This window comes from Pristiophorus japonicus, chromosome 4, assembly GCF_044704955.1.
Source record: "Pristiophorus japonicus isolate sPriJap1 chromosome 4, sPriJap1.hap1, whole genome shotgun sequence".
Lineage (NCBI taxonomy): Eukaryota > Metazoa > Chordata > Chondrichthyes > Pristiophoridae > Pristiophorus > Pristiophorus japonicus.
In genome coordinates, this window is record NC_091980.1 from 39,123,517 (window position 1) to 39,195,605 (window position 72,089).

Consider the following 72,089-nt stretch of genomic DNA (forward strand, 5'->3'; position numbering starts at 1 on the left):
GAAACAATATAAAACATGTAGAAATTTTTAGTCAAACTTGTTGCAAGGAATATTAATTGAATCATCTGGTCCTACTGAAACACATCTGCTTAATCTGAATGTTTTAACTTTCCAATCTTTCCACCACCATCTATGAAGCAGACTGACCAGTATTACTTAAACTAGGCAATTGTTTATTTGCCATATATTTAGACTCGAGCAGGGAAACAATTGGGGTAAGTTCAACTTTGTAAAACAGGCAACATCACATCAAGTTACAATGACCCCAAATGTAATACTGATCAGTAAACACCAGCAGAGCACAGAATCAGGAAGCCACAGTGGGTTTGATACAGGGTATTTGTCAAATGATTTAAAAAAAAAATAGGCTTCTCCTTTGATACCTTGCCTGAATGTTGTGGTTCTAGTTACAAATTCCATAACAATTTTCACATAACTAAAACAGGAGAGGAAGACCTTTTGTATTCCTCGCTCTTACACACCAAGTGTTCATTGTGGTCACTCCAGCTGATACAAAAGTAAAGCAATTAAACACATTTCCTATACAGTAGAGTACGAGAGCACAAGCAAGATCTAAATAAGTGACCAGACTAACAAAAGTCATACAATTTAGAAGTTTAAACAAACATTTTGGAAACTGCTCATTTCAGTAAAGAAAGTCAAATATCCTGTGAAACGATCAGTCCATTCCAATGTAATTCTCATTATTTTAATTTGACCCATTAACTTCCTCTTCATGATTGAAATCTGTTCCTTCCCTCAAATTTACTCAAAAGCTTGCTTATCTTGATAAACTTACTAACTTTATTTCTCTTTACTGGTGTCAATTTCCATCATTCTCCAGTTCATTTCCTGTCATATAATACTGTTTTAGAATTAAATTTTAAATTTAACTTGAGGAAACAATGTGATCTATTACTCATTTTAGACATTATTGCAGATGCAGTTTTCCAAGACATTGGTGACACATATATATGGTAACTATCTCGCTGAAAAAAACTGTTTCCCTATTACTATTAGAGACTAAGGTTAAACTTCGTTCTGTGCCCATATCAGAGGTCTGCATGTTCCATGAGATAATAATTGCTTTTGAATTTAAAAAAAAACTAGGTCCTCTGACTCCATCATCGCTCATAAAATTTAGTCAAGATAAAAGGGGAAAAGAATGAAGTTAATGCAGTTAGATTAGCTGACCCACTGCCATCCTCCTGATTCACAACGAAAGAAGGATTTGTATCATTGGCTCTGCAACAAGCCCACAGGTGGTATGACTCATTACTGAATTGCACTAGCAGTCGGTATAAATCTGCAACACTAATATGCATTTGCCAAATTCATGGTGGGGGGGGGGTCATGATTTTACATAATTAGGTTAAGATGTTACAGGGTACAGTTGACCTTTTGTATCAAAGGCCTTCGATTATAAATTGAGGAAAAGCATATTTTGCAAGTAAATACCTTTGTTCTTTGTATTTTTTGACCTACAGTGCAGAGGTTAAAAAAATTCTAAACCAACCCATCCTTCTCAGTAAAACCTATAGAGAAGGCAGAGACCTAAAATGGTAAGTTATAAACATCTTTGCATGGCATGGAGGACAACAGTGTTCCTCTGAGTCCTATAAAAAAAAAAGTCTGAGTCTCTGCTGTTATGTGCACTTCCCTTTCCCGCTGATGAGACCACGCCAAACCCCCTTACTTGCATGGTGGCAGACTGTCTTCACCCAGCTGCCCACTATGCCAGTTAGCAGTGGGTGAAGCTTGCCGGCGGGACATTAGGCTGAGTTGTTACTTTTAGCCGGCCTCCCATGGCTTCCCGCGCGGCAGTTAAAATTCCCCCCTTTGAATCTGGCATTTCCGCAATATATTTCGACATCTTAAGATAATTTGGACAGCAATATTATTGATCAACATACGACAACCAATAGCAGATGTTGGTTAGTGCTTAAAACTGAATTTCAAGCATCTTTCTCCTCCCACCAAGTCATAAGCAGTCTTTCTCTTTCCCCCTCACCCCCCCACCCTGCCAGTCATTACCATTGCAGTTGCAGGTCTTTCTCCCAGTTGCTGATAAACGGCACTTAAAAACACTCATTTGTACAATTAAACTGCATGACCATTTCAAATTTTTGTTTCTCGTAATTCAGTGTCAGATGCTGTGAAGGAGTCTCTAATCTTGAGAAGTTCAGCAGCACAGCGATAGCCAAATACTTTGTTATACCATTCTGGAGTTCGTCCGCTGCAAGAAATCAGAGCATCAGAATTGAGTGTGTGAAGCTATGTATTCTGACTCAGTAAATTCTAGAGTTATTCTACAACAACAACTTGCATTTATATAACACCTTTAATGTAGTACAACATTGCAAGCTTTCAAGGTAAGATACTAACGAGCCTTATAGTGAAGGAGTTGCAAACTATTGTTGGCATGTTAGCCCATTTTTCATTTGGAAGGGAGAGATTTGCCATATCTGCTTTACAAATGCTTCCTTTTTTTATTAAACATAGTTAAAAGTACAAAATATGTTGTGTCAACTTTAAGCAGCAACAGACCAAATCTGCCACAACTTTGTCTAGCCAATACACATGGCAGTACATCTTAGCACTGTAGCAATTAAGGTCACCAGCAACATTTCTAAGGCAATGACATGGCCCCTTTAAAATACAGTGGGGGTCAGGGAGAGGTCAGCACAGGGATAATTTGGTGACTCCCATTATTTCACATCTAGGGACAATTTAACTTGACAATAGGTGTGCCATGCTTTGGTCATATCCAATTAAAAGAAATTAAAATTCTGGTTGCCCGATTGGTGATAGCAAATCTAAGAAGTAGGGCACCATAGAAATTTACAGCATGAAAGGAGGCCATTTCGGCCCATTGTGTCCACACCGGCCGACCAAGCGCTATCCAGCCTAATCACCCCCCCCCCCCCCCCCCCAAATATATATATAAATCCCACTTTCCAGCTCTTGGTCCATATCCCTGTAGGTTGCAGCACTTTAAGTGCACATCCATGTTTTTTTTTTAAAAATGTGGCGGGGATTTCTGCCTCTACCACCCTTTCAGGCAGTGAGTTCCAGACCCCCACCTCCCTCATGAGGGGGAATTTCTTCACCCTATCTCCTCTAAACCTCCCCCCAATTATATCAATGCCAGATTAAGTTGCTATGGATGTACAGATCATAATATCTCAGTGAAATAGTGCTCCACATTGAGGTTTGTGTTGCTAGCTATTTGCTATGTACAAAAATCACTGAGCGATGGGTACTATGCACCACAGAGTCCCTGTTAATTTGAAACAGGTGTACAAAGCATTATTACATCGGTCTCTCCATGAGCATTTGTATACATGTTAAAATTCATAGAATGTAAACACTGTAATCATAAAATCATTACACATTAAAGGAAAAGAGTTCCCTTAGAATCTCTTAATAGCTTATTGGCACTTGGGTTTCCTCTCTTTGAACCCTTTCCCAGTACCTCCAGATCTTTTCATTTACCTTGTGTCTATTCGACAGATGTGAGAGAGCTTGGATTTTGATGGTCCAGCTGGTTCGATGAGATACTGGGACGTAATCACATTTGCTTGGACTCCTTGTAAAGGAACTTCTTTGGCATCCACAAAGGTGGCAGCTAACACACACATTCCTGTTGGAGAGTCTGTCTGCCAAATCCTGGAAGAAAATAAAAGCACAGAGTTAAAATACCATTTGGAACTGGCACAGAACTCAGGAGCTTTATACACACATTAATATATCCCCATTGTTGTACATTTATATATTTGATCCTCTAATTCAAAAGATCAGGACACCAGCACATTTAAATACTCAATTTTATTTATACATGTTTTTAATCTCATGAAAAAGGCATATGCTGTTGCACATCAGTTCAATGATCGTGTCAGACCTTTACTTTGCTCAGATAATGATACCAAGAATAAAAGGGTTTTGAGTGATTGGAAACTAAAAAAAATGATTGAATTGAGTCAGGAAGAGGTGGTGAAGGCTAATGAGTGGGCACTCTGGAATCCTTTAGGAATTCCCACATATAGTGTCTTTATGTTTTATTCATAACACATCAGAGAAGCTTTGTACATTGTTCTTAGTAGCTTTCTTGCTTTGGAACACATGTGGTGGCACTTTTGAGAGCAATGAATTGAAAAGTGCTTTTCTCTTTTCCAATCCATTTGCTTGGATTTCTTTACTATTTATCGAATTGAATAGCCTGGGCTGCAGACTACTATTGCTCGCAATACTTTAAATAAATGTGCTGTTCTTGTTTGCTGACTTCACGGAGTTCCCATTTTAAAAAGTACTGTGCTTTTTAAAAAGGGGGAACAATATTTGAAGTATGTCACAAGTACTATGCAAAATCTGGAGCCATTTTCCCCTAGAACTGCATCACCTCAATATTGTATATCGATCCAAAATGTATGGCAGAGTTTTACATACCACTTGTAACTAGTGGGGTGCCACAGGGATCAGTGCTGGGGCCTCAACTATTTACAATCTATATTAATGCCTTGGATGAAGGGACCGAGTGTAATGTAACCAAGTTTGCTGATGACACAAAGATGGATGGGAAAGCAAATTATGAGGACACAAAAAATCTGCAAAGGGATATAGACAGGCTAAGTGAGTGGGCAAAAAATTGGCAGATGGAGTATAATGTGGGAAAATGTGAGGTTATCCACTTAAGCAGAGAAAAAAAAAAATCGAAAATCAAATTATAATTTAAATGGAGAAAAATTGCTAAGTGCTTCAGTACAGAGGGACCTGGGGATCCTTATGCATGAAACACAAACAGTTACTATGCAGGTACAGCAAGTAATCAGGAAGGCAAATGGAATGTTGGCCTTTATTGCAAAGGGTATAGAGTATAAAAGCAGAGAAGTCCTGCTACAACTGTACAGGGTATTGGTGAGGCCACACAGAGAGTACTGCGTGCAATTTTGGTCTCCTTATTTCAGAAAGGATATACTTGCCTTGGAGGCTGTTCAGAGAAGGTTCACAAGGTTGATTCCGGAGATAAGGGGGTTGACTTATGAAGACAGGTTGGGTCTATACTCATTGGAGTTAAGAATGAGAGGTGATCTTATTGAAACATAAGATAATGAGGGGGCTGGACAAGATGGATGCAGAGAGTATATTTTCACTCATTGGGGAAACTACAACTAGGGGGCAGTGTCTTAGAATAAGGGGCCGCCCATTTAAAACGGAGATGAGAAGAAATTTCTTCTGAGGGTTGTATATCTGTGCAATTCATTGCCCCAGAGAGCTGTGGAGGCTGGGTCTTTAAGACAGAGAGATAGACAGTTTCTTAACTGACAGAGTTATGGGGAACGGGCAGGGAAGTGGACCAGAGTCCATGATTGGATCAGCCATGAGAGTATGAAATGGCGGAGCAGGCTCGAGGGGTCAAATGGCCTACTCCTGCTCCCATTTCTCGTCTTGTGTTCTTGTTCCAGCTGTGGAATCCAGATGATGCCATGACTTTCAGAATCATAGAATGGTTTATGGCATAGAAGGAGGCCACTCAGCCCGTCTAGTCCATACCTGCTCTCTGCAGGAGCATTTCAGCTAGTCCCACTTTCCCTATCGCCCCGCAAATCTTTTTCCTTCAGCAACTTATCCAATTCCCTTTTGAAAGCCATGAGTGAATCTGCCTCCACCACCTTTTCGGGCAGTGTATTTCAGATCCTAACCACTCGCTGCGAAAACAAAATTCCTCGGGTCACCTTTGGTTCTTCTGCTAGTCACCTTCAATCTGTGTCCTCTGGTTCTCAACCCTTCCGACAATGGTAACAGTTTCTCTCTATCTACTCTGTCTAGTCCCCTCATGATTTTGAACACCTCTATCAAATCTCTCCTCAACCTTCTCTGCTCTAAGGAGAAACCCCAGCTTCTCCAGTGTATCCACATAACTGAATCCCTCATCCCTGGGACCAATCTTATAAATCTTTTCTACGCCTTCTCCAACTTGTAACTCTGTTATATACAGATGTTCCAATGAGATTTAACTATCACCTCCTGACCAAGGGTTGTTGCAGGATGCAGTGCCCTGTGGGAAGATTGTAGGCTTGCTCCATTGTAATGGCGTGGCAAATACTGCAGATATTTGTTGTTGTGCTGCTGTCAATAATGAATTATTCAAATTTAGTGGAATCTCCCTCCTTATTGCAGTTGCCGGTGGCTGAACCATCAGCCAGTACACATCGGAGCGGATCAAAAGAAAAGTCAAGGGAAGGTAACAGACAGACAAAACTGTTGCTTGTGCGGTGAACAATTTTACTAAATCAGGTTTTCAGATCTGAAGTCTGAGCAGAGAATTCTGAGGAAACTACTAAAATGCATACTTTTAAAATAGGGTCGGCGCAAGTTTGAATTTGAGATTAAACTCTCGTTGCTTACCTCAAAACAGTGTAATCTCTGGCTGGGTGCGGGAATGTACTACTGGTGGTGTAATGATATATCTCAGTCTCATCATCCAGCGTCTCAATGACCTTTGACTGAAGGAGGTCTTTTTCCCAACGGTGATGCTCCCTAAGCAAATGCACCAAGATCTCCTCTGGTGGCTTTTCCACCTCAGTAGACACTTTCCACAGCCGCAAGGGATGGTCATCATCAACCTGAAAATATAGATAAATGAAAGCGAGTCATTCCAACTTGAAATCCATCACCGTCAAACGTCATCACTAAATCTGTAATGCTGATACAGATTGAACCTCCCTTATCCGGCACCCTCGGGACCTGACCTGTCCCAAACGAGGGATTTTGCCGGATGAGCGGAGGTCACATGTTTGGGTGAACTGCGCCTTTAAGTGCTGTTGCTGGGGTAAGTGTGTGTGTGTGTGTGTGTGTGTGTGTGTGTGCACCGCCGATTGGCTGGACCGACTGTCAATCAGTCTGCAGGGGGCTGAGAAGAGCCGGCAGGCCCCGAAGAGTCGGCCCAATCCCCTAGAGGGAAAGCTGTGGGGAGGAGCGGCCGGCCCGAGGACTGTGGCTGCAGGAGTTCCAGCAGGGCGATGAGTAGGAGGCAGCCTATCTAGGAGAAAGATTATATTGGCGAGTAGCATTTTGACGGGTCGCGTTCTGCGCATGTGCCACCCGGCGGTCGGGAATGGGCCCGGACGAGGGGTGGTGCCGGATAAGGGAGTCCCGGATAAGAGAGATTCAACCTGTATATGGCTCAGAGGTAATTTTTTGACTGATTAGGAAACTCCTTTTCCTGATCTCCAGTCTGTGCTGGGTTAGTTCATCTCAAACATTCAACTTTTGGACATTTACAAAATAAATATTGTGCAATTTTTGAAACTTTTAAAAACAATACCCCAAAACGATGCACGTCACATGGGCCTTAAAAAAACCACACTTTTTTGGTGTACAATGTCATCAATCATTTAAAATTTTATTAAAAAAAAATATCCTCTTACTTTGAGCAATACAATACAAAACAAGCTTTTTTTGATGAAGGTTGCAGCATGGGACACAGCATCCCTGGATTAGGTAAAGGAGTATCTCGGATTCCCTGCTCCTAATCTCTATATAACTGGAAGTGCACATATATAAATATCTATTGAAGACAGAATCGAGCTCAGCCCTCCAGAGTCAGATACTTCGATGACCTGGGATTGAATCCAGTTAAGACTGATAGGATAAGTCTGTTGGCATTCAAAGCTCGTAAGTGAAACAAGCCCAAGGCATTTTTAGTCATTTTGGTTAATTCAGCATAAATTGGCAATTTACTCCACACAACCACAAGTATTATTTGTTTTGGGATGTGAATGATATACTTGTGCATCATCATAGGAGGTCCCTCGTGTCATAAAAACTTAACATAACGAAAATGACTTGCTTCCATGCCAAAAAGGGATGAGTTCACAGCTGTTTCAATGAAGGACCTAATATTCCAGGTCCTGAGCTACATGTTGAAGGGTGGAAGATGCCGGTGTGTGGATTAAAAAAAAACATGGTGGCTATTTCACACCAGCCACCACATGGGCTTGACAGAGCTAGATCTTGGTCCAGTGGCAAGAATTAATCAAGATGACTGGCGACCAGCTCTGCTGCACGGACCTAGTGCGCACACATATCGCTGTGTGGGCTGGCCCGTGCTGCTCCACGATCTCTCGCTGCTCCTGCTGTACCTGCTCACGTTCCAATCACTGACCTGGGTTATGGTGACGTCCAAACCAGTTGCCCTCTTCACCACTGTCACCCTCCTACACCAGCACACGCTGTACCTTTTAGTGATCTGCTCCTTTGAAGGCCCTGACCTGCTGGTGGGACATGCAGGTTGTTTGCAGCTCCTTTGAAGGCCCCGGTATACGCATGCAGTAGGAGTGCAGCAGAGGTTAGGTTAAGCCAACTTGAGCACAACAAATCTAAGCCGGCGCTCCAGTACAGTGCTGAGGGAGTGCTGCACTGTCGGAGGTGCTCTCTTTTGGATGAAACATTAAACTCTCAGGTGGATGTACAAGATCCCATAGCATCATCATCATAAGCAGTCCCTCGGAATCGAAGAAGACTTGCTTCCACTCTAAAAAGGAGTCCTTAGGTGGCACAACAGACCAATACGAGAACCACAGTCCATTCACAGGTGGGACAGATAGCTGTTGAGGGAAGGGGTGGGTGAGACTGGTTTGCCGCACGCTCTTTCTGCTACCTGCACTTGATTTTTGCATGCTCTCAGCGATGAGACTAGAGGTGCTCAGCGCCTTCCTGGATGCACTTCCTCCACTTAGGATGGTCTTTGGCCAGGGACTCCCAGGTATCAGTGGGGATGTAGCACTTTATCAGGGAGGCTTTGAGGGTGTCCTTGCGACGATTCCTCTGCCCACCTTTGGCTCGCTTGCCGTGAAGGAGTTCCGAGTAGAGCGCTTCCTTTGGGAACCTCGTGTCTGGCATGCGAACAATGTGCCTTGCCCAGCGGAGCTGATCAAGTGTGGTCAGTGCTTCGATGTTGGCCTGGTCGAGGACGCTAACGTTGGTGTGTCTGTCTTCCCAGGGGAATTGTAGGATCTTGGAGACATCGTTGGTGGTAGTTCTCCAGCGACTTGAGGTGTCTGCTGTACATGGTCCATGTCTCTGGGCCATACAGGAGGATGGGTATTATTGCAGCCCTGTAGACCATGAGCTTGGTGGTGGATTTGAGGGCCTGGTCTTCAAACACTCTTTTCCTCAGGTGGCCGAAGGCTGCGCTGGCACACTGGAGGCGGTGTTGAATCTTGTAATCAATGTCACTATAAAAATAATCCCATAGCACTATTTTGAAGAAGAGCAGGGGCATTATAAGAACATAATAGGAGCAGGAGTAGGCCATAAGGCTCTTCGAGCCTGCTCCGCCATTCAATAAGATCATGGCTGATCTGATCATGGACTTAGCTCCACTTCCCTGCCTGCTCCCCATAACCCCTTATCCCATTATCGTTTTAAGACACAAACAGACAGTTTCCTAATTTATTTAATGTCTCAGCTTCCACAGCTCTGTGAGGCAGCAAATTCCACAGATTCACAATCTTAAGAAAACATTTCTCCTCAGTTTTAAATTGGCAGCCTCTTATTCTAAGATCATGCCCTCTAGTTCTAGTCTCCCCCATCAGTGGAAACATCCTCTCTGCATCCACCTTGTCAAGCCCCCTCTCATTCTTCTCAATTCCAATGAGTAGAGGCCCAACATAAGTCAACCCCAGAATCAACCTAGTGAACCTTCTCTGAACTGCCTCCACATAAGGATATCCTATCGTAAATATGGAAACCAAAACTGCACGCAGTATTCCAGGTGTGGCCTCACCAATACCCTGTACAGCTGTAACAAGACTTCCCTGCTTTTATACTCCATCCCCTTTGCAATAAAGGCCAACATTCCATTGGCCTTCCTGATCACTTGCTGTACCTGCATATTATCCTTCTGTGTTTCATGCACAAATACCCCCAGGTCCCGCTGTACTGCAGCACTTTGCCATCTTTCTCCATTTAAATAATAACTTGCTCTTTGATTTTTTTCTGCCAAAGTGCATGATCTCACACTTTCCAACATTAGACTCCATCTGCCAAATTCTTGCCTACTCACTTAGCCTGTCTATGTCCTCCTCACACATTGCCCTTCCTCCCATCTTTGTATCGTCAGCAAACTTGGCTACGTTATACTCAGTCCCTTCTTCCAAGTCGTTAATATAGATTGTAAATAGTTGGTGTCCCAGCACAGATCCCTACGGCACCCCACTCATTACTGACTGCCAACCAAAGAATTAACCATTTATCCCAACTCTCTTTTGTCAGCCAATCTTCTATCGTGCTAATATATTACCCCCAACTCACTGAAATTTTATCTTGTGCAGTAACCTTTTGTGTAGCACCTTGTCAAATGCCTTCTGGAAGTCCAAATAAACCACATCCGCTGGTTCCCCTTTATCCACCCTATTCGTTATATCCTCAAAGAATTCCAGCAAAGTTGTCAAACACGACTTCCCCTTCATATATCCATGCTGACTTTGCTTGACCAAATTTTGCTTTTCCAAATATCCTGTTACTGCTTCTTTAATAATGGACTTCAACATTTTCCCAGCCACAGATGTTCGGCTAACTGGTCTATAGTTTCCTGCTTTTTGTCTGCCTCCTTTTTCGAATAGGGGCGTTACATTTGCAGTTTTCCAATCTGCTGGGACCTCCCCAGAATCCAGGAAATTTTGGTAAATTACAACCAATGCATCCACAATCCCTGCCGCTACTTCTCTTAAGACCCTAGGATGCAAGCCATCAGGTCCAGAGGATTTATCTACCTTTAGTCCCATTATCTTAGAATACCACCTCCTTAGTGATTGTGACAGTGTTAAGTTCCTCCCCCACCCCCCCCATAGCCCCTTGACTATCCACTGCTGGAATATTATTAGTGTCCTCTACCGTTAAAAACTGATACAAAATACTTGGAGTTTCTGCCATCTCCATGTTCCCCATTACTAATTCCCTGGTCTCGTCCTCTAACGGACCAACATTTACTTTAGCCACTCTTTCTTTTTATATACCTATAGAATCTCTTACTATCTGTTTTTATATTTTGTGCTAGTTTACTTTTATAGTTTATCTTCCCTTAATCATTTTGTGAGTCATTCTTTGCTGGCATTTAAAAGCTTCCCAATCTTCTGTCCTCCCACTAGTTTTGGCCATTTGTATGCCCTTGTTTTTAAAATCGGCTACCGTCCTTTATTTCTTTAGTTAGCCATGGATGGCTTTCTTTTCTCTTGCACCCTTTCCTCCTTACTGGAATATATTTTTCTTGAGTTGTGAAATATCTCTTTAAATGTACACCACTGTTCATCAACTGTCCCACACTTCAATCTGTTTTCCCAGTACACTTTAGCCAACTCTGCCCTCATACCTTCATAGTCTCTTTTATTTAAGCTTAGTATGCTGGTTAGAGATCCAACTTTCTCACCCTCCATCTAGATTTGAAACTCAATCATGCTATGATCACTCATTCCAAGGGGATTCTTTACTAGGAGATTGTTTATTAATCCTGTCTCATTACACAGGACCAGATCTTTGGTGTGCTGGCCAATATTTATGCCTCAATTAACATAACCAAAACAGATTATCTGGATATTATCACATTGCTGATTGTGAGAACTTGCTTGTGTGCAAATTGGCTGCTGCGTGTCCTTCATTACAACAGTGACTACAGTCCAAAAGTACTTCATTGGCTGTAAAGCACGTTAAGATGTCCGGTGGTCGTGAAAGGCGCTATAAGAATAGTTAACTTCAACTCCTGACCTGGATTATTCAAGGTTGCCTCAAGTGGGATAAAATTTCACTAAACATTTAATTTTACATAAACTAAAAGAACTGAAATAGGCACAGTTGTCATAAATTATGTTTCCCAACCTAAAGGGCCAAGGCACACAGTATCTTTAATGTCTTAATAATTCATGCTACTTAAACATTTCACAGTGGAGGTTAATATCAGAATTACCCAGTTTGTGTACTCATATTTCTGAACTTTATTCCTATGGCTACTGGATTTATATCAAATCACAAAGTTAAAAGCCAGCTGGCAAAGGCCAACATTGCAATAGTCACATTTTATTGAAAACAGTTTTAACAAAAACAGTGCTAATGGTGCTTTAAAATAGTGCTTGTGAAGTCAATCAATCCATTGCAACACCGTTCAGGTGAGGGAATAATAAAGGCAATTATTTTGCAGCACTGTTTTAAGAGAATTAAACAGCCCACCACAGATTAATGCGAAAATGACCAACAGCAATTGCCTCCACAAGTGCGGCTGAGCAGATAACTCCACAATTATTTCACAAGTGGCTTACAGTCACCTCACAAATGGAAATATTTTGTGTGAGACACTGCTATCTGCAACATAAAATCTCACCATACCGTCTCTTACAATGTCTTTTCCTACTTATAACATATAATAACTTTCTTTTTAAGGAGGACTTTTTAAAAAGTTAAATAATGAATCTATGAATTTTTAAAAATTCAATTTGTGATTTTATGCCTGAGAACCTACAGTTTTCGCTTTCATTGATTTTTCTTCACACAATTGTTGTAAGCAGATCTAAAGCAAGATTTTGGAAAAAAGAATCATTGGATTTGATTCACTGTTTGAAACTCCAGTTAAAATCAACATCCAAATGGAGTATAAATTAATGGAAATCCTTAGATTTAAATATGCATTCATGACAAACAGGCTAATTACCAAGGCTCATAGGGTAGATGTTGACGACTCCCAACTAGTCTTCAATTTCTCCTAGCTAAACATTGGAAAGACTGATGCCATCATCTTTAGTTCCCTCCATAAACTCTACCATTGCCACCAATTCCATCTCCCTCCCTGTCTCAGGACGTTAAGGTCTGGCTAAGCCTATTTGAGCTGAGCTTCCGATTCCATATCCACTCCATCGCAAAGACTACCCAAGTCCACTTCTGTAACATTCCCACCGCTACCCTCAGCTCTTCTGCTGCTGAAACCCTCATCGATGCCTGTGTCACCTCCAGATTCAAAACTATTCCAATGTTCTCTTAGCCAGCCTTCTATCTTTCACTCACTGTAAACTTTAGCTCATTCAAAACTGCTGTCCATAATTTCATCCCATCAAGCAAACATTGCTTGATGACCTACATTGGCTCCGGTTTCCTCAACATCTCAAATTTAAAATTCTGATCTTTGTTTAAATCCCTTCATTGCCATGTCCCTCCCTGTCTCTAATCTCCAGTCATATAAACCACCTTCCAAAACTTTCTATTCCTTTGACATTTACATTAAAAAGGTACTATATAGATAGACTCAAATTGTTGTTGTTGGCTACCTTTTTGTATGTGATTTCTGCTTGTTCTACACTGGAGCAGCTGATCCAGCCTTTAAATTTCTCCTTCGCCTCCTTCAGCAGGCTTTGCAAGGAGCTCTGTAACACAGCCTTGACATTAAAATACCAGTCAGAGTTGTTTAGACCATCATCGCAATCAGACTGGAAATCCTGGTTGATGGCCAAGCTCTGGCACTGCTCTGCCCATTGCTCAGGAACCTGGAAGAAAAATAATTACCATTACCTTAATTACGTCATAAAATGTAAATAAGTAGGAACGAACTCAACGGCAGAAAAAGGTCAATGGGAGGAAAGAAAAACAACATTTAATTAAATCACTCTTGCTTTCCTCTGCACCCATTTCTAAACAAGTACAGGTAAGTTTAACAAATTGGACAAAACATTCACCTTGGCAAACATTGAAAGTGCACAGTAAAGCTATTTGGAAAATTCCAGAACTAGTTCAATTCCTGCCATATGGATCCCCAAAAAATAGCACCTCCATATACGATGATTCTCAGACCATGAGAGATTCAACCATGGCTTAATGAAGCCTACCATTGCACACCCATACAAGAGGAGAGGGGGGGGGGGGGGCGCGGGGAGGAGGGAAACACTATTTACTCAGAGTTTATGCTCCAGTGATTAGATAGGAGCTTTTATCAGGCCTGGGGGAACAGATTTGGTGTACAGTATTAGTATAATATTAGGCAATCCCTCGTATTGAGGATGACCTGCTTCCACACCAAAAAGGGATGAGTTCACAGGTGTTTCAATGAGGGACCTGACATTCTAGGTCCCGAACTACACACTGAAGGGTGAAAGATGCCTGTGCATGGATTCTTTAACGTTTTGTGGCCGTTACACACCAGCCACCGCACAGGCTTGAGAGAGCTAGGTCTTCATCCAGTGGCAAGGGTTAACCAAGACAACTGGAGACCAAGCTCTGTTGCACGGACCTAGTGCGCACGCATGCTCCATAGAATGCAGTGTGGGCTGGCCCTTGCTGCCCCTGGGCCCTCGCCTCTCCTGGGCCCCGATCATGATGCTCCTGGGTCCCGATCTCTCACTGCTCCTCTGCCCCGATCAAAAATGGAGCAGTCAGAAACAGGACATCAATTAGTCTCCTCTTATCATGGAGACATCAAATATCAACACTTATTTGAAATATCAAAATATTAAACTCCAGTCTAGTTGAAGAGTTATTAAAACAAGATTTTGCTGAAAATTTACTGAACCTTTATTGTGTATTGAACTAGATTTTGACTTATGCGAATCAGTTTCATAGTTTTGAAATTTTAAAAAAATCACAACTTTTATGAATGAAACATATGATTCATAAACATATTTGAGCAAATGGTAAACAGCAATTACATTGAGAATGAACTTTACAAATTAGAACAGATTGGCAAAAGGGTCACAATTTGCAGAAGGTTATTACCAGGAAGAGAGTTGTACACTCTGCGATCATGTGGGCCAATCCTTGTGTGGCAGCAAGGTTTTCACTCAGGTCCCTCTGGTCAGGTTTCCCCAGACTATACTTCCTCTGGCTCACTCTAGATAGAGGAAGTGAAAAATTAACTCAAAATCGCTATCTAGTTAGCTAGTGTTGTTCATTGAGCACAAGCTGCATGTAACATTTATTCCATGGATATTATCTAGCAACATTCCTCTACTCCAGCATAGCTATCAGGAGACGATAAGCAGCTAGTCTGCAGCCAGGGTTTCTGGATGACTTGGCTTTGAAGTTTTAAAGCCAAGCTTGAGAAATGAAAGAGCAGCTTTATCTGTAATTAGAAGTTCAAAGCTGCCCCTCTCCACAGGAGATAAACTAACATTCCCTCTTATGGGTGACTGCATTCAACATGCATTACAGATTGGGACTCAACCAGGCCTGCTGTATCAGCACATGAACGACAGTCCATTGTACAATCCATTTAGCTGCTGTAATCCTGGGCCAATTGGATAATGTAGCACTCCTGAGTTTATGCAGTGACTGAATTGGGAGATAAATGTCTTTGAAATAAAAAAAAGAAGAGGTCTGTGATGTGGTGTGATGTAGACAGAGTGATGATATGGTATTGCATTTTACAATTCTCCCCGTTCTGCCTGCCCATCCATACCCAGTCTGATTTTCCAGTACCTCACAAAGTATACTAACCTAAAAAGGTGGCTAGGTCCCAGGCCCCTGCCAATGCTACACCTCAGTAATTAGGAGTTGCGCAAGAATGCATCAACCATCCAGCAGGCAATTATCCCTTCCAATTTGTTTTTATTTTCTCTCTTTTGGAAAACATTCGGCCTCTTGCTTATCAAAAGCCCAAATAGGGAACCAAATTGTTAACAAGGTCAACAGCATTAACTTAGTTGGCAGTGCAGTTATGAGCCAACATGCTGTCGGGTTTAAGTTGGACATAGAAAACATAGAAAATAGGTGCAGGAGTAGGCCATTCGGCCCTTCGAGCCTGCATCGCCATTCAATGAGTTCATGGCTGAACATGCAACTTCAGTACCGCATTCCTGCTTTCTCGCCATACCCCTTGATCCCCCGAGTAGTAAGGACTACATCTAACTCCTTTTTGAATATATTTAGTAAATTGGCCTCAACAACTTTCTGTGGTAGAGAATTCCACAGGTTCACCACTCTCTGGGTGAAGAAGTTTCTCCTCATCTCGGTCCTAAATGGCTTACCCCTTATCCTTAGACTGCAACCCCTGGTTCTGGACTTCCCCAACATTGGGAACATTCTTCCTGCATCTAACCTGTCTAAACCCGTCAGAATTTTAAATGTTTCTATGAGATCCCCGCTCATTCTTCTGAACTCCAGTGAATACAAGCCCAGTTGATTCAGTCTTTCTTGATATGTCAGTCCCGCCATCCCAGGAATCAGTCTGGTGAACCTTTGCTGCATTCCCTCAATAGCAAGAATGTCCTTCCTCAAGTTAGGAGACCAAAACTGTACACAATACTCAAGGTGTGGCTTCACCAAGGCCCTGTACAACTGTAGTAACATCTCCCTGCCCCTGTACTCAAATCCCCTCACTATGAAGGCCAACATGCCATTTGCTTTCTTAACCACCTGCTGTACCTGCATGCCAACCTTCAATGACTGATGTACCATGACACCCAGGTTTCGTTGCCCCTCCCCTTTTCCTAATCTGTCACCATTCAGATAATAGTCTGTCTCTCTGTTTTTACCACCAAAGTGGATAACCTCACATTTATCCACATTATACTTCATCTGCCATGCATTTGCCCACTCACCTAACCTATCCAAGTCGCTCTGCAGCCTCAAAGCATCCTCCTCGCAGCTCACACTGCCACTCAACTTAGTGTCATCCGCAAATTTGGAGATACTACCTTTAATCCCCTCGTCTAAATCATTAATATACAATGTAAACAGCTGGGGCCCCAGCACAGAACCTTGCGGTACCCCACTAGTCACTGCCTGCCATTCTGAAAAGTACCTATTTACTGCTACTCTTCGCTTCCTGTCTGACAACCAGTTCTCAATCCACGTCAGCACACTACCCCCAATCCCATGTGCTTTAACTTTGTACATTAATCTCTTGTGTGGGACCTTGTCGAAAGCCTTCTGAAAGTCCAAATACACCACATCAACTGGTTCTCCCTTGTCCACTCTACTGGAAACATCCTCAAAAAATTCCAGAAGATTTGTCAAGCATGATTTCCCTTTCACAAATCCATGCTGACTTGGACCTATCATTTCACCTCTTTCCAAATGCGCTGCTATGACATCCTTAATAATTGATTCCATCATTTTACCCACTACCGATGCTGACCGGTCTATAATTCCCAGTTTTTCTCTCTCCCTCCTTTTTTAAAAAAGTGAGGTTACATTGGCTACCCTCCACTCCATAGGAACTGATCCAGAGTCTATGGAATGTTGGAAAATGACTGTCAATGCATCCGCTATTTCCAAGGCCACCTCCTTAAGTACTCTGGGATGCAGACCATCAGGCCCTGGGGATTTAGCGGCCTTCAATCCCATCAATTTCCCGACTAATAAGGATTTCCCTTAGTTCCTCCTTCCTACTAGACCCTCTGACCCCTTTTATATCCAGAAGGTTGTTTGTGTCCTCCTTAGTGAATACAGAACCAAAGTACTTGTTCAATTGGTCTGGCATTTCTTTGTTCCCGTTATGACTTCCCCTGATTCTGACTGCAGGGGACCTACGTTTGTCTTTACTAACCTTTTTCTCTTTACATATCTATAGAAGCTTTTGCAGTCCGTTTTAATGTTCCCTGCAAGCTCCTCCTTGTAATCTATTTTTCCTGCCCTAATCAAACCCCTTGTCCTCCTCTGCTGAGTTCTAAATTTCTCCCAGTCCCCAGGTTCGCTGCTATTTCTGGCCAATTTGTATGCCACTTCCTTGGCTTTAATACTATCCCTGATTTCCCTTGATAGCCACTGTTGAGCCACCTTCCCTTTCTTATTTTTACACCAGACAGGGATGTACAATTGTTGGAGTTCATCCATGCGGTCTCTAAATGTCTGCCATTGCCCATCCACTGTCAACCCCTTAAGTATCATTCGCCAATCTATCCTAGCCAATTCATACCTCATACCTTCAAAGTTGCCCTTCTTTAAGTTCTGGATCATTGTCTCTGAATTAACTGTTTCATTCTCCATCCTAATGTAGAATTCCACCATATTATGGCCACTCTTCCCCAAGGGGCCTCGCACAACGAGATTGCTAATTAATCCTCTCTCATTACACAACACCCAGTCTAAGATGGCCCCCCCCCTAGTTGGTTTCTCGACATATTGGTCTAGAAAACCATCCCTTATGCACTCCAGGAAATCCTCCTCCACCGTATTGCTTCCAGTTTGGTTAGCCCAATCTATGTGCATATTAAAGTCACCCATTATAACTGCTGCATCTTTATTGCATGCACCCATAATTTCCTGTTTGATGCCCTCCCCAACATCACTACTACTGTTTGGAGGTCTGTACACAACTCCCACTAACGTTTTTTGCCCTTTGGTGTTCTGCAGCTCTACCCATATAGATTCCACATCATCCAAGCTAATGTCCTTCCTAACTATTGCATTAATCTCCTCTTTAACCAGCAATGCTACCCCACCTCCTTTTCCTTTTATTCTATCCTTCCTGAATGTTGAGTTCCCAGCCCTGATCATCCTGAGCCATGTCTCTGTAATCCCAATCACATCATATCTGTTAACATCTATTTGCACAGTTAATTCATCCAATTTATTACGGATACTCCTTGCATTAAGACACAAAGCCTTCAGGCTTGTTTTTTTTTTTTTAAAAACACCCTTTGTCCTTTTAGAATTATGATGTAGTGTGACCCTTTTTGTTTCTTGCCTTCGCTTACTCGGCCTTCCACTATTGCTTTTTACCTTTCTACCATCTGTTTGACTCCATATTAATTCTCCCTGTCTCGCTGCATAGGTTCCCATCCCCCTGCCATATTAGTTTAAACACTCCCAAACTCCATTAGCAAATGTTACCCCCAGGACACCAATTCCAGTCCTGCCCAAGTGCAGATCGTCCCTTTTGTACAGGTCCCACTTCCCCCAGAACTGGTTCCAATGTCTCAGGAATTTGAACCCCTCCCTCTTGCACCACTGCTCAAGCTACGTATTTATTCTAACTATCCTGCTCCCTCTACTCTGGTTAGCACGTGGCACTGGTAGCAATTCAGAGATTACTACCTTTGAGGTCCTACTTTTTAATTTAACTCCTAGCTCCCTAAATTCAGCTTGTAGGACCTCTTCCCATTTCTTACCTATATCTTTGACAACATACACTTCTATCCCATTGTCCTGCTGTCTCCATTGCACATCTTCCATATGTGTACAGGTGCAGGAATTTATCGTATTTACACATTTTTCACTTGTCTTTAATTAACCCGTGAGGAGTTAAAGTTCCCTTTTATACAAAGTCTGGAACCTACCTTGAGGTAGTGCTTTCCCTTCTCAGGGTGTTGAGGTGAAAGAGAGATGGAGCCAGGCAGACCGCAAGGTTTGTAGGAGTCATTTGGTTCTCATTGACACAAGCCACAACATCACAGAGAAAGAAGAGGAGAGTCTGCAGAGCTTCACGATTTTCATCTGGAAGGAGCAGAATGGCCGACTGCACTGCAGGAAGTTGCTGGTCTATTGGTAGATCTGTAGAAAAGGGCAGAGAAACAAGTCAGAGTAGGTTTGATTAATGAGAACAGTAAGTAGCCATTTCTTGCACGCAGGTAGATCAATCCACCAACTTTATAAAACACATTGACCAAAATGTTACCCATACTTAGATTTATGGAATTTTACAGCACTAAATGAGGTCTTTCAGCCCCATCACACCAATGCTGGGAAATGGGATTACGTCGGCAGCTCTAACTTTTCCTCCCACACATTCATCCACTTACCTTTTATAGATTCTGTTTCCACCACTTTCTCTGATGGAATATACCATGTCTTGCAAACTGTATAAAAAAAATCTCCTTTCTTTTTGATAAGCTTGTATGATTATCCAATTCTTTAATTAAAAGTAACCTCCTTAAACCACCTAATATTCAACTGCAATGTGGATATTAATCTGTTTTATCGTCTTTTAGATGAAAATGCACACAACTAGCTTATTAAATAAATGCAGTTTGTTGTGAAATGGGCTACATGAATAATTTTGTACCTCCCTCCAAAATGCCTGGCTCACAGTTAAATATTCCCTTATGGCATGAGGTCAAGGGATATGGAGAAAAGGCAGCTAAATGGAGTGGAGGTACAGATCAGCTATGATCTAATAGAGTAGCAGAACAAGGCTCAAGGGGCTGAATGCCTTACTCCTGGTCCTATGTTAATTGAGTCTTTAACACTGTTTCACTGTTTGAGAACCCAACAGTCCTGCAGAAATGAGAATGAAGAAACCTGCATCTTTCCATTTGCTGTCTCATAAAACCACCATTTAGGACATGTTAAAAAATGATGGCTGTTCTTTTATGTAAAGAAGCCAACAGCTGAGACAGATTGCATTATTCCATTTCAAGGGAAGGGTAAAGGTAGTGAGGTTGGGGACAGCATCAAAGAAGAAATTAGGCAACAAGGGTACAGCAGTTATCATGGGCGACTTTAATCTACACATAGATTGGGCTAACCAAACTGGTAGCAATATGGTGGAGGTGGATTTCCGGGAGCGTATTCGGCATGATTTTCGAGACCAATATGTCGAGGAACCAACTAGAGGGCTGGCCATCCTAGACTGGTTGATGTGTAATGAGAAAGAACAAATTAGCAATCTTGTTGTGCGAGGCCCCTTGGGAAAGAGTGACCATAATATGGTAGAATTCTTTATTAAGATGGAGAGTGACACAATTAATTCAGAGACTAGGGTCCTGAACTTAAGGAAAGGTAACTTCGATGGTATGAGACGTGAACTGGCTAGAATAGGCTGGCAAATGATACTTAAAGGGTTGACAGCGGATAGGCAATGGCAAACATTTAAAGATCACATGGATGAACTTCAACAATTATACATCCCGCTCTGGAGTAAAAATAAAACGGGGAAGGTGGCTCAACCATGGCTAACAAGGGAAATTAAGGATAGTGTTAAATCCAAGGAAGAGGCATATAAATTGGTCAGAAAAAGCAGCAAACCTCGAGGACTGGGAGAAATCTGGAATTCAGCAGGAGGACGACAAAGGGTTTAATTAAGAGGGGGAAAATAGAGTATGAGAGGAAGCTTGCTGGGAACATAAAAACTGACTGCAAAAGCTTCTATAGATAAGTGAAGAGAAAAAGATTATTGAAAATAAACATAGGTCCCTTGCAGTCAGAATCAGGTAAATTTATAAATGGGGAACAAAGAAATGGCAGACCAATTGAACAAATACTTTGGTTCTGTCTTCACAAAGGAAGACACAAATAACCTTCCCGATGTACTAGGGGACAGAGGGTCTAGTGAGAATGAGGAACTGAAGGAAATCCTTATTAGTCAGGAAATTGTGTTTGGGAAATTGATGGGATTGAAGGCCGATAAATCCCCAGGGCCTGATAGGCTGCATCCCAGAGTACTTAAAGAAGTGGCCATAGAAATAGTGGATGCATTGGTGATCATTTTCCAGCAGTCTATCGACTTTGGATCAGTTCCTACGGACTGGAGGGTAGCTAATGTAACACCACTTTTTAAGAAAGGAGGGAAGAGAGAAAACAGGGAATTATAGACCGGTTTAGCCTGACATCAGTGGTGGGGAAAATGTTGGAATTAATTATTAAAGATGAAATAGCAGCGCATTTGGAAAACAGTGACAGGATCGGTCCAAGTCAGCATGGATTTATGAAAGGGAAATCATGCTTGACAAATCTTCTACAATTTTTTTGAGGATGCAACTAATAGAGTGGACAAGGGAGAACCAGTAGATGTGGTATATTTGGACTTTCAAAAGGTCCCACACAAGAGATTGGTGTGCAAAATTAAAGCACAAGGTATTGGGGGTAATGTATTGACGTGGATAGAGAACTGGTTGGCAGACAGGAAGCAGAGTGTCGGCATAAACGGGTCCTTTTCAGAATGGCAAGCAGTGACTAGAGGGGTGCCGCAGGGCTCAGTGCTGGGACCCCAGCTCTTTACAATTTACATCAATGATTTAGATGAAGGAATTGAGTGTAATATCTCCAAGTTTGCAGAAGACACTAAGCTGGGTGGCGGTGTGAGCTGCGAAGGGGATCGAAGAGGCTGCAGGGTGACTTGGACAGGTTAGGTGAGTGGGCAAATGCATGGCAGATGCAGTATAATGTGGATAAATGTGAGGTTATCTACTTTGGTAGCAAAAAAACGAGGGCAGATTATCTGAATGGCGTCAGATTAGGAAAAGGGGAGGTGCAACGAGACCTGGGTGTCATGGTACATCAGTCATTGAAAGTTGACATGCAGGTACAGCAGGCGGTGAAGACGGCAAATGGCATGTTGGCCTTCATAGCTAGGGGATTTGAGTATAGGTGTAGGGAGGTCTTACTGCAGTTGTACAAGGCCTTGGTGAGGCCTCACTTGGAATAGTGTGTTCTGTTTTGGTCTCCTAATCTGAGGAAGGACATTCTTGCTATTAACGGGTTGCAGCGAAGATTCACCAGACTCATTCCCGGGATGGCAGGACTGACATACGAGGAGAGACTGGATCGGCTGGGCCTGTGGAGTTTAGAAGGATGAGAGGGGATCTCATAAACATATAAAATACTGACAGGACTGGACAGGTCAGATGCAGGAAGAATGTTCCCGATGTTGGGGAAGTCCAGAACCAGGGGACACAGTCTAAGGATAAGAGGTAAGCCATTTAGGACCGAGATGAGGAGAAACTTCTTCACTCAGAGTTGTTAACCTGTGGAATTCTGTACCGCAGAGTGTTGTGGTGCCAGTTCGTTGGATATCTTCAAGACGAGTTAGATATGGCCCTTTCGGCTAAAGGGATCAAGGGATATGGAGAGAAAGCAGGAAAGCGGTACTGAGGTGAATGATCAGCCATGATCTTATTGAATGGTGGTGCAGGCTCGAAGGGCTGAATGGCCTATTCCTGCACCTATTTTCTATGTTTATGTCTCCTTACTGGCCTTATGCGTAGATGAAATGATGTCTGACAATCAAAATCTAATCGATAGTAGAAACCGTGTATAGCATGAAATAGCCCGAATGTCACATCTGACCCAACAGGAACATGCAAATTTTTAATGGGCGGGACTGCATTAGTATTGTATTGTAAAAAGCAACATCTGGCTATTAGAAATCGCTTCTAAAATCAGACTGCAAACAGCTGATACCGAGGAGTTGGTGACTCTATAGCGCGAGTTGCACTTACACTGATATATATGAAGGAATGACTCGCAGAGCTTGGTGGTCAACAAGGGTTCAGGTAGGTCTCGGAAATATTGCTTCATCATATCTGCTACATCAAATGCAGATTGGCATTCATAGCTGACACCATCTGGACAGCTCTCATTCATTTCTCTTAGTGCCTGGATCCTCGATTTTACTCCAGACTTTCTAAATAATCCAACCTAATGTGATGAATAATTTCAAAAATACAATTAACTACCATAATAGCAGAGGAAACAACCCACTTTTTGACCTGCATAACATCAGCTTTATCATCAGTATCTGACACAAAGTCAACCTGGATCCAAACATTTCAAAAACGATGCTTCATTTGAACCTTCAGGTGAACCCACTGGAGTTAGAACTAAACCGAAGTAGAGGAGGCAGAGTCAATTATATTTCTTACATTTTTATAGAACCTGATCACAAAACATATTAATAAGGTAACAGTATGTAAACACGCTGGGGGTAATGTCAATCGAAATAAATCCGGGAGCGATGTAAAACTGGCTGGTGATTCGCCATTAACCATTTTACACTATTGCACCAAGTCAAAATTACCCCCACTGTCCTTTCTCATGTCTCGGGTGACAAAAAGGAACTGGACATCCTTATCTTGTGATGAGCACAAACATGCATCAAAAAACATTTTAAAAGAACTACACCAACCTGATCTAGACATTGGCCCCTGAGAAAATACATGGCCTGCAGAATACTCTTTGGGAGAGGATGTCCTGTACGCTGCACGTTCAGCAGCAATGGAACTCCAAACACCACTCGGTCCTTATAATCAGGTGCCTTTATCTTCCTGATAAACTTGGGAATTGTCCTACAGAATCAGGAAGGCAATAGTTAATGTGATTCTAAATACAACACCTTGTGCCAATTTTAAGATTGAACAGAACACCAAACATCAGAGGATGTTTCCACTGATGGGGGCGACTAGAGCTAAAGGGCATGATCTTAGAATAAGGGGCTGCCCATTTAAAACAGATGAGGAGAAATTTCTTCTGAGGGTGGTAAATCTGTGGAATTCACTGCCTCAGAAAGCTGTGGAAGCTGGGACATTGAATAAATTTAAGACAGAAAGACAGTTTCTTAAACAATAAAGGGTTATGGAAAGCGGGCGGGAAAGTGGAGCTGAGTCCATGATCAGATCAGCCTTGGCCTACTCCTGTCCTATTTCTTATGTTATGTTCTTATATTGTATTAAAAATTATGTATTAAAGTGGGAATATCACTTATGAATCTTCTTTGAGAGGGCATGCCATGAAATTTAATGAATGGCACTGAAAGGCGGTTATTCTGTGTTATAAGTCCCTCAAGTTCTGGACTGAAAAAATATTGCCAAACAGTTCAGGAATTTAGGAGTAACTTTTTTAAAAAATTCATTCATGGCAAGGCCAGGCATTTATTGCCCTCGAGAAGGTGGTGGTGAGCCACCTTCTTGAACAAAGACACACATCATAACATTCATAAGGAATATCCAAAAATTGAAGTGCTAGCGAGTTGTCAGGTGTTTCACCACAAGAAGAAAGGGTAAAATGTATTAACCACAAAATAGAAATTATGAAGACTGTGATCATTTAACATGCTTTGATATCATAAAAGGCACTGACATAATATTCTGTTCTGATATATAATGCAGTTGTAAATAATTTGGAGTGGATCAAAATATGGCAGCAGATAATCTATAAATAGATGCAATGTAGATACAATCCGTGTGTAACAGATAACAAATATTTTTTCAAATACTACAAAAACACAGTCTGTGAGGTGCCACATCATGGGGTACTGCTTTGATCTTTAAAGAAACATTATTCTGTAGTAATTACATCAAAATCCCTTCTCGTAATCTTCAACCAATGTAATGTTGACTTTGTCTTTAAATGCTTTGAGATTGATTTCATTTCAGGGGAGGCTGATATATGCACAAGTGATAAATGGTAGGGACCAACTAACCAGCTTTCATTTAATCTAGGGATGCAGAGGATATCAATAAGACACTCGAGTTGTACTCGTGAATTATAATATTTATTGAACCAGGATTAACTGATATACACGTTATCCATCACAATGATCCGGTTTCTAAATATATATATATATTGCATTAATGCCTACCAGTTCCAGCCTTGCTTGCTGGAGGGCGAGTATTTGTCCATCAGGGTAGTGAGCTTCAGGAGAGCCAGCTTCTGCAAGAGGTTGAGCTGGGCCGCAGACTGGCTATCAATCTGTAGATGTAGCTTCTGAGGATTCACGTTCTGCTCACTCGGCCAACATAACCTCTGCCGCCTGCAGCATAACACATCATCAGTCTGGCAATCCCAAGTTTCTACCAGCTAGGTGCAAAAATTTTACTTTTCTCCCAATAAAGGCAAGCGGTCAAAAAAGATTTAGTGGGCAAGTTTCCACTTTGGGCGCAAATTGCACTGGTTAGGTTACAGTTCAAGTTTTCACTAAAATGCACCAACATAATTACAAACCAACCCAATCGGATAGCATAATAGAATGCAATTGTTTTTATTGCCTCGCATTAAAAAAGTAATGTATTCAAGAGTGGCACCTGGTGCAGTTTTATTAATATCTCTGAAAATGGGTTTATCACCAAAAAAAAAGTTTTTAATAAGTCCTCCACCTATATGTAACCTGATAAACCACTGAAAAGGTTTCAAAAACTTTACTGAATCATTTACTAGTTTCATTGGTGTACATCAGTCTTAGTAAATTAAATATTTTTTTATGTTAGAAACTTTTAAAATGTGTCTACTAGTGCCCGTGCACCCAAGAAAACAAGCTCAACAAGCCCAAGCATATAGGGCTCACTTTGTACATGCTGAAATTCGCAGCCATTTTCAGCAAGACTCAGATTTTTGTGAAAAATTACTAATCATCTTTGTCACTACAAGAAAAACAGCTTTATTTATTTGATTTTGCAGGTTTAGAATCTGACTCAGTTTTTCTCATAACATCTCACCACTGAAAACATGCTGATCTTGTTTTATGCCGTACTGCGACAAAAAATTGAAATACCCTTGCAGAATCAGCAATAAATTATAACTCAGTAATTTTTCTAATGAACTAAAAATCTTCTCAAGTTAGCTTTTATGTACCACCAGTTTGAAACTGGCATCCATTACACAAAATCTAGATTATTCAAAACCAATACTCTTGTGTTTGGATTTTATGCTCCCGGAGAGAGATGGCAATTGGTGGAGTGTGTAATGCTTTCCATCCCCAGGTTAGAAAGGTATGGGTTATATAGTTAGGGGTAACTGTCATTATCCCAGAAGTGTTTTTAACTGCAATCTCTGCAAAGTGGATTTCCCACACCAGATGTTCTTGTGCTCGGAGTTTCCCAGCTGCCCACTGAAGCTGTCTTGACTATGTACAATCTTAGTGCACTTTTTGACCATAAACCAATCTTCAACATCCATCATCAAGGGTACTTGAACCTCAAATATTGCCGGTCTCTGCCTCTACGCCACCTACACAACTTAGTCACCTCTAGACTTAACTTTTCCAACATCCTCTTCAGCTACCTCCAGCTTATCCAGAACTCCAGCACATACATCAAGTATCACTCACCTATCACCCAGGTCTTTGTCAGCATCCATTAGCTTCCCATTCCTCAATACATTAATTTCAAATTCTTGTCTATAAATCCTTCCATGGCCTCATTTCACCTTGCTTCTCCTCCTCCTCCTCCTGCCCTATATCTCTGTTTGCACCATCTGCTCTTCCAACTTTGGTCTACTGTGCATTCCCTCAGCTACAATGACGCCAGAACCCACAGCCCTCCTTCCAAGACACCTTGAAATTCTAATGGCACAGAAATTCCGGCTTCCCGAGTCCGTACTGAGTGTCTATGGACCCAGGAAAGCATCTCAAAGTTGGTTTTCAGTACACAATGCGCATGCGCTGAAAACCAGCTTTTCCAATCTGTCAAGCTGGAACTCGACAGATCTTCCGTATCTCGGCAGCCAGGATATTTGCATGGGCAAGATTGCAGTATTTACCCATATCTTGCCTAGCAAATGTCCTGAAAAAAGCAGGCACATAGCCTACTTTTACAGGCTTAAGAGTTTTAAAATACCCCAAAACATTTTAAAATAAAATTATAAAAACACATTTTATTGTTAAAAACCCTGGGGTAGAATATGGACAGGACTATTTAGCCTCCCCCCCCCCCCCCCCCCCGGGGTAGAGGATGGACAGGATTATCTAACCTTCCCCCCCCCTCCGGGGTAGAACATGGACAAGACTATCTAACCTTTCCCCCCCTCCCCGGGGTAGAACATGGACAGGACTATCAAACCTTTCCCCCCCCTGGGGTAGAGGAGGGACAGGACTATCTAACCTTCCCCCCCCCACCCCTCGGGTTAGAGGATGGACAGGACTATCTAACCTCCCCTCCCACCCACTGGGGTAGAGGATGGACAGGACTATCTAACCTCCACCCCCACCCCCCGGGGTAGAGGATGGACAGGACTATCTAACCTCCACCCCCACCCCCCGGGGTAGAGGATGGACAGGACTATCTAACCTCCCCCGCAACCCCCCCGGGGTAGAATATGGACAGGACTACTCAATCAGGTAAAGTATGTTCTCATTCATAATAACGGGAACTCCAACTTACGGAGTTCCCATTATTATGAATGAGAATATACTTTACCTGATTGGCTACCCAGAACCATGTGACTGTAGCTCCAGCCCTGCGCACGTCCTGACGTGCAGGTGCTGCGACACGCAGTCAGTGGAGGCCTCAGGACCGGGAACTCGCGTGGGCGCAGCAGCTTTAGGTAAGTGCGCATTTAAAAAAAAATGTTTTTACTCGTTCGCCCACGGGAGGCAGCCGACCAAGATTTCTGGGCCATGATCTAGTTTTTCTACATGTCTGCCCACCTTCAAAAGCCTCCTTAAAAAGTTACCTCCGTGACTGTGCCTTTAGCAGCTTCCCCTAGATCCTCTTTCTTTTTTTTTTAAAACTCAAGTACAACCCCTACCTCTGAAGCGTTGGGACACATGATGTTAAGGGTACTATACAAATGAAAACTGCCGTCATCATTTTTAAAATGGAGAAAGATTGCAAAGTGCCGCAGTACAGCGGGACCTGGGGGTACTTGTGCATGAAACATAAAAGGTTAGTATGCAGGTACAGCAAGTGATCAGGCAGGTCAATGGTATCTTGGCCTTTATTGCAAAGGGGAGAGAGTACAAAAGCAGGGAAGTCTTGCTACAGCTATATAAGATATTGGTGCGGTCACAGCTGGAATACTGCGTGCAGTTTTGGTTTCTATATTTACGAAAGGATATATTTGCTTTGGAGGCAGTTCAGAGAAGGTTCACTAGGTTGATTCCGGTGATGAGGGGGTTGACTTATGAGGAAAGGTTGAGTAGGTTGGGCCTCTACTCATTGGAATTCAGAAGAATGAGAGGTGATCTTATCGAAACGTATAGGATTATGAGGGGGCTTGACAAGGTGGATGCAGAGAGGATGTTTCCACTGATGGGGGAGACTAGAACTAGAGGGCATGATCTTAGAATAAGGGGCCACCCATTTAAAACAGATAAGGAGGAATTTCTTCCCTGAGGGTTGTAACTCTGTGGAATTCGCTGCCTCAGAGAGCTGTTGAAGCTGGGACATTAAATAAATTTAAGACAGAAAGGAAGAGACAATTTCTTAAACGATAAGGGTATAAGGGGTTATGGGGAGCGGGTGGGGAAGTAGAGCCGAGTCCATGATCAGATCAGCCATGATCTTATTGAATGGCGGAGCAGGCTCGAAGGGCTGTATGGACTACTCCTGTTCCTATTTCTTATGTTCTTATGTTCTCATCATTTGAGGCTCCACATTGGGAGCATGCATAGAAAATATTTACTCTTTAGTAACCTCTAATTCTTTTCAATTAGGATTAAAACAGCAGAGAGACTCAATCTGCGCTAGACCCAAACACGTACCTCAATAAAGAAAGGACAGTATTCTAAACCACACCATCCAGTCTCCTCTAAATCCCACACTTGAATTCTAACAGTTTGCAGAGGATCCGCTTTTAATGAATTTAATTATCCTGTAGACAGAATTATGAAAAAGGATCGGTCATGGAGAATTATAAGAACGCAAAAAATAGGAGCAGGAGTAGGCCATTCAGCCCTTTGAATCTGCTCTGCCATTCAAGAAGACCATGGCTAATCTTCTACTTCAACTCCACCTGCCCGCACAATCCCCATCTCCAAAAATTTACCAATCTCGCTCTTGAATATACTCAGCGACTGAACATCCATAGCCTTCTTGGGTAGAGAATTCCAAAGATTCACAACCAATAGCGTGAAGAAATTTCTCATCTCAGTCCTAAATGGCCAACCCTTTATTCTGAGACTGTGACCTCTAGTTCTAGACTCCCTGGCCAGGGAAAACATCGCTCCTGCATCTACCCTATCAAGCCCAGAAAGTACGCAAGATATCTTCACAAGACGACATGGACTGGATAACTCACGAGTGAGGAAAGTTGAGATTGATTTATGGTCATGTCATCAACAGAAATGTTGATCTCTTAGTGCAATATATCCTACTGATATTGCACAATTAAAATTGAAATTTTCTGAAAAGTAGCTATTCCATTTTCAGACCCCAAGGGCTAGAATTTCGTCGACTTTGTGACCGGGTTTTCGCCGCGATTTGACCCTCCGCGGCGATGACCTTTTTGCGTCGGTGCTTCCTCGTACGTCCAGGGAGAGGAGCGCCGACATGCAACACCCGAAATAACGTTTGCGATCGTTTTTTGGCTCTCTCCGTGCCCGTATTCTGCACCCAGAATACCGACTGGGAAAAATCTGCGTTGCAGCCCTGCCAGCAGCGGTAAGTATAAAGACCTGCAAAAAAGGCAAGTTAGTTTTTATTTTTTTAATTATTTTTCAGCTATTTAGTAGGCAAGGGTTTTGTGAATGTTTTTACAATTTTTTGTTGTTGTTTTTTTCCCCCCCTCCCAAGGCCTCTCTCGCAGTGCTATTGGCCCTGGACTAAAGTTGCCAAAATTCATGTTTTTCACTGCGAATCCTTGTGCAACGCTGATTTTTACTGATGCGTAAATTAAAGGCCGAAAATCAGGCCCAAGAACAGTAGCGAAGCAAAAATGGTAATTTTGGCGAAAAACTACCATTTTCACTGAAAACCAAAATTCTAGCCCCATGTGTGCAAACATTTCTATGTAGTATTCAAAAAATAATTTGACGTTTTCTAAGCTGTGTAGATTCACTGCTCAGAAAAGCTCACCAGGGGGTTATCTTATCTTTTCCAAAAAGCTTTGCAAAGCAGAAGTGCCTTAGTGTCGTTACCCTTGGGAACTCTCAACTTGATTGCACTAACTGGATATTTCACTAACCCAAGTCACTCTACATTACTGTTACATTTAAAATGCACAAGACAGACAATCACCATCATTGAATTACTTCTATATTTAACCTTGAGAATATAAATGGTAGATCAAAAACCAAATCAAAAGCCTTATTTCATTACAGATGTGTGACACATCTCAGTTTAGCTATTCACTTACATATACACATGGTGTAAATTGGCTAATAGCCGATCATGTTGAAAATGGGTTGTACAAGGGGATAAACATACAAAAACAGCCCAAGTTTTTGAAAGTGTTCACATTGATTGATTGATTGATTCTACTAACTTAGCAGTGATGGTCACATCAATATAGCTTTTACTATATTGTAAATATAGTGTGAAACCCTTCTGGTCCTTCATGCAATTCCTCGTCAAGGAAAAAAGATCAATAGTTAATACCTGTTAGCATGCGTTAAAGATGAGCCAACTCCAGAATCTCTGCCATAATGGATTACTGATGGGTCCAATTCACTGACAGACCTTTCAGCATTATCCAGGTTATCAGCTGGTGCTCCCTCATTAACACACCCAAGGTGTTTCTCGATCTCCAGATGAATGTCCTTTGGAGAGGATGGGTAAGGAGATGGTGAGTCATTTGCAGAATCTGATTCTCCATCAGAAAACTTTTCTGTCCACTTGTTCACTAGTCTTTGGAGGCCATTCACATGTTCCATGACATCATCTAGTTCGGCAAACACATCATCATCAGCTGCATCTGCTACCTCTCCATTGTTCAGGTGAACATGGACCCCTGGGACATTATCATAAATGCTCATTCGATTGTCCAACAAATTATGAGTGTTGTGTCCACTATCGATCTCTTTTGAACTGCTTACCCTACTGTCCCTCCCAAATCTACTCCGACGATAACCATGGAAACTGCCGGTTCTCCAGTTTACTGAAGTGTTGTCTATGGGTGATAAAATGCCATGTTGAAGTGCTTTAGGAAATGTTCCTGGTTTGTGACCCTGTGGAATCTGAAAAATATCTTGACCTTTCTCATTCATATAGTTCTGTTGGCCAATACTTCTGCAAGGTGGTAGAGCTGAATTAAAATTCTCCATATACATTCCACCTCGTTTTCTACCCAAGGTTTGGTTCCGTGTTCTCAGGACAGGGCTGGGTGTGCTCACAGTACTACTGTTTTCTGATTGACTGCTACTGCTGCAGGTTTGGGAGGAATAAGATAGGCTTTGTCCAAGAAAGGGCTCATCAAGTTCTGCAATGTCAACACAATTGAGATTTCTCAATTTTTCATCATCAAATCCCTCTTGAAGCACAGGTGCACTGATCAATGGTCTGAGTTTTGGGTGATTGTCTTTTTTCAGGCTTGAACTTCTTAATCGAAGCCTTTCCATTTTCTTTAACAAACCCCGTCCCATCGTCTTTGAGCACTTTTTGGTGACCTTTTCATCAGTACAAAAATTCGAAAGCTCATTAGGGGATGGTGGGCCGCTGAATGAAGAGTCTGCAGAAGGCAATTTAATTGAGGAACACCTTGAGGAACTTCGACTTGTCTCGATATCTGTAATGTGGGTTTCAGAGTTCTTTGGTAAGCTGATACTATTGCTGCCTCCGCTGCTGCTGCTGCTGCTGCTGCGAATTGATGACACCTCATGTTTCTCCCCCAGCTCTGGGAACAGGATATCATCACTGTCGATGCTCTTCAAACATGGGCTACCAGGCAAGGAGATATTTTCTGGATGAAAAAGCTCCAATGCCTCCACACGAGACCATCGCTTGCTGTTCCTTTGAAAAGTCCATTTGTTGCTGATGGCACAAGGCTCTTCATCTTCTGAATCATCACTCTGAATGTGCAAAAAAAGATAAAGCAAGAATTGACTCTGCTCAAAGACTGATAAAAACAAATGCCAACACTCATAGGGCTCGACTCTTTGGTGAATTATTTAATTCCTCCTCATTTCTCATGATTCATCTTTATCAGGGCTGGAAGTGAGCAGAGCAAATTTTGCTCAGTTATATTCAAAGAAAGCTTTAAACAGAATCCTCAACATGTTACACAAAATCAACAATAACTTGCATTTATATAGTGTTCTTAAGATGCAGGAATTTGTTTGAATGTTTTCAAATAAGGAAAAAGACGACTATAGGATATAAAGGAAAGATGGAGAAGCTAGAATGAGGAATCGAACGCATGATTGAAACGGATGTTTTGGAAGATGATTTTTTTCTTAAATCGAAGGAAGCAGGCAGCAAGGGGAGGTAGCAAGGTAAGCAGAACTGGGTAGAGTTTTCGAGAACACATGGAGGGAGGTGGCGGATGGGGAGGGGGAGGTGGCAGGTGGGGAGGGGGAGGTGGTGGGGGCGAGGGTAGAGGTTGGATGATCAACCACTGATGGTGAAATGAGGGAATTGGGGTGAGAAATTCCAAAAACACAGATCCCATAAATGTTAGTAGTTCTTATTTAGACTTTAGGTTATGTGAAAAAACATCATATTCTTTTAGAGTATAAAGAAATAAGAAAGAGCATGAAACTTGTGGAAGAAGAGTTTTCTGGCATATCTGTTAAGCAGAGCAAACAGTGCACGCTGGGATCACGGAGCTGCTGTGGGACAAGCCGAAGCCAGAGAGAGATTTGAAACAAGAATTTTGACATCAATATGCGGAGGTATGGGTTGCCAGAATTTGGAAGGGCAGCAGTGATGAGGGTGCGGGTGTGGACATGGTTTGTGGCATCTTGGATGAGTTGAAACTTTTAGTGGGTTGAGGTGGGCAAGCCAGATAGGAGTGTGTTGGAGACCTTGGATGATGATGATGATGGCATCGTTTTGGGCAGTGGAAGAAGAGGAGGGTTGTAGTGCAGAAATGGAAAAAAAAAATCAGTTTTGATAATGAAGCATGGTGTGCAAAAGAAAGCTGAGCTCTGGGCCCAGTAGGGTGCAATATTCCACACCTCCTGACAGTTTGAGACGGCAGCCTAGCATGATGATGGGAGTTGAAGCTAAAAGCAATTAAAATTAATGATTTTTGAGTGGGTGAGTACAGGTTATAAACCACTTACAAAATGAATTATATAACTAGCTCACCCCTTAGTCCAACATCAACTAGACATGTAGCTATGGCATTCTTTCCATCAACATCATTTATTCATACACATACCTCTTACATTAGTTGCTTGCTATGCTTTGTTACATCCCTTCAAAAAAGGTACATTGTATTATCCTATGATTTGTAGCTCTCAAAAATTCAACATGAAGTCATGCTCTTATGCATATTTTTCAGAACACCTTATGTAAGAAGAGAGGACTTAGCACGAGGAAATGACTAGAAACACAATGTAGTCTTGTTAAAGGCAGATTGATTAACAGTTACTCATCAAAGGTGCATTTTGCTTGCAAATAAATCTTTATTTGGAGATTAATATATTGACTGGCCGAATTTATGTATTGAAAATGAACAGCTATTATTTTCAAGCTATATCTGTACAATACTTTATAATAAAATGTTACAGCTGTATGTATGTATTTGGGAAGTTCAGGAGATTTCCTTTTTGTTTGTGAGTACGCAACTAGAAAACGTCAAAAACCTAGTTACAATGAGAGTTAAAACAGGGCTTTGTGTTCCAAGGAATGTTCTCTTCTAATTAGAATTCTGCAGCAAGGATCAACAATTCTTACAGTATAATGTTGCAACATTGATTTGTTAGAGGAAAAAAAACAGATCTCATTATTGTTTAATCTTTAATCCCATAAATGTTGGTAGTTCTTATTTAGACTTCGTGTTATGTGAAAAAACATTGTATTCTTTTAGAGTACAAAGAAATAAAGAAAGCATGAAATAGCGGAAGAAGAGTTTTCTGGCATATCTAGAATTTTAAACATTTTTAATGGTGATGAAATCGTGTCATTTTCAGGCTTGACTGTTAATCTAGTTTGATGCCTCAAACAACATCTTTAAGGTAGGACAGAATACCTGTTGGTCAACACATTTGTACATTTTCTCTCAAGGGAAATACATGTCCCCCACCCCAACTACACACCGCTCCCCGGTGAGAAGGGTAGCCTAGGATCTGCTGACAGATCACCATCAGATGTATTTTTTATGAAGTGTATGAGTTGTGTGTTGTTTCACTCTCTGATTTTCCTTCCTCTGAAAAGGCCCAGTTGAGATTGGGAACTAACCACATGGAACAATATAAATGTTAATCCAGTGGCATACCATTCCAGCACAGGATTCATTGGTATAACCAATGAGAAATATTCATGGACTTCCAGGAGTCTCAATTTCTTAAACAGATATTGGATATTTAAGAAATTGCATTCAGTATTTTAAATTCCAATCACATGCAAAAAATAAAGTGCATGAAAACTGAACTTACCTTTCTCCTCTCTCTACTAATTTCCAATTTCATCATTGCAGATTTGTTCAATGTTTTCAATCGTCTACAAGAAGTAAATGTCTAAATTAATATATAGGCTATAAAAATAATAAGATAACCCAACTCCTTCTGTAGTGTTTTAGGACACACACACATGCATCCAAATCTATTTAATTAATCTATATACAAGTGCTGTGTGTTTTGATCTACCAAGATTAATGAGGGACATATTGTAGATTAAAATACAGATGAGGAAAGCTACTCATCCCATATTAAATTAGAAAACCTAGTCTCCCCATCACATCTAATTTTCTCAATGATTCTACAGCTTTTGTCTCCATATTCTACCTTTTCCAAATGTTGATTACTCAACATAAATCCTAAATCCACACAAGAAACAACCTGTATTTATTTGGTGCATTTCACAACCTCAGGATGTCCCAAAGTGCTTCAAAGCCAATGGATTTCTTTTGAATTGTAGTCACTGGTTATGCAAGCAAACCTGGCAGCCAGTTTTGCACACTGCAAGGTCCCGCAAACATCAATGAAATGAAAGACCAGAATCTGCTTTGTGTGTTGGTTGAGGAATGAATGTTGGTCGAGGAATGAATGTTGGTCAGGACACAGAACTCCCTGCTCTAGTTCAAAGCTGTTCCATGGCATCTATTCCATCCACCTCAACAAACAGAGAGAGCCTTAGTTTAACATCTCATCTGAAAGATAGCAGCAGCATTCCTTCCGAACTGCAGGAAGTGTTATCTTAGATTATCTGCTCGAGTCCGGATGTTGAGGCTTGAACTCAATTTTCTGACTCAGAACTGAGAATGCTACAACTGAGCTAACACTGGAGTAAGGGCTGTATCAAGTTTCTCTAATGAATTATAAACTATGTGAAGGTTGTAGGTTATTATTGGGATTTGATAAAGACTTGCATTAATATGGCGCTTTTCATGACTTCAGGACATCCCAAAGTGCTTTCGAAGTGTTGAAATGTAGGAAACGCAGTAGCCACTTTGCTGTTTGTGTGACCTTGCTGTGCACAATGTGATAATGGCAAGAAAATCTGTTAGTAATGTTGGTTGAGGGATATTGGCCAGTACACAGGGAGAACTATCCTGCTCTTCTTCAGAATAGTGCCTTGGGACCTTTAACATCTATCTAGGAAGGCCTCAGTTTAACGTCCCATCTGAAAGATTCATTCCTCAGTTCTGGCACTGGAGTGTCAGCTTTGATTTTTGTCAAGTCTCTGGAGTGGGATTTGAACCCACAACCTTCTGACCTCAAGTTAAGAGTGCTACCACTGAGCCATAGCAGGCATTAGTGCAAGTGTGTTTTAGTGAGGGTGTGGGACATCAGAGCGGAGTACAGAGTGTGATTTTGTGAGGGATGTAAAATTTCCAATGGAAGGTACAGAAAGATTTCTTTCCTCTTGAATTTCATCTTTCCTGCTGATCCCCACTTTGTTTTATTACAAGTCCACAATAATCAAATATTACTGGAATCAGTATGGTGCAAACATCTATAATTTTTGACTGGCAGTGGAATCTCGTGGCTCGACAATTACAGAATCTACGCGTGGCCATGATTCTCCAATGGTTTTACTGAAATGTAGAGTAATTTGTTTAGACTTGAGTAAAAGGGGAGTCATTTTAACTTTTGCCGATTGTGTAAACTGCCAGTTATACACACAATTTTCCTTTCCATTGACGTCAATGTTTTACACAATTGTTAAAACTCCCCCCAAAAATGTTAACATTGGAACCTTTTGATCATGATCATGACCAGCAGCAAACACGAACATCTCTCTATACAATTATTGTGAAGTGGCTCTAATCTCTTGCTGAAATCATACTGCATACACATTATGTAATGGCTCCTGTACAGCCATCCAGATCTATAAAACCACCAATTAACAACATGGAGATAAGCATCTTGATTTAGGCATGGATAAAGACTTACGATGCAAGAATCTTAAGATTCAGCAAAACATTGGGAGAAAAATACAGCAGCGTATGGATGCAAATGCAGGGGACCTGTGGCAATAATACTAGCTGCTGTCAGACAGGTAATACTCTCAGATACTTATAGTGCTCCACTTTAATTTGTATCAATTTATAGTCCACACACAATATTAAAATCTTTAGCGGAGGTTCCTTATCACAAATAGTCACTTTTCAAACTGGACAACCGAGTAGACCAGAGGTTCAACAGACCAACTAAGTTAAGTAGCTTAGCAAGCATTACTGCATGATTGAAGAGTCCTGTGTGAGAGAGGATGGGCATGACAGTGTGCAATTGATGTACAAGAGCTGTTATAATAACTGGAATATAAACAGATAATGGGTGGGTCCAATAATGGCAGGATTGAAAGTAAAATATCAAATGTACATTTTACGTGTAGGATTTTTGTGCATTTCTTTGCTCAACAGTGCTCCTCCAGACACTTATGTGCAGTAAAATACGATTTATTAGAGTCCCATTTAGAATCAGTCTCTAATCTGTGTTCACCACAAAGCCCTGTAATTAACCACAATTTCGCTATTACATCCCAGTTCCTACCGGATCTCTCTGCTGTAAATTCTGAGTGGTGCTCAGGACCCTGGATTCCTGATTCTACATAAATAACTGCTTTTATATTGCTCCACAGACCTGCGCAAGCTGACAACATACTTGACCCATGCATCAGTAGCCAGAACAACTGGCGCAGGCCCTTGGCAAGACCCTGCTCGCAACTGTTTCATTGCACGGTCTTAGGAGTTGGCCACTGGCACTTAGTTCATATTTGTGATGCCTTGTATGATGTAAATGTTTTACTGTGACTTCAAGTCGCTCATTGGGCAGCTGCAGAGCCTCAGATTAACTATGAGAATTCTAAAAAAACCAAAAGGAAACATTCAGATCCTTTGTAGACTACACAGAAGTAATGAGCTGTACACTTGGATTGCTGTTTTAATAAAAATATTAACAACTTTTATTTATAAAGCATGTTTAACATAGTAAAATGTCCCAAGGTGCTTCACAACAATTTTACATGTTAGATATTGACTGTTGAGGGAAAGTCAGAAAAAGCAGGAGATGGAAGTGTAAAAAGAGGTTAAAGGCTCGGGTCTGAAGCAACAGCCAAAATGCGCATGCAGATAGACAGGTGAAAAAAAAGCTAAAAAAAAGAAATTCAAATTACATTGTAAATAATAGGAGGGGTATACAATATTAAAATCAGTACAATAAAGATTAAACAAAATTAAGTATATACCAATTATAAATTAAGTTAACATTAGAAAATTAGCAATTGAAGCAAATTAAATCAGTTTAGTTAAAAAAAAATTCATTCCCTGTCCAGTGATTCTTTTAATATGGAAGAACTAATCACCGTCCTCCATCCTTGTGATGACATGACATTTTATTTCTAATTTTGTCCCCTTGACAGGTCCGTTGAAACTCTAGGCTCAAGCTGCCTCCAGCTGCTCCAAGCTGGCGCTGTCTGTTTTGTAAGGGCCAAGTTTTATTAAGGGACAAGCAATTATTGGCACATGCTTAATGCATCCAACATTATGGCCATTCAACACAGACCTAAATTAAAGTCCTGTACTCCATCACATACTGAATTTGAATACAAAAGGATCTTAAAAACACATGAATCATATAGAAAAGCTGGTCAAGGTCCTGTTAGGTATGATATTAGCCCAATGAGTACACTGATAACGCAAAGGTGATTTGGTTATTCAGTCGGGTCTTCTTGGGAAATAATGTATCCAATGAGATCATGGTATGAATCCTACATTTATCATAGGTCCATTAACAGAGGATAGAAACACAAAATTAGTCTGTGATTTTTGTGAAATGGGAAGTGTTTCCATTTGTGGGATCCAGTTTTAGGTAGAGCATTAATTAGATGCAAGGTAAACTGCATTATTCAATCTCAGCAATGTCTTTCAATCTCAGCCTTAGAAGAATATCTCCTGCCACCCAGTGTGAAATTTCAGTTTCCAATACCAGCTATCTTTATGGCAATCTCGCAGAATGGTTTGTAGGTTTGTTCTATGGGCTTAGCCCCTAGGGAACAGGATTGCAAATTCCTGCACCCATTTCATTTAGGATTGGGGGAGAGAGGGGAGAGCGAGAGCGAGAGCGAGAGCGAGAGGGGGGAGAGCGAGAGCGAGAGACAAACATTTCAGTCATTGAACTGGATTCGGTCCCAGAACTACCATGGCAATGTTCTACCCAATGTTTTCATTTAAAATTTTGTTTATACAAGTAGCTTGTGGAATTTACAGGGTCACAGTTGCATTCAACGTCATAAAAATAACTGAGAATTTAACAAAAATTACATTACATTTATCAAACGATATTTAAGTAGTAATTGCTTGGGCATCTGTGGGAAAAGTTTGAGATTACAGACCCTTTTCTATAAACGGAGTGATCAACTTGTACTAGGGCAAATGTCCCACGGAAGCCCAACAGCCTCAGGGGAAGGCATCTTGGCCAAGCCTGATCCTTGTTGTATACATGCATTTCCAACAAGGATTGTTGGACAGTGATCAGGAGTGGGAACCCTGGCTTATGTCCCCCTTGTTATGCCAGTGGGCAATTGTAGTAACCTAACTGCTATCCTAGTTTGAAGATTTATTAATTCAGGACAAAGTGGGGGAATTACCTAGATCTTCCTGGTCTATAATGTCAGCTACTCTCAGAGCAGAGCTCTGCAGCATAAAGTTTTTCATTACAGTTTTTATATTGTTCATCTTTAAATTATGACCAATCTGACCTGCAGCACTGTGATGTCAAGCAGAAAAGATGTACAAGAATGATTCCAGGAATGAGGGACTTCAGTTACATTGATAGACTGGAGAAACTAGGGTTGTTCTCCTTGGAGCAGAGAAGATTTGATAAAGGTGTTCAAAAATAACAGCTGGACAGAGTATATAGTAAGAAACTGTTCCCATTGGCAAAAGGGTCACAAACCAGAGGACACAGATTTAAGGTGATTGGCAAAAGAACCAAAGGCGACGCAAGAACATTTTTTTTGTTTTACGCAGCGAGTGGTTAGGATCTGGAATGCACTGCCTGAAAGGGTGGTGGAGGCAAACTCAATTTTATCTTTCAAAAAGGGAGTTGGATAAACTCAGGAGGAAGGAACAACAAATTGCAGGGCTACGGGGAAAGGGCAGGGGAGTGGGACTAGCAGAGAGTCGGCACGGGCTCGACGGGCCGAATGGCCTCCTTCTGTGCTGTGATTCTATAAACAAGGCAGATGCAAGGCAATAAAGCTAATTTATTAATGTTGTGCTGACATTAAGAGTTGGAAGATTTTTGCCCACATAGTAAATATACCTAACTTTAATTGCACATCTTGAAATATGATATAGTAAGCTGTACTTAGCCATTCTATAGTTATACCCCCCCCCCCCCCCCAATCTCAACATCCATTACACCAATGAACACCTCCTCTGGGTATTCTAGCTCCACTTTCAGCACTAAGTAGGAAGAGATGAAAATAACCATTAAAAGAGGCAATCTTTACTTAGGCTCATTGCCAAGATTCATACAAACTAGATGCACGAGTGTCACTGTTCAGTCTATGTTTTAAAACTATGTGACCAAAGCCAGGTCTTACCTGCACAGAGATTCTGTGGCATCCCTGTCTAAAAATTCATGATCATGTTTCACTACTTCAATATCAACAGGAAACTGGGAAGCTGTGAAGAATGAAATGGAAGGGAGTGATTAAATTGTACAGAATTCTAATATTAAACCATGATGAACTGTAATATTAAATCACATTTAAGCTTTGAAGCAACAATTTGCTTCTTGGGAGTTTCTTCGTACGTAGTCGTATGAGTCAAATGCTGTGATGGATGATGATTCAAAGAAAAGGCACGCACAAATTTATCCTTTCATTTAATTCCAGTTATCATCCATTATGTGCATCTATCAACGATTGGAGAGGAGCAGGGAAAACATTAACTGTGCTTAAAATTGCTGAGTTTAAAATTGATTTTCAAGCATTTATTTTGGTAGTTTATGGTTAATATTACAGCAATAGAATTACTTCTGACACTTAAATTTATTACTGACATATTAGTAACTTTTTCAGTGTTAGTTGTGTGGGCTGAAAACTAGGGGAAGAAAATGGTCACAACCGCAAACATGAGGTCCCAGAACCTACTGGACAGTCTACATCTAAAAAGGACAGGCAACTTAAAATCAAAACAGCTTACCTTCAAATAACTGGGAATACTGTGGAAATCCAGCAGCTCTCAGCCAGTCACAGGCGTCTTTTGCTTCAATTTCTGAGAGGAAAAGAAAAAAAAAAACAACATTTGCTCCACATAGTACAGCAATACACTATGGCAGTGCACACTGTATTAAAAAACAGTGTTAGCTCCAGTCCGTGGTGATGTAAACTGGGCAAGCTGTTTACCCACCAGGGCAGAAGAGCACACATTTCTGAACAGGACAAGCTGTCTTGGCAAAAGAGCGATTTATTTCAAAATTCAAAACACATTGTTAAAAAGAAACAACATATGCAGAATCAAAAGTGCTGGCATGAATTTAGCAACTTTAGCATTCCTGCACATTACCTCTCCAAACGGAGTTTATCTTGATGGGAACTGTGGGCACGCACAAGCAGTGGGCAGTATCACCAACCTGGTGCCCCCATTGAGCCACCTTTCTAAGCATTGTCCTGCAAGACTGTTGCCAACTGGAATCTGAAGGAGATATTAACACTCGGGTTTTCCAGTTCTGCATCATTGCTTGACATCAATTGGCTGTTTGTCCAGGTTTACTTCCACATTATATAAAAAAGAGACACAACAACTCAACTGTTTCAGCAGCTGCCTATTCTAGTCAAATCTACTGACAAACAATATCTCCATTTCCTTTGCAGGCTCCGGTTCGTTAGTTATCGGTTGCTTACAACTATTGAGATTCTCCTACAATAAAGCAAAATGTAATCTCTCGACATGCTGTTTAAAGCAATCCGTTGGCTTTGATCTTGCTCAGGGCACATCCACAAGGATAGGAATGAGGTGAATCAGCAGATTGTGAAGACACCTGAGCTTAGTATTTAAACCAATATTTCAAAACTTTGAATACTGGTTAAAAATAATGTACAAAATGTGTTTTCTACCCACACTATTGTACATAAAGATATAATGGCCTGCTTTAAAGCCAAATTTGTGTTGCTTTGCTCGGTTGTAACAAATATTTCACTGATCGAACCTATGATACAATCTCAAATAATGTGTTTCCCACCAGTATCTTTCTGGTTTGAAATTCACTAGTTTCCAGAAGTGCCCCCTCTATACTGTTGACTAATTTTCTCGCGTGCGATATTGAAGAAGTCACACTTGTGTGGAAAAATACGTGTGGATAATAAATGAATTAAAGTGGTGAATGTATTGTGTGAAGTTTATGGAGAAGTGATGGATGTTTTCTAGTCACATGAACCTTCCAGTCACCTCCCAGCTGAGTGTGGTAATGGAGTGGTTGGTGGCTCCACAGATAGCCTGTTATTCTGGACCTCGAAGAATCCCTTGCCAGCCACCTGCCATCATAATTAAACGGTCGCATGGACATTGAACTAGAGACAGCAGATGGCACCTAATTACTGCATTCTTCTACAGGGTTAACCAAAATAATTATCTAATGATCAATATTAGATACAAGGGTTTTCCCGCAATTTAACAAGAACACGATTTAAAAGGACAGTACAAGTTATAGAACAATTCTGCAATTAAAAAAAAAAACATCTTTTCCTCAGTCAGTGACAGAAACAAAAAAATAAAAAAATAATTGAGTATTTATATCAGTTGCTTGACTAATTTAAACCCATTTAAATTGACCAGTGATGGAGAGAAATTCTACTGGAAATTGAATTGGGATTTCAATGGGTAATTGTATTACATCATGTGGCATTGAACCACGCAGACCAGGAAGTTCCAGGTTCAACACATGTTGAATTGCAACTGTGACAGTGGTGGGAGTGCTATGATTAAACTTGGTGTTCACGAGGCAGGGAAGGCTGGGCCGGGGTGAGGCAGGTGCAAGGTAAAGAAGGGCCAGTGGTCCGATTTCTGATCGCTCTCCAGTAACTCGGTTACAAGTGTGCACAAATGGAGGAGAAATTATGGCATCTATGATGGCACCAGTGAAATAACCCATTAACACTTGCATCAAGGCTTTCGCATGAGGAATGCAATGTCAGTTTTAGCCCAAAGAAATTAGATTACAGTTTGAGTTATGTAGGACCATGTCACAATTGTTGTCCACCCTAAAATAAATTTTTTTTTTTTTTTAAAACCCCATCTTGTGTCAGGTTTCTAATTCTACTCCCCCAGCAAAAAATACTTAGAACAGTTAGAACAGACTGGTAGCCTTCAAGAACCTGGAACCCTTCAATGGGATGAAAATCAGGTGGATTCTCCAACGTGGAAGATTATCACTGGATCACTTCCTGATATCACCCACCCCACCCCACCCCTCCCTCCCTCCCTCCCCCTGTACAATGCGCATTGATCCCGTTTCTCCTCTGTACAATGTGCACTCGTCAATGGGCTGGGCACACAGTCGCTTTATTAGGAGAAACTCTGCGGCTTGTACTTTGCGGTTGATCGATCATCAACAACTTGTATTTATATAGCGCCTTTAATGTAGTAAAACATCCCAAGGCACTTCACGAGTATTATAGGACAAAACAAATAAATTTGACAACAAGCCGCAAGAAGAAATTACGGCAGATGACCAAAGGCTTGGTCAAAGAGGTAAGTTTTAAGGAGTGTCGTAAAGGAGAGAGAGAGAGAGAGAGAGAGAGAGAGAGAGAGAGAGAGAGAGATGGAGAGGTTTAGGGAGGGAATTCCAGAGCTTACGGCCCAGGCAGCTGAAGGCACAGCCACCAATGGTTGAACAGTTGAATCGGGAATTGCTCAAGAGGGTAGAGTTAGAGAAGCGCAGCTATCTCGGGGGGGGGGGGGGGGCGGTTGGTGGTGAGGCTGAAGGAGATTACAGAGCAAGGGAGGAGTGGAGGCCATGGAGAGATTTGTAAACAAGCCTGCGAATTTTTAAATCGAGGCGTTGCTTAACCAAGAGCCAATGTAGGTCAGCGAGAACAGGGGTGATGGGTGAGCAGGGCTTGGTGCGAGTTAGGACACGGGCAGATGAGTTTCGGATGATCTTAAGTTTACGTAGGGTAGAATGTGAGAGGCCAGCCAGGAGTTCATTGGAGTAGTTGAGTCTAGAGGTAACAAAGGCATGGATCAGGGTTTCAGCAACAGATGAGCTGAGGCAGGAGCAATGTTACGGAAGTGGAAATAGGCAGTTTTGCAATTGAACAGAACACAAATAACCCCTTAATTGTATATAGAGTAATGATTACATCATTGGCACCACTGAGCTGAATACAGTACTATGACAATTAAAATGCCGCACATTACTGCTTTGTTAAATATTCCCAGCTCATTAGATTTATATAGCTCTCCCGAATGCACTAAAATAATCATGAAAATAATTTCATTTGAAGTTGAAGGGTCCGAATCCTGAACAATTAAGTATCTCATGTATTGCAAATGAAAGGGGCAGGAAATTCAGCCCTTAGAACCTCAGTCCAATTTAGCCTAATGGATGTTTTTGGCTTGATGTTTGTTGGACAATCTGTCTCCTCACAAAAATAATCAGGAAACCTGGCAGCCTTTGAAAACTTGGCAGTTCTGACGATGGCCCCGACTGCAGTACGTGCAGATGCAATCATTCTTATCTGGTATCTACTGGAGTCTTGGATTGCTTGATTGAGCGTAACCGTCTCCAGAACACAGTAGCTTACCACACGCAGATGCACGTACACACCAGCTGCCAGGGATCCCAAGCACAATGCCCTCCCTATATTGGCTATGGATTTTTTACATTCTTCAAGCAAATTCTTTTGCCATTCACTCTATACAATACAGTATTAGGCAGTGTGCTCTGGAATACAACAGGACACACCATCCCACTCACATTATACTTTTCGCTTCGCCCCAGACTGAATTTGAATTATAGTCATGCTCTCATACCCCTGATGTCATGCTCTGTTATCCATTCCATCCATAGTGTGAAGTTCGGTCATGCCCTCCAATGCATACTATAACCCCATTTGATATACCTTATCTTCATTATTTAGTTCACAATATATCTCTAGACATGGACCATTTACTTTTCTTTTATTTCATCTCCAATAACCTAATGCCTAAAAGAAAATTAATACAATCCTCCTAGTTAAGCCCTGGTTTTAACTCTGGATGGGACACCTGAACAGTATAGTTCAAAGACCGTTTCTGAAAGTGAAAGTGCCAAAACCAGCAAAAAAAACCTGGATGACAGTCTGGTGTGTGACATGAAAGAGTGGAAATTTCTCAATTTAGATAGGACCAGGAATTTCTCCTTGGTTCCCAGTTCATACCAGGCAGTATCCAGAAACCAGATGGTTTGCTTACAATCAGCAATGTTGCTGATAAGATTAAACAGAACAAACTGATCACAAGACCTTCAGACCCCTCATCAATGCTGCCCAGTGGCCCAAACTTTACACCACCTTGTGCAGATGGTGGAAAGCAGCCACAAAATGTGAACATGCAGAAGGTCCCAATGATTCCGAAATACAATGAAAAAAAACACAGGAGCTGCGCATCCTGGACAAGCTCACACCACAGATATTTCAACAGTTAATGAAAGAAGTTCAGAGCTGACAACAGCTATTAAGGGAGTAGCTGTTGCCACTCCTCAGAAAGCTTCAGATATTTCACCTATTCTAATGCGTCACAAACCAACTACCTCCTAGGACATTATGTGGACTCCTAATTCTGGTGTGAACTCTCCAAAGAAAATTGCGAACTCTGGCGGTGTTGAAACCAAACCAGAAGTTACCATTCCCTGTTCTTGTTATTCGTCCCATCTTATCCACATTCAATCCTAAGAAAGGTGAAGGAAACCTCCAACATTTGGACTTGTCAAATAGTTGGACGTCATAGAATGTATTCTGAAATTTTCTGTGGAGCCGATTTGCCTACGCCGGAATGTTAGAAACCAGAGTAAAACAAGCAGCGACACCAATGTGTGAGAGAGAGAGAGAGAGAGAGAGAGACAGGGAGTGCAGAGTTATGTAGATGAGTGGCAGAGTTTTGAGTTTTGGCAGACATCTCTTACAAGTGGCGCAAACATTCATGGAAACTCTAGTGATGCATTAGTGCAAAACTGGCATAAATTGGTTACGCGTTAATTTCCTCGGAAAAAAATGACATTCTTCTGCCATAGTTGTGTCAAACCTTTCCAGAAAATTCCAGGCCTCTCAATTAAGTTATATAAAAATATTTTGAAACTGACTGAAAAAGAGCGCAATTACATCTAGAGAATAGGGTGGCAGCAAGGGGAAAGATAATGACAGCAGAAGCCTTTCTGCTAGGATCCCGAGACATCACACCAAATTATTTTATGAGGCGGGGGGACACGGGATATAATGTGCACACAAAATAACTAGTGTGATTGGGAGCTTAACAATGTTATAGAATGTTACTGCTTATTTTAATAAATTGGTATATTAAAAAAAGGACCATTTCCACAATATCAGTTGGTTACTGGAGTTAACACTTGGAAGTGGGAAGTGTCTCCGGAATTGCAGTGGCATGGAACTTCTCGCTGCCAGTATGCCCCAGCTCTAATCCCTTTCCAAATCCTGAGAGTGTGGTCATTATCATAGAGGCAGTGAGCGTCATGCCATTTAAGGCTCTCTCATGGTCCCTTTGGGGTTGGAGTTGCAGGATACTCCTGCCAAAGATGCAGTTCTTTTCAAATGATCCTGGCCATGACATTTGCCAGTTTCTGAATGGCAGTGTGGGCTGTCCTCGAAAGTAAAGTAATGTATATTGCCACCAACATTTAAAAACCTTTTCTTTTTTTAAAAAAGGGATGGAGACCAGATGGTAATTGGTCCCGCACCAAATTCCTCCCTACAACAACAACTTGCATTTATATAGCACCTTTAACAAAATAACTAGTGTGATTGGGAGCTTAACAATGTTTTAGAATGTTACTGCTTATTTTAATAAGTTGGTATATTAAAAAAAGGACCATTTCCACAATATCAGTTGGTTACTGGAGTTAACACTTGGAAGTGGGAAGTGTCTCCGGAATTGTAGTGGCATGGAACTTCTCGCTGCCAGTATGCCCCAGCTCTAATCCCTTTCCAAATCCTGAGAGTGTGGTCATTATCAGAGGTAGTGGGCATCCTGCCATTTAAGGCTCTTTCATGGTTCCTTTGGGGTTGGAGATGCAGGATACTCCTGCCAAAGATGCAGTTCTTTTCAAATGATCCTGGCCGTGACATTTGCCAGTTTCTGAATGGCACAGAAAGTTGTTGAGGCCAATTCACTAAATATATTCAAAAAGGAGTTAGATGAAGTCCTTACTACTAGGGGGATCAAGGGGTATGGCGAGAAAGCAGGAATGGGGTACTGAAGTTGCATGTTCAGCCATGAACTCATTGAATGGCAGTGCAGGCTAGAAGGGCCGAATGGCCTACTCCTGCACCTATTTTCTATGTTTCTATGTTTCTAAATCATCCTAAGGTGCTTCACAGGAGCTTTATCTAACATGATTTGATACTGAGCCACACAATAAGATAAAAAAGGTCATTTTTAAAGGAGCATCAGAGAGAGGTAGAGGGATATAGGGAGGTAATTCCAGATCTTAGGGCCTCGGTAGCTGAAGGCATGGCCACTATGGTGGAGCGATGAATTGGAGGCGTGCAGAGATCAGAGAGTTGTAGGAGGTTATAGAGATAGGGAGGGGTGAGGCCATGGAGGGATTTGAAAACACGATGAGAATTTTAAAATTTGAGACATTGCCAGACCGTGAGCCAATGTAGGTCAGCGAGCACAGTGATTATGGATGAACGGGACTTCGTGCAAGTTAGGAGATGGGCGGCAGAATTTTGGATGTGCACAAGTTTACGGAGGGTGCAAGGTGGGAGGCCGGCTGATCGATTAAAACAAGAGCGAGAAAGTGAGCACGCAAGCCTGTGCTCATTCATGCTTGCCAAGAATGAAATGCTGTGGAATGTATCCCCTTGTATGGTCAAGTAGTCAGGACAGGCAGGACACAGGGCAGGTGCAATAGGATGTTTCCCCTACACTCAACCACGTGTCTAAACTCTAAGCTTGAACGTATATAATTTCCATTTCCCAAACAATCGACCCATATGGAATTACAAAATATTAGTGCCATTTACAGCACATTTAAGGATAGTGTTGTCCTGTCGGCTTATCAGAGCCCTAGAATTTAAAGAACGGTGCTCTAAATGCACTGCGCTAAAATATACATTCAAAATCATGGAAACCATCTGAAGTCATTGACTTGATCTCATCAATACTCGAGCTTCATTCCTTACAGTAGCAAAGATACACTGGGGCTAAGGAAAAACAGTTCCTTGTAAGAGTTATTTTTGGAGTTGTGATGCTTGCGTGGTAGATGATATTTTCAGAGTTCTCATTGTTAAGAACGTTGTCAGATTAAAAGCCCAATAACTGCTTAGCTTAATTTAGCTTTGCCTAAACTCTATACCCCGATGATGTCTCTGTAACCCTAATTGATTTCTTTAATACATGCACATTTAAAAACATGACAGAAAGACCATAGAGCAAGATTAAGATTTTGCTTTACAGATAAAGATATTTTTATCCCCCAACAGCTTAGAATATTTGGCTGCCAAGGAATATTGCTTAATTGGGAGGGCACCCAGGCAACTTGCTTCCAGGCTTTGACCAATTCCAGCCATTAACTGACCAACTGGTGCTGCAGAAGACACAAGGACTACTTTGTTCTTTCACGATCTCCTTGCAGAGAGAGAGTCAGAACTTCCCTCCATTAGATCAGAAACTCACTGCATTGTTGGAGCCCAACACCCATTCTAACTAAGTACCGATTCTAAGAGTCAGAGGACTTGTAATACACAAGGTGTTACCTAGCACCCAGACACTGCACTGTCTGATCAACCTGGGAGAGATCAAACATTTCCTTAATGTGTGAATGACAGCAGTGTAGTATAGGTACAGTGTCGAGAATCCGGAAGCTTCGGGACCGAGGCTGCTCTGGATTCTGTGCATTTCCAGACTTCGGACGTCTTTCCGTCGTCCAGAGTACGGAAATGCCTGGGCCAAGGTAGGTAGGGGAGGGGCGGAGGTCGAGCGACGGCGGGGCTGAGTTGGCCAGAGGCGGGTTCGACGGCCCAAGGGCAGCGGCGAGGTCCAGATTACGGATGACCCCATCGCGGATCGTCCCGGTGTCCGGAACAGTACCGATTCCGGAACTCCAGATTCTAACATTGTATCTTTATCACTGTCACCTAGAACCCAAAGCTTGCCAATAGCCAAGTGGGCAAATGGACCATTGAGGTGGTACCTAGTCATAAGTTCAGGAAATCCCTAAACTCCCACCTGGTCTGTACTAAGTGAGCTGATTTCAGCTGGAAGGCTACAATGTAACCTTGGTGTCTCATGACTATGGGAGGCAAAAGAAAAATTAGCAAAGGTTTCTGCTCTTGCTTGCTACCCAGCGAGTCCAGTTGGAAGTGTACGTGCGAGGGCACAGTTGAGTTTGACTGTAATGATAAAAAGCCGGCAGTGTCTGTGAAATGATACCTCAGTAGGAGAATAAGCAAGGAAAGAAAAGAGAATGTTGGAAAAATAAAATGGTCATCCTCAGAGAGAGAGAGAGAGAGAGAGAGAGAGCTCCTCTTGGCTAATAATGGGCGCGATCACTCTACAGAATATTTGGCGCATAACTCATTTCTAATTTGATGAATTTCCCCTTCGAGTAACTTACATTCCGACAACTTTCACTGCAACAGCATGATTCAGACAGCAGCAGTATATGTTACATCATTTTTATAGACATGTTCCTTAAAGAAAATCGATCATGTATTGCAGCTGGCTTAGACACTTCTTTAAACAGCAGCTTTCTTCTCCCCACATCTCAATTTCACTCATACAATGAGAAATCTAATACTTTCCACTGCTTGTCTGGAACAGCAACTTCTCACCAATACAAACTGATCACAGTAATGGTTGACTGTTCAACTGTGCTATGTATTCTAAAGCACACAAATGTTTACCAGCTTAGTGAATACATCGTACAAGGTTCAGACCTAGTTGAAAACAGATGTCAGCTCTTCAAAATTGATCTTTGGTCTCCAGCCTATACATCACGTAAAAAGGAGTTCATCCACTTCTGTCCCTCTCCCCTCATCTCCTAAACCGTTAACAGACCCATGCCAAAGCAACTACCTTTGTGATTTGGAAAATTAAGTGATTAAAAAGATACTTTATAGCTCCAGTTACCTTTACACAGTATAAGGATTAAAAAAAAAGTTTTTTCAAAGTTGGCACTTATTTTTGTCTATTCGATTAATGCCTCTATTTTACTAGATCAGGACTTTAATACTATAGATATTGTAAAATGGGCATGGCTTATTTTAATAAAATTACTTCCTTGCTCATTCTACCAGCAATCCAGTGAACCTCAAACCAGCTACATTTCAAAAGCAGAAAACTCAACAATTTGACAGCACACAGAAAAGCAAAGATAGCCTGTAGATACTCACGTTTTATAATCATCTTACTGTGAGGGCTCACACCGAATGTGAAGCCTGGCAGAGGTACCAAGACTCTTGCTCAATGAATTAAATATAAATCTTTCCTGAAGTTAACACATCACAAAAACTAATGTGCATTTTCCTGTAGTTTAGGAAGTTACTGAAGATCCAATATTCAAGCTTAAATTCCTCAAGTGATTTTACTTCCTTTCACGAAAAGCAAAAGTTGTGTCCCCACCCCTTACAAAGACATTACTTTATAGTACACTGCCCCGAACTCCCTGCACAGCTGGTGTATGTATGGCTTTAAGCTCCAGCATTGGCATGAACACTTACTGGACTCTTCCATTTGTGACTTAGGGGTAACGAGCTGTCAAAGTGAAGTAAGTACGCTCAGAATTCTTGTGCCACTTAAAACAGCGAGTAAACTACATCCAGTTGCCGCTCGAGGGGAGTCCCTTCTACTTGATTCAGGTAGACTGTACATATAATTAAAAGAAATGAGAGTGTCTCTCTTTCCTCCCCCCACCCCCGCAGTGTAACCCTATTCTACAGTGGAACACTCCACGAGTATGCAGAAATGAATTACTGCCTATAGAATGGATCGGAATGGTCATCTCCAGCTGACCAGCACCTGCACCAGAGACTTTACCTCCAGGGTTAATGGATTGCTTTTGAGGCATAGATTAATGGTTGCACTTAATTGAATAATCTCTTTCAGTAAAACCAGAATACAACATCATAGTAATGTGAATCTAAGAGTAAACCCAAGTTGTTTATAAAAAAACATTTTAAAGAAAAATCACTTTTAGGTCCTGCTGCGCAGAAATAGTTCCTATTCTGCAAGATCCAGAAATTATTACAAAGCACCAAAGTTTAGAAAAATGAAAATTTATAAAAAGCAAGAAAAAAAAATTAAACTTGGGATACCAATAAGTTCCAGTATCGAGATTTAATTGATTAAACATTAAAAAAAATAGAATTTTGCTGCAGATCTAAAATTATAGCTAGTGCCAATTTGCAATTGTAATCGAGAACTGATACCTGTGGCCAGGTAGCTGCTTGTGTCAGAGACATGAAGAGTTGGAACTGCAGAGTAAAAGTGGCACCTTTGTTGTATTTGCTCTTGGATTGTACCCCAATAGAGCCATTGTGGAAGAAGCGCTATTGGAAGCGGTTTGCCTCATACAAAATTTAAAAAAGCATTCTATGCTCTTCACTAATTACATTTATCAGGTTTAAGGTAGACTACTATAAATTACAATTGGTGGGATGTCCATCAGCCCAAATCCAACCTAAAGACAAGTTTCTGTAAAGTTTGAAATATTTCATATTTAAATTCCCAAAAGTAGGAGGAACAGAGCAAAGAAACTCCAAAAATGTAACCTGGTATAATACAAGTACTTCAATAAATGTGCATTAATAGTCTTAATATGTGAATATTTCTAAGTATTGTTGCAATCCAGAGATTTGATTAATACAACAACTTGCATTTAGAGAGCACCTTAATGTAGTAAAATATCTCAAGGCACTTCAGAGGAGCGTCATTAAACAAAATTTGACAGTCACATAAGGAGATATTAGGACAGATGACCAAAAGCTTGGTCAAAGAGCTAGATTTTAAGGAGCGTCTTAAGGAGGAAAGAGGAGTGGTGGTTTAGGGAGGGATTTTCACAGCTTAGGGATTAGGCAGCTGAAGGCATGACTGTCAATGGTAGAGTGATGAAAATCAGGGATGCGCAAGAGGCCAGAATTAGAGGAATGCAGAGATCTCGAAAGGTTGTAGGACTTCAGGAGGTTACAAAGGGAGGGGCAAGGCCATGGAGGCATTTAAAACATGGATGAGAATTCTAAAATTGAGGCGTTGTCAGACCGGGAGCCAATGTAGATCAATGAGCACAGGGGTGATGGATGAATGGGACTTAAGCGAGAGTTAGGATATGGGCAGCAGAATTTTGGATGAGCTGAAGTTTAGAGGGTGCAAGGTGGGGAGGCTGACCGAGACAACAGTGAGAGTGTGTGTGTACATTTATGCTCGCCAAGAATAAATATGCTGTGGAATTTTTTTTTTTTTTTAAAAACAAGAGTTCCTGGGATGTGGCTGTTACTGGCACAGCCAGCATTTATTGCCCATCCCTAATTGCCCGTGAGAAGGTGGCGATGAAGGCCTTCCTGAACTACTGCAGTCCTAGTGGTGAAGGTACTCCTACAGTGCAGGTAGGGAGGGAGTTCCAGGATTTTTTTCATTGAATCAGAGTTGGTCTCCTGGCTTGATGGTGATGGTGAAAGTAGAGTAAGGGATATGCCTGGCCATGAGGTTACAGATTGTGGTGGAATACATAGCTCATGAATGCCCAGTTTTGAGCTACTAGATCGGTTCTGAATCTATCCCGTTTAGCATGGTGGTAGTGCCACTCAGAGGGTGCCCTCAGTGTGAAGACAGGTCTTTGTCTCCACAAGTTCACTGCTATCAATGTGGTCATGGACAGATGCATCTGCAACAGGTAGATTGGTGAGGATGAGGTCAAGTAGGGTTTTCCTTCACCACTGCAGGAGGCCCAGTCTGGTGGCTATGTCCTTCAGGACTTGGCCAGTAGTGGTGCTACCGAGCCACTCGATGATGGATATTGAAGTCGCCCACCCAGAGAACATTCTGTGCCCTCGTTACCCTCAGTGCTTCTTCCAAGTGGTGTTGAACATGATTCATCAGCTGAGGGCAGGCAGTCGGTGGTAATCAGCAGGATTCTTTGCCCTTCCTTGACCTGAAGCCATGAGAGTTCATGGGGCCGGAGTTAATGTTGAGATCTCCCAGGGCCGCTTCCTCCCAACTGTATACTACTGTACTGCCACCTTGGGTGGGTCTGTCCTGATGGTGGGGCAGGCATATCCAGGGATGGTGATGGAGGAGTCTGGAACATTGGCTGAAAGGTATGATTCTGTATGGCTATGAAAATGTGTGACCGCTTTCCCAATGTTGACACAAGTCTCCTGATGTTATTCATTTTGGAAAGTTGAAGAAAGAGAAATGGTAAAATGTTAATCGGATCAGAAAAGCAGAGACACTTAGGATTGAGATGAAAACAACTTTAAAGTTAATAAGAGTTATTCAAAAAGTACAAGATCCTAGATTTTTATAAGTAGAACCATAGAGTACAATAGCAAAGAGGTAATACTCAACGAAATAGTTATATTAATGTGTATGTATGGATGTCCTACTTTAGGAGGATGCCAATGCTATGGAAAGCATACAGCTTTAGAAACGAGAAGTGACAAAACAAACTGGGATTCTATTGATTAGAAGAGGCAAAAAAGATATTCAAAATTCTGAAGGGTATGATCAGATATATGTGGAAAATTTATTTCCACTACCAACTCACCAAGCAATGAGGGCATAAATTTACCAAAATGATGAAGGAAGAGGTTAAAACATTTTTATGCAGCGGTTTGTTGAATTTCCCATCAGAAACGATGGTGGAAGTGAATCTATAAATAGCTTTTAAAAAGGAAAGCAGATAAATATTTGAAGAATAAAAACTTAAAAGGGCAAGGGAAAGACCATGGGAATAGGACTAAATGGAGAGTTCTGTGAAATGGCACAGGTGTCATGGGCCAAATGACCTCTTTCTGTGCTATATTCTATGATGGTTGCGTCCTTTGAAGCCTCTTGCTAAGCTTTCCTATCCATTTCTGACAGAGTCTCTAATATTCTTCAACAACAATTTTGTTACAAAAAATCTGGAAATAAAACAAAAACTGGCATCAGTAAGTTACCATAAAGCAGTCAGTCATAAAAGCCCAACTAGTTCAGTAATGTCCTTTCGGGAAGGAAATCGGTCATCCTTACCTGGTGTGGCCGGTGTGTGATTACTGTCTCACACCAATGAGGTTGACTCTTAACTGCCCTCTGAAATAACCTGGCAAACCATTAAGTTGTATTAAAACTGTTAATCAATTGCTCAATAAACTGGCCCACCACTGTCTTCTCATGGACAGCTAGGGATGGGCAATTACCTGCCTTGCCAGCGACGCCCAAATCCAGAGAATGAATATATATATTTTTTTTATATAAATGAGTCAGAAATGATGCCTCAGAGAATGCAAAATAATTTTGTTGACTCAATTAATTTATTGCATGTAAAATAAAAGAGTAATATTGCAGAACAAATTGACTGTCACGTTGGTTGGGTGGAGGACCATTCTCTTGAGAAAGTATACACTCAAAACTATCTTGGACAGTACAGTAGTCATCAAGGGAATTCTTAAGCATGAGGGAATCTAGATCTCTACACTCTTGGAAAGGAAATGAATGGGACAAGTTGACAGCTTGCAAAAATCCCATTGTGCTCTGCCATTGAGTCATAGGGTTAATGGCCATGATTCTTCATGTGCCGAGTTCCTCATGCTATTGGTGCCATAGTGGGTGTTGCTTCTATCAGAGACAGAGACAGAGCAGGGGAGGGGGTTTGGGTGTGGGGGAAGTAAGGGAGGCACAGACAACCTAAATATAAAATTTTATAAAAATGTAGTTTTGGTAGAGCCAGTAGTACATTGCCTTCAATATATGTTCAAGTAACAATTAGAATGTTGTCTTATCCCAATCTTTCATTTTTATTTCAGTTTGTTCAGACAGAACCACTGCATTTGCATTGAAGGGTTAATTTTCTGATATTTATTACATAATTAACGATGTTTGTTGACCCGTAATCTAGCAGGGCAAGGCAGATGGAGAACAGGTGGTTTCCCAATGGAACGGTAATATTTGGGAGAGGGGAGGTGGGATAGATTTTTTAAGACAGGATTCAATCGGAATTCATGACAATTCTGATTTTCATTCCCTTGAACCCAATAAAGAGAGAGCCATTTTCCATATGTGAAGGAATTAATTCTGTGCAAAACCGTATTGGTCAGAATAAACAAGCTCCCATTAAAAAAAAAAGTAGCATCTAAACTTTAAACATTTTTTTTTGAAAGTAGCTGCCATCCACTAAATGCAATGTTTGGTGTCATTTCACAGTAAAAGGGGTTAACCAATAGTTAATTTCACAAGACAGCTTGCATACAACTCAAATTCAACCATGGATAATTCAGTTTATATACTAAGCTACCCCTTTGTAACTGAACCTTCACACAAAAATGGGCTGCAGCTGCCCAGCCAGAGCACTTTGCATTGTCCATCATCGGCTCACTTTCCTAGCATTAATCTCTATGGATCCAGAAGGCAAACTGGCCAGATGCATCGCTGGCTGACATCAGGCTCCTCCATCCATCAGTAAACAGTCTAAGAGACACCTGCCGTCTCTGGGGGCTGATTTGACTATTGATTCTCATCATTGTTATTAGGCAGAGATGTGCTGGACAGACCACTTGTGGGTGTTGGGTTTGTAAATGCTTCAATACACGTGACCTTTAAAGGATTTCTGTACTTCTCCACCTAGATGTAAATCTAATCAGAGTGAAAGCTTCAGGCAGCAGCTGTTGGGGGTGCAGTAGAGAAAGCTTGGCTCCATGATTCACAGCAAACAGTTTGAGTTGAAATTAAATATAAAGAGAACATTATTTTTTTGCCACACTAAGTTATGTAGCAAGAGGAGGAAAAGTCATTGCTACAATTTCCCGATATAGTAAGTTATTGATCTGTCAAACACAGAAAAGATCATTTAAAAAAAAAGTCTGATCCTGGAAATTGATTTAGCTAGCTTCAATTTTCTAGTAATATTATGGGCTCAATTTTCCCCGGTCATTTGTGCTGTTTTTTTGGTGCGCGCCGCATTTTGGAGCAAGTTTCTAAATTAAAGTTTCCCGAAGGAATTTGCGCCAATGTAACTGAGTTAGTTACGATTTTTTTTTTGGGGGGGGGGGGGGTTTGTGTGTAATGGCATAACCCGATGTCTGCGGCAGTTTTTATTTTAATAATTTTTCAAAGTTTGCCCCGAAAAATTTCACCTAGTTTGGTGTATCTGGCCACTCCCGAAAAACCTTCTGGCGAGTTGAGAAAGCAGCGCACATTGAAATATCGGCACAGAAAGATGCCACTGTTTTTCGTCGAAGTTTGAGGAAGATAAGAAGACTTTAAATATGCATAATAAAAAGATACTTTTTTTTTTAAACCTTTCAATGGAGTAAATGGAAGCTTGATGGAATTCTGAACTTTTCATTTTTTAAATTAAAAAAAAAACTCACGCGCCACCACCGAACGTCTTCAAACACGGCTGGAGGGTCGCAACGTCGGCTGGCAGAATCGCCACGCCCAGACACAAAGGCTCGGCTACAAAACAAACCCGGGAGGAGGGGAGTGTGTAGGTGGTGATCAAATGAGCCTGGGGGTTTGGGGGGCGGTGGTGGAAGGTGCTGTTGAACACGATCGGAAGAAATCATAAGACTGTGATGAGTCCGGGGAGGGGTTTCCCGGTCACTGCACTTAGTCAGACCTGGGTGAGGTCCATACAGACCTTGGGGAGGAAGAACAAAAAACCTATCCTGCCTTCCTGCCATTTTGAGCTTCTTGCAAAGATAAAATTTAAGCATGGGGGCAATACTGACAATGCCATACCTTGTGCAAGCCTTCTGCATCATGGTGCTGTGGAGGAGACAATTGAATCGATTTCATCGCATGAGGAACCTCAGAGCCCGTAGGATGCTGGGTGGAAGGTCTTATCCACCTCGGGTATATCGAGACAGGTGCTCGAACCTCCACCCGAGTGATGCAGACTATGTCAGAAGGCTGCGGTTCCGCAAAGAAGTTGTTACCGATACCTGTGAGCTGGTGAAAGCAGACTTGCAACCTCGAAGCATCAGGAGGACTGCTTTGTCAGTTGAAGCGAAGGTTGCAGCTGCACTTTCCTTCTACGCAACCGGATTCTTCCAAGCTACAACTGGGGAACTGCATGCCATTTCTCAACATGCAACACGTCTACATTCAGCAGGTGACTGCTGCACTACATACCGCAGGAATGACTACATAAAGTTCCCCATGACCGCCCAGGCAATGCGTGTCATGGCTGTGGACTTCTCCAGGATTGCTGGCTTCCCAACGGTACAGGGCTGCATTGATTGTACCCACATTGCCTTGTGAGCACCTTGAGGATTCCTAGATGTACAAGAACAGAAAAAGGCTTCCACTCCATTAATAATCAGCTCGTGTGCGATGACATGCAGTGCATCATGTCAGTTGATGCAAGATACCCTGGGAGCACCTATGATGTATACATCCTACACGAGAGCGCTATGTCTGCCATATTTCAGCAGCAGCCAGAAGGGCAGAGCTGGCTACTGGGAGACATAGAAACATAGAAAATAGGTGCAGGAGTAGGCCATTCGACCCTGCACCACCATTCGATAAGATCATGGCTCAATACCCCTTTCCTGCTTTCTCTCCATACCCCTTGAGCCCCTTAGCTGTAAGGGCCATATCTAACTCCCTTTTGAATATATCCAATGAACTGGCATCAACAACTCTCTGCGGTAGGGAATTCCACAGGTTAACAACTCTGAGTGAAGAAGTTTCTCCTCATCTCAATCCTAAATGGCCTACTCCTTATCCTAGGACTGTGTCACCTGGTTCTGGACTGCCCCAACATCGGGAACAATCTACCCGCATCTAACCTGTCCCGTCCCGTCAGAATCTTGTATGTTTCAATGAGATTCCCTCTCATTCTTCTAAACTCCAATGTATAAAGGCCCAGTTGATTCAGTCTCTCCTCATATGTCAGTCCAGCCATCCCGGGAATCAGTCTGGTGAACATCCGCTGCACTCCCTCAATAGCAAGAATGTCTTTCCTCAGATTAAACGACCAAAACTGAACACAATATTCCAGGTGAGGCCTCACCAAGGCCCTGTACAACTGCAGTAAGACCTCCCTGCTCCTATACTCAAATCCCCTAGCTATGAAGGCCAACATACCATTTGCCTTCTTTACCACCTGCTGTACCTGTATGCCAACTTTCAATGACTGATGAACTATGACACCCAGGTCTTGTTGCACTTCCCCTTTTCCTAATCTGCAATGTCCATCACCAAGCATGGCTTGGTAGCGCTACTACTGACTGAGCCCTGAAGGACATAGCTGCCAGACTGGGCCTTGTAGGGGAGGATGAAAAGCCCCTCATTTTACCCAGGAGGAAAAGGGCTGTGGGATCTGTCTGTGTTGCAATGTGAATTGAAACCGAGATGGTTTGACCTTGGCAGAGCAGTGATTGGACAGGGGAGGACACCGGAGGGCCAATGGTGGGACAGAGTCAGCCTGAAGCATGGGGCTTTCAAGCCAATGGGAGAGCACTTGTTCGAAAACTGTGGGACTGACTTATCGCCATTATCGGGCTATTGTCTTCCCCATGTTTACACTATGGAGGGAAATTATGCCGACCTTCAGAAAACTAGGGAAGCCAAAACAAACCAAGGGCCTACACAATGGCTACAAGAGGCGAACCCAATCAACCCCTACGCAAACCTTGGGTAGGTTATCAGTGGAAAAAACCCACAATAATCCAAAACTGCTGCATTTTTAAAAATCACAAAGCCCACCAATGAGAAGGATCGATTTCAGCATGAGAGGCGGACTGGATAATCTGGTTATAAAAAAAGGGGTTTCTGACCCAGTGTGTGTGGTTCTCTGCCAGCAAGCCTCTCGACACTGAAGGAAAACCAGTGTCCGAAGACACCGAAGATAGAAGAAACAAACCACCAGACTGCAGAAGGCACAGTAGTGAATATAACCTCTGGTCCCCAGAACTCCCAACTCAGTTAGGCCAGGAAAGGTGAGAGGTTGGGCATTGTACTGCTAAACTTGTGTAAACATTTTCGTTGTGTCTTTTAGTGGGATTGTTTTGTTGGTGTATTGCTGTTTGTTGAGATACACCTCGTCAAATAAATTGGAAGCCTAAGTTCCTCTTGGAATCACCTTGTCTCAGTTATATTGTATTACATCTCCTGATCATGAATCTTATGTCAGAACAGTGCAAGGGAAGCTAGGAGCGCCTCAAACGCTCAACTGTGTCATAGGCTAGGGAAGAAGGGGTTAGGAGTGTTTGACACTCACAGGTGCCTCACAGGCTAGGCATAAACGGTGGGGACACACGAGTCTCAAAACTCCCTTCTTAAGCTGTGGACACAGTCTCTCCAGGGGTGCTCTTGCAGCACTCGGTACCTCACAGGCCAGGCATAAGCTGTGAGGGCAGAAGCCCAGAGAGAGACACCCAAGGCACAACAACACTCCCCGAGAACCCCTTACAGCCTGCAGCAGGTGGTGAGAACCAACGAGGGAAAAACCTAATTGACCAGCAGATGCAGCATGGATTCATGAAGGGGAAATCATGTTTAACTAATTTACTGGAATTCTTTGAGGATATAACGAGCATGGTGGATAGAGGTGTACCGATGGATGTGGTGTATTTAGATTTCCAAAAGGCATTCGATAAGGTGCCACACAAAAGGTTACTGCAGAAGATAAAGGTACACGGAGTCAGAGGAAATGTATTAGCATGGATAGAGAATTGGCTGGCGAACAGAAAGCAGAGAGTCGGGATAAATGGGTCCTTTTCGGGTTGGAAATCGGTGGTTAGTGGTGTGCCACAGGGATCGTTGCTGGGACCATAACTGTTTACAATATACATAGATGACCTGGAAGAGGGGACAGAGTGTAGTGTAACAAAATTTGCAGATGACACAAAGATTAGTGGGAAAGCGGGTTGTGTAGATGACACAGAAAGGCTGCAAAGAGATTTAGATAGGTTAAGCGAATGGGCTAAAGTTTGGCAGATGGAATACAATGTCGGAAAGTGTGAGGTCATCCACCTTGGGGGAAAAAAAAAAAAACAGTAAAAGGGAATATTATTTGAATGGGGAGAAATTACAAAATGCTGCGGTGCAGAGGGACCTGGGGGTCCTTGTGCATGAAAACTCTTTTGAGTCCTTGTGCATGAATCCCAAAAAAAACGTTAGTTTGCAGGTAATCAGGAAGGCGAATGGAATGTTGGCCTTCATTGCGAGAGGGATGGAGTACAAAAGCAGGGAGGTCCTTCTGCAACTGTATAGGGTATTGGTGAGGCCGCACCTGGAGTACTGCGTGCAATTTTGGTCACCTTACTTAAGGAACGATATACTAGCTTTGGAGGGGGTACAGAGACGATTCACGAGGCTGATTCCAGAGATGAGGGGGTTACCTTATGACTGGGTCTTTACTCATTGGAGTTCAGAAGGATGAGGGGTGATCTTATAGAAACATTTAAAATAATGAAAGGGATAGACAAGATAGAGGCAGAGAGGTTGTTTTCACTGGTCGGGGAGACTAGAACTAGGGGGCACAGCCTCAAAATACGGGGGAGCCAATTTAAAACCGAGTTGAGAAGGAATTTCTTCTCCCAGAGGGTTGTGAATCTGTGGAATTCTCTGCCCAAGGAAGCAGTTGAGGCTAGCTCATTGAATGAATTCAAGTCACAGATAGATAAATTTTTAACCAATAAGGGAATTAAGGGTTACGGGGAGCGGCGGGTAAGTGGAGCTGAGTCCACGGCCAGATCAGCCATGATCTTGTTGAATGGCGGGGCAGGCTCGACGGGCTAGATGGCCTACTCCTGTTCCTAATTTTTATGTTCTTATGTTCTTATGTCCAAGTCATCACCAATCTACCTGTCGCAGATGCATCTTTCTCTGACAGCATTGGTAGCAGTGTTCACCAGAGAGTCATTGTGGAGATGAAGCCCCGTCTTCACACTAAGGACAACCTCCATTGTGTTGTGTGGCACTACCACCGTGCTAAATGGGATAGATTCAGAACTGATCTAGCAGCTCAAAACTAAAGCATCCATGAGATGCTGTGGGTCCACCACAATCTGTAACTTCATGGCCCAGCATATGCCTCACTCTACCATCATCATCAAGCGAGCAGATCAATCCTGGTTCAATGAGGAGTGTAGAAGAGCACGTCAGGAGCAGCATCAGGCATATCTAAAAATGAGGTGCTAATCCTGGGAAGCTGCAACACAGGACTAAATGCATGCTAAACACCGGAAGCAGCATGCTATAGGCAGGTCTAAGCAATCCCACAACCAACGGATCAGATCAAAGCTCTGCAGTCCTGCCACATCCAATCGTGAATGGTAGTGGACAATTAAACAACTAATGGGAGGAGGAGGCTCCATGAATATCATCCTCAATGATGGCAGCACCCAGCATGAGTGCAAAAGACAAGGTTGAAAACATTTGCAACCATCTTCAGCCCAAAGTATCAAATGGATGATCCACACCAGCCTCATCGGAGGTCCCCACCATCACAGAGGCCAGTCTTCAGCCAATTCGATTCACTCCACGAGATCAATAAATGGATACAGCAAAGACTATTGGCCCCAACAATATCCCAGCTGTCGAGCTGTAGACTTATGCTCCAGAACTAGCCGCGCCTCTAGCCAAGCTGTCCCAGTCCATCGACAACACTGGCATCTATCCAACAATGTGGAAAACTGCCCAGGAATGTCCTGTCCACAAAAATCAGGACAAATCCAATCCGGCCAATTACCACCCAGTCTACTCTCAATCAGCAAAGCGATGGAAAGTGTTGTCGATAGTGTTATCAAGCGGAACTTACTCACCAATAACCCAATCACCGATGCCCAGGTTGGGCTGTGCCAAGACCACTCGGCTCCAGACCTCATTGGTCCAAACATAGATAAGAGCTGAATTCCAGAGGTGAGGAGAGTGTGACTGCCCTTATCAAGGCAGCATTTGACCAATGTGGTATCAAGGAGCCCTAATAAAACTGAAGTCAATGGGAATCAGGGGGAAGATTCTTCAGTGGCTGGAGTCATACCTAGCACAAAGGAAGATGGTTGTTGTAGGTCAATCACAGCCCCAGGACATCGCTGTTGGAGCTCCTCAGGGCAGTGTCCAAGGTTCAACAATCTTCAGCTGTGTAAAGTCCTGTCCCCTCAGTGCAGATTCACATGAGGCATGTAGTGAAGTCAAGGTCACTCTGGACCTGCACCTTTATTTCACAGCTCTGGAATGCTGCACTTGCCTGAGACCTGTCCTTATATACCTGTCTCTTGCCAGTGCACCCCTGGTGGTAAGGTATGCTGGTGGTTACAGGTCATATCTTATTACAGTCATGTATAGCATGTTAGGATACATTTATATATAATAATGTAAGATACATGACAAGCTGCTTCATCAATGACCATCCTCCATCATAAAGGTCAGAATGGGGATATTTGCTGATGATGGCAGAGTGTTCAGTGCCACTCGCAACTCCTCAGATAATGGAGCAGTCCATGCCTGCATGCAGCTAGACCTGGACAACATTCAGGCTTGGGCTGATAAGTGACAAGTAACATTCACGCCACACAAGTGCCAGGCAATGACCATCTCCAACAAGCGAGGGTCTAACCATTGTCCCTTGATGTTCAACAGCATTACCATCGCCGAATCCCCCAACATCCTGAGGGTCACCATTGACCAGAAGCTTAACTGGACCGGCCACAAATACCATGGCAACAAAAGCAGGTCAGAGGCTGGGTATTCTGTGGCGAGTATCTCGCCCCCTGACATCCCACCATCTACCAGTCAGGAGTGTGATGGTATACTCTCCATTTGCCTGGATGAGTGCAGCTCCAACAACACAAGAAGCTTGACACCATCCAGGACAAAGCAGCCCACTTGATTGGCATCCCATCCACCATCTTCAACATTTGCTCCCTCCACCACTGTCATACTGTGGCTGCCGTGTGTACCATCTATAAGATGCAGGACAGCAACTTACCAAGGCTTCTTGGGCAGCACCTCCCAAATCCACGACCTCCACCACCTAGAAGGACAAGGGCAGCAGGCATATGGGAACACCTCCACCTCCAAGTCATACACCATCCTGCCTTGGAAGTATATCGCTGTTCCTTCGTCGTCACTTGGTCAAAATCCTGGAACTACCTCCATAAACAGCATTGTGGGAGTACCTTCACCACACAGACTGCAGCAGTTCAAGGTGGCTCACCACCATCTTCTAAAGGACAATTAGGGATGGGCAATAAATGCTGGCCTTGCCAGCAATGTCCACATCCCATGAACGAATAAAAAAAAAAAAATAGTCCAAAGCAAAATAAGTTTGAACAGTCCAACTGAGTTCTTACTGTCAACAGCACAAAACACCACAATCCAGCATAATGATACGAAATTGCCACTCATTTAAAAAGCGGGCACAAGGATGAGAGGTGGGAAATGAAACATTGCACTAGTGCAGTAGATGATGCCATTCTGTAGTTGGAGTTAAAAGTCTGCTGTTGGGGCAGAGTAGAGGATGTTTAATGCTGCACCTAGCTGGTGTTATAGCTGTACTGGGAATGTTCAGCATGGAGAAGCAGTTACCAAAAACAGGATCATCACATTCTCCAGTTTGAACATCCCTCATCTTGATCAGCATAAATATTACCAAAGTAATAATAGAAAAACAAATTCAGGACAGCTAATGGGCCAATCATGATATAACATTTTTTCTCGAACTCAAATACGTTTCTCAAATTTTGATTGGCCACTTGCTGCTGATATCCATAATTTCTTGTTTGTGAAATGTTTGTATTACTTTCGTAACAGAATGGCATGGACACGAAGGAACATCAAGTTAGAACATGGTAAGATTCCCCTCCCCTTCCAAGCTCATGTATTGAGGCCATGCCGGGTACCATGCTAATGCTTTACCTGAGATAAAGTTCCTTTCTGATCAGGTCAATGAATTAAGTCCAACAATGTGGAAAAATAAACCAACACACAAATGAGTGTGGCAATTCACTGGAAACATATCCTGCAACAACTGCAACATAAAGGATTTCAACCAAGAAAGGGAGCATTCAAAAGGACGAAAAATTTTGCTCTGATGCAATTTCTGGCATTTCATGAAAGCAGCTTTCTGGGGTTTGAGAAATATATATTTTTTTTAAATCACGGCATCTATGATAAATTGCAATTTATTTAAAAAAGGGCAGACACGACATTTACAGAAAAAAAGGACAAAGAGAAAAAGGAGTGGAAGGAAAGATTAAAAATTAAGCATTTATATAGTGCCTCTCTCATTTTCAGAACAGCACTTCAAAAAGTAATGTAGCACCAGTGAAGTGCAAGCCTGGTTTGGCATACATGGGAGCCAAAAACAAGGTAGATAGTGCCTAAAGAAGAACATTGGCCAAGATAGGGTTAGAAAAAAAAGAGAGAGAATGGGAAGAGGCTTGTGTGGAGCTTAAATATCGGCATAGACCAGTTGGGCTGCATGGAGCATAGGAATAAACCTTTCAGCCCATCGAACCTGTTCCAGTCAATTAGATCATGACTGATCTGTATCTTGACCATCTACCAGCCTTGTGTTATAAATTTTATGCAAGACACCTAGCAAACTCCCTGCTCTTCTTCAAATGGTGCCATGGGGTCATTTATGCAGATGGCACCTCCCAATATACCACTTCCTCAGTACTGCATTCAAATGCAAGTCTTAGCATCAGAAGGTTGTGGGTTCAAGTCCCATTGAAGACAGGATTGCTACCACCGATCCAAACTGATAATGGATTATAGTAAAAAATACCAAATCAAGAGGCAGCTTAAATTTTTCCCGCAAGCAAGGTATACCCTTTACTAATCACAGAAACCTCCTAGCAAAGCAGAAGGATAAGAAAATAATTTTGTAATTCTGTGTTCATGAAGGTGAGGAATGTCACTCTGGGGAGAAGAAAGTGGTACTATTTTCGATTTTCAGAGTCAGCATCAAGCAGTCCCAGATCTGATACAGTATGGGTTAGAAGCAGACTAAAGTATATGTTCTGCCTGAATAATATTGATTAACCTCAGCTTCATAAGAACACCCCTATTGTGACTGGTTCATATTCCTATTCTCACTGGACAGCACTAACAATTAACATTAAATTTGTCAGTTTTATAGGGCTCAAGTTGCTCCAATTTTTTTGGAGCAACTAGTTTAGAATGGAATATCTTAGAATTGCAATTCTCGGCATTTAGTTTGCTCCAATTCTAGTGAGTTAGACTAGTTTCGTTTTAGAACATTTTTATTTCCCAAACGGGGGCGTGTCCAGCCACTTACACCTGTTTTGCAAGTTTAGGCAGCGAAAACTTACTCCAAACTTAGAATGGAGTAAGTGTAGATTTTTGTACGCTCAGAAAAACCTTGTCTACACTTTATAAATTAGGCGCATGGAGTGAGGGGGTGGGGGGGAGGAGGGAAGTTAGAGTGAAGTTAGAGTGAATTTTACAAGCATTTAACACTTCACCTCTACAAATAGAGACATCGTGAATAATAAATGATAAATATATCAAAAAAAAAAAATTTAATTTTTCTACCTCTCGAGCAGCAGCAGCAGGTACAGAGCTGTAAGATGTTGGCCGTTCGGCCTGGGGATAGGGGTGATGTGAGGCAAGGGCAACGTCAGTAGAGCCGGGCAGCAGCAGGCTCCGAGCTGCCGGAAAGAAGTTCGGCCAGGAGATAGGGGAAGCGTGCAAAGCACCGGGAGGGAGGGAGAACCAGCCAGCCAGCAAGTTTAAAAGTTTAAAAGTTTAATTTGTATTTCAAGTATAGGTGCTGCATTATCAACACCACAGATTATGCAATGGTTCTCCATCAATCCACTGTATAGTAGAGAATTGGTTAGAGCTCACCGCACCAGGAACGTAGGCTGATGGGCAGGAGGCCTTACCCACGTCGACAATATTGAGCCAGGCGTTCGTACCTGGACATGAGCGAGGTGGATTATGTCAAAAGGCTGTGTTTCCTCAGAGAAGTTGTTGTTGAGATCTGTGATATGCCGAGAGCAGGTTTACGGCCGAGAAGCTGAAGGTTACAAGCTGCACTTTCCTTCTATGCCTCGGGATCATTTCAAGTGATAATTGTGTGTGCTATCTCAATGTGCAATACATGCACGGCTGCATTGTATGCGCGGAGGAATGACTTCAAGTTCCCAATGACCGGCCAAGCAATGCATGGCAGTGCTGTGGGCTTCTCTAGGATTGTTGGCTTCCCAAAAGCTACAGGGCTGCATTGATTGTACCTACATCGCCTTGCGAGCACCTGTGCAGGATTCCGAGCAGTACAGGATTAGAAAAGGTTTCCACTCCATTAATGTGCAGCTCGTGTGTGACGACAAGCAGCGCATCATGTCAGTCGATGCAAGATACCCTGGCAGCACCCATGATGCGGTCATCCTATGCGACAGCGTTATATCCGTTTCAACAGCAGCCAGAAGGGCAGAGTTGGCCTCGTCACCTGGCTCATGACGCCCCTACTTGTGACATGGATGGAAGCTGACCATCAGTACATGTCGCACATGATGCTGCACATCGCAGAGGACCATTGGCATCTTGAAACAGCGTTTCCGATGCCTGGACCATTCTGGAGGGCACTTGCTCTACTCCTGAGATTGTCGATCAGTTCACTGTTGTGTGCATGCTGCATAACTTAGCCATCATGAGGCAGCAGGAGCTGGTAGTGGAACCAGAAGTCACTCATGAGGGGAGAGTGCCCGATGATAGCAATTTGGAAGAGCAGGATGAGGATGATGATCAGGAAAGCATGCAAGTGTCTGATGCTGGAGCACGAGGTCGGAGGAGGGCAGTCCATCGTGCTCCTTTAACGATTGCTCGAGCCCTGCGCCAGCAGCTCATCCATGAACGCTTCAATTACTGATACCCGAGGGCTCTGTGACAACTGTTGCGCATGGACATGTTTATTCTTTGGAGTTGTTCCTATGTTGTGTTGATGGAACATGATTCAGTTTTAATGAAAAAATATTTTATTGAAAAGTTCACGTTAGTATAATAAAATATTTGTTGTATCAAACTTTACTTTTTAAATATGACTATTTAAGATCACATATAAACTTGTAAAGTTACAAACCAATTTCAATGTGAAAAATTTTACACTCAAGATCACATTTAAGGTGCAAAATTGAAACAAGTTACAAAATGTGAGAACATTTACACTATAAGATCACTTAAAAAACCCCAAGATCACTTATAAGTTGTAAAGTTACAAAAGTTACAAAAACGATTTCAATTTGAAAAAAGTTACTACAGTTACATCAAGAACAAGAGCAGCAAAGAAAGGCTGCAACCATCTCATCCACATCTCGGTGAATGTTCACTTCTTCATGGGGGTGTCATTTGATTGGCCAGGCTGTGTGCCCTTATTGCAGTAGCTACCTCCATGAGGGCCTGTGCCGTCACTTGCACTCCCTCGGACATTCCCTCCCTCATTTCCCATGTCATGACTGCTATTTCTCCTATTACCTCTTCACCACCTGCACTGACGTTGCCCACGAGAGATCGGGTAAGGTCACTGCTCGCCACACCCAATGCCACAACCTGAGCCACATCTGTAGCACGCTGCCTCTCAGGAGAGTGTTTTTCCAATCTCCTTCTCCTCCGCCTGGGTCTGCCTCGCAGCACCACTCCAGCGGGAAGCGCAGGCTGGGATGTGGGGCCTTGGGTCTTGCATCCGGCACCACTCCAGTGGGAGGCGCAGGCTGCATTACACCAGCAGCACCACTGGGACCCGCAACATCGGAATCTGTGAAACCAGAACCTATGCAAGGGTTTGAAACACTGATGTCCGTTGATGTGGGCTCATAAATATTAAGTTCTGAGGTCTCCCCTGAAGACATTTCAGTCAACGCCTGCAGCCAGCCACCCTTGGTCTGGATCATCTGTATTGTGTTCCTAACACAGATGAGGCTGCACACGGAGGTTAAAGAAACAGTGACCTCAGTCTTTAATAAGACACTCGAGTGAGGAACAGGCTTTTAGGGGCCGGCTTATATACTGTGCTCCCAAGGGATGCTGGGATCCCTTGGGACTTCAGGGGATGAGCTCCCTGGTGGCGGAACATGGGAGTGCATGCTTTACAGATACACAACATCACCACTCCCCCCAAAGTCAAAGTGAAAACTATTTATAAGGTGAGGCGGTCGGGAACCTTTTTTTCCCTGGTGGACCGCCTTGGTACAAATGTCTGTTCTGGTGTGTTGGCTGTGCCCTCGCTGGGCTGGCGTGTTGTTGGCCCTGCAGGGCTGCTATGTGAGCCTGGCCTTGCTGGGCTGTTGGGCATGATGGGTTCAATTTCCTGGTTCAGTATGTATCTGTAAAGCATGCACTCCCATGTTCCACCACCAGGGAGTTCATCCCCTGAAGTCCCAAGAGATCCCAGCATCCTTTGGAAGCACTGTATACAAGCCGGCCCCTAAGGCCTGTTCCTCACTCTGGAGAGTCTTATTAAAGACTGAGGTCACTGTTACTTTAACCTCAGTGTGCAGCCTCATCTGTGTTAGGAACACAATAACTGGCGACGAGAATACGAATCCAAAAGATGCAGCAAACTGTGGACATCCTGGAGAAGTTCTCGGAGGGTGAGGACTGGGAAGCCTATGTCGAACGGTTAGACCAGTACTTTGTAGCCAACGAGCTGGACAGAGAAGGAAGTGCTGCAAAAAGGAGAGCGGTCCTCCTCACAGTCTGCGGGGTACCGACCTACAGCCTCATGAAGAATCTTCTGGCTCTGGTGAAACTGACAGATAAGTCATATGAGGAGCTGTGTACACTGGTTCGGGAGCATCTTAACCCGAGGGAGAGTGTGCTGATGGCGAGGCATCAGTTCTATACGTACCAGCGATCTGAAGGTCAGGAAGTGGCGGAGCTATGTCGCTGAGCTAAGGCGACTTGCAGGACAAAGTGAGTTTGATGGCTACCTGGAGCAAATGCTCAGACTTTTTTTGTACTGGGCATTGACCACGAGACCATCCTATGAAAACTTTTGACTGTAGAGACACTGACCCTCTGTGATATCACTGGTGGACATAAATGCCTGTGCTAACACCAAACAAATCTCTCAGCACACAAGTGCTAGCAATGTTCATAAATTAACTGGAACTGTGTTAGCGAGCAGAAATTTACAGGGCAGAACCCATGAGTCTGCAACTGCCAGCAGGCCTCAGGAGACCCAGATGACAGAGTCCCCAACAAAGGATGAATGCAAGGCAATTCACACCTTGTTGGCGTTGTGGAGGCTTCCATTCAGCCAATTCATGCTGCTTCAAATAGTATGTTTGCAAGAGCTGTGGAACAATGGGGCACCTCCAACGAGCTTGCAAACGAGCTGCAAGCTCTGCAAAACCTACTAACCACCACGTAGCAGAGGAAGATCAGTCCATGGTGGATCAAAGCAATTTCGAGCCTCAGAGAGAGGAGGCAGATGCTGAAATACACGGGGTGCACACCTATAATGCTAAACATAAAATTGAATGGCTTACCCGTAGCCATGGAACTGGACACTGGCACTAGCCAATCCATCATGAGTAAAAAGATGTTTGAGAGATGTGGTGCAACAAGGCATTCAGATCAGCCCTGAGCCCTATCCACACGAAACTGAGAACGTACACCAAAGAGCTCATCACTGTCCTGGGCAGCGCCATGGTCAAGGTCACCTACGAGAGCACGGTGCACAAACTGCCACTCTGGATTGTCCCGGGCGATGGCCCCACACTGCTTGGAAGGAGCTGGCTGGGCAAAATACGCTGGAACTGGAATGGCATCCGAGCGCCAGCATATGTCGATGAGGCCTCATGTACCCAGGTTCTTAACAAATTTCCTTCCCTTTTGAGCCAGGCATTGGAAACTTTTCCGGGGCAAAGGTACGGATCCACTTGGTCCCAGAGGCACAACCCATTCACCACAAGGCGTGAGCGGTACTTCACATGATGAGGGAGAGTGTGGAAATCGAGCTGGACAGGCTGCACACAGGGAGGTTAAAGTAAGTGTGACCTCAGTCTTTAATAATTTCACTCCAGAGTGAGGAACAGGCCTTATGGGCCGGCTTAAATACAGTGCTCCCAAGGGATGGTGGGATCCCTTGGGACTTTGGGGGATGAGCTCCCTGGTGGCAGGACATGGGAGTGCATGCTTTACAGATACACAACAGTCTGCATTTGGTTCTTCAGGATTGGCATCATCTACTGCAAAATATATCAGAACAGTCAAATGTTTAGCAGCACAGGAGGGGGCAGGATAGGTGGCATGAGTACTCTCACACATAGCAGGCATTTTCAGGACTTACCCTCTCCCTCGCATGTGGGCCCAGCTTGTGCTGTACTGATTGCTTTGATGAGTCGTACATGGAGAAAAGCAGCGACCTTCTGTTCCAAGGGTGTCGGTGGATGCAGATTTGGCACGCCGCCTCCTGTTTGAGTTCTTTCCCTTTTGTTGTGGGCCAATTTCTTCTGCAAAGATTAAAATATAACTTTTTAAACAGAGTGTATCTTTCTGCAGGGTGGGACATATACAGATGGTCACATTTACAATTAAGATGCCATTGAAAAATTAAAATATTACTTACACTAACTACTTGACCAAGGTCGTGCCATTTCTTTTTACACTGGCTTCCAGATCTCATGGTATGCACCACTGCACAGTAATCTTCTGCAACTTGGTTCCAGCTTTTCTTCATTTCTTTGGGTGGTACTTTTGTGCGACCTCTGTTGCTGATATCCAGCTCCTGCCATCTCTGCTCAATGACATTAACTAATGTGTCCACTTCCTCATGCAAGAAATTCTTTGTTCTTGGTGGACACTGATTTTTCAAAACACACAGCCCTTATTGTGCATGCACCTATATGCAGCACTTGTTCTGGAAGTTTAGCAGCAACAAACAGCACTCACTGATTTCAGCAGGTGATTTCTTCCATAATACTGCTAAAAGCACTCCTTCAGGCACAAAAAAACCCACTCAAGCCTTTGCACAGCCCCAAAAAAGCAAACAGCACTGTTCTTCATGTACCTTTAAAAATGGCCGAGTGCCAATGTTTGTGTGCCACTACGCATGTGCGCAAGCTCCAGCGTGGGGCTGCCGGCACTAAATATGATGCTCTGACCTAGCCCCGCCCCCCTGCCGGCAGTTCTTTGGCGCAACGCCTTGGCCCTGCCCCCAGCAGCTCCTGCTGCGCTGCGCCGACCTGGAAAGGGCCCCAAAAATATCAGAGAGTACGGAGGTAGGTAATAGGTGCACTTTTTGTTCTAGGAAATAGGCGTGCCTCTCAGGTGCACCATTCTAAGGGAAAGCCAAAACTTGGGCCCATACTGTGGCCTCCTGAGGTTAAATCGGTTGCACTCATTTATCAAACGCTCATAGCTGGAAGAGAGGAAACTTTCCTTCAATTCCCCGAGATGGATTCAACTACCATTGCTAGTGGTGAAAGGACAATACCCTGACCAAATATGCAATTTGGCAAGATTTTGCTTGCATTTTTAATGAAAGGATCAACAGTGTAGTCATTAATTGGGACATGAAGATATCATCTCAAACTGCGCACACATTTTATTCATTCACATATGGGCCTCGCTGGCAAGGTCAGCATTTATTGCTCATTCCAACTTGCCCTCGAGTAGGTGGTGGTGAGCTGCCTTCTTGAACTGCTGCGGTCCATGTGGTGATGCTTCTTTGTAGCAGTTTGGTACAACTCAAAGGGCAGTTAAGAGTCAATCGCATTGCTGTGGGTCTGGAGTCACATATAGGCCAAACTGGGCAAGGACAGCAGATTTCTTTCCCGAAAAAGGACATTAATAAA

At 42.6% G+C, this 72,089-nt stretch overlaps 1 protein-coding gene across 1 annotated transcript; it reads right to left on the reverse strand.

Annotated features, from left to right (window-relative positions):
* Window positions 1-2,022: 2,022 nt before the first annotated feature.
* Window positions 2,023-50,763, reverse strand: LOC139262876 (rho GTPase-activating protein 7). Its single transcript, XM_070878106.1, has 14 exons — window positions 50,511-50,763; window positions 41,101-41,172; window positions 40,497-40,578; window positions 34,883-34,946; window positions 30,942-32,350; window positions 25,271-25,441; window positions 23,819-23,978; window positions 23,133-23,331; window positions 19,254-19,467; window positions 14,749-14,863; window positions 13,311-13,526; window positions 6,406-6,623; window positions 3,496-3,669; window positions 2,023-2,236 (listed from the first exon to the last, which is right to left on the reverse strand). Exons 1-14 carry the CDS (start codon window positions 50,521-50,523, stop codon window positions 2,119-2,121), a joined length of 3,225 nt encoding a protein of 1,074 aa, XP_070734207.1. The 5' UTR covers window positions 50,524-50,763; the 3' UTR covers window positions 2,023-2,118.
* Window positions 50,764-72,089: the final 21,326 nt, after the last annotated feature.

Bases quoted from the DNA above. Each gene is read 5' to 3' on its own strand.
- LOC139262876 (XM_070878106.1), bottom strand. The intron at 32,351-34,882 runs GTAAGTTCAGTT...TTGCACATTCAG, and splicing joins TTAGTAGAGAGAGGAGAAAG to AGTGATGATTCAGAAGATGA. The intron at 14,864-19,253 runs GTAGGTTCCAGA...TCCTCTATCTAG, and splicing joins AGGGAAAGCACTACCTCAAG to AGTGAGCCAGAGGAAGTATA.